At 40.3% G+C, this 72089-nt stretch overlaps 2 protein-coding genes across 4 annotated transcripts; one reads left to right on the top strand and one right to left on the bottom strand.

Moving 5' to 3' along the window:
* Positions 1 to 20972: 20972 nt before the first annotated feature.
* CIBAR1 (CBY1 interacting BAR domain containing 1) lies at positions 20973 to 45408 on the top strand. The gene is made up of 9 exons (XM_088844662.1): positions 20973 to 21144; positions 21607 to 21841; positions 24708 to 24776; positions 26191 to 26292; positions 28398 to 28403; positions 29976 to 30080; positions 38611 to 38724; positions 42302 to 42421; positions 44182 to 45408. Exons 1-9 carry the CDS (start codon positions 21119 to 21121, stop codon positions 44269 to 44271), a joined length of 867 nt encoding a protein of 288 aa, XP_088700788.1. The 5' UTR covers positions 20973 to 21118; the 3' UTR covers positions 44272 to 45408.
* A 3280-nt stretch (positions 45409 to 48688) lies between these two features.
* Positions 48689 to 56665, bottom strand: RBM12B (RNA binding motif protein 12B). 3 transcript variants are annotated; one of them, XM_055431646.2, is made up of 3 exons: positions 56508 to 56665; positions 53053 to 53097; positions 48689 to 52494 (listed from the first exon to the last, which is right to left on the bottom strand). In XM_055431646.2, exon 3 carries the CDS (start codon positions 52464 to 52466, stop codon positions 49488 to 49490), a length of 2979 nt encoding a protein of 992 aa, XP_055287621.2. In that variant the 5' UTR covers positions 52467 to 52494; positions 53053 to 53097; positions 56508 to 56665; the 3' UTR covers positions 48689 to 49487. The 3 variants fall into 3 exon arrangements, with proteins under 3 accessions (XP_055287621.2, XP_055287623.2, XP_055287624.2); XM_055431648.2 differs by having other exon boundaries at positions 56262 to 56663; XM_055431649.2 differs by having other exon boundaries at positions 54150 to 56663.
* Positions 56666 to 72089: the final 15424 nt, after the last annotated feature.

Below are 72089 nucleotides of genomic sequence, written 5' to 3' on the forward strand. Positions count from 1 at the left end.
AAAGTCTGGAACTTCTCTGGAAGTCCAGGAGTTAAGACTCCACTCTTCCAATGCACAGGGTGTGGGTTCAATTCTTGGTTGGAGAAATAAGATCCCATATACTGCACAGCACAGCCAAAAGATTAAAAAAAGAAAGGAAATAAAATCTATGACCTCCCAAATACATCAACGTACTGATTAATACTGATTAAGAACCTATGTTTTTGGATCAGACTGCCTACCATGTACTAGCTGTGTTCCCTTAGTCACATTACTGGACCTCTCTCTGAAGTGTCCTAACCTGTGTTAAAGAAGCTGATGAGAATCATAGTCCCTACCTCATACGATGGTAACTGCCACTAGAGAAATCCTGGCACGCACACAACGAACACCCAGAACAGCCAAAAATAAAAGCAAATAATTTATTTAAAAACAATAAATAAATTGACATTGCCAAATTGCCCTCCAATCTTGCACTCCACCAACAGCATGAGCCAAAACATCTGACTGACACAGAAGCAAAGTTGGGACCCAGCTTCGTTAGTTCACAGTTCTGAGATGTGTGCTCAGTCATCTCAAGATCGTGTATGACGTTCATTTATCTTTACCCACTAACTTGAAATATTATCTTCTACAAAGGTTTCTGTCTCTAATAATAGCAAAGAAAAATGTTCACTATCAACATATAAAATAAAGAATGGGCGAGAGACGCCCAGCTCCCGGCGGCGCAGACGCGAGAGACGCCCGGCTCCCGGCGGCGCAGACGCCAGAGACGCCCGGCTCCCGGCGGCGCAGACGCGAGAGACGCCCGGCTCCCGGCGCAACCAACCACGTGCAGAATCGTGGCTGAGAGGAGCTGCCCCGCGGCCAGGGTTGGGGCGGTGGCCGAGAGGAGCTGTACCACGTCCAGGAGGCGGTGGCTGCTTGGGCACCGGAGGGCCGAGAGGAGCTGATCCACATTCAAAGCAGGAGGGGCGGCCTTGAGGAGATACCCCTCGTCCAAGGTAGGGTACAGCGGCTGCGCCTTGCTGGAGCGGCTGGGAAGGGATACTCCACGACCAGGTGGAATATAGGAATCCAGTGTTCTGGGGAGGAAGGAACAAGACGGCGAGACCACTTTCTTCCCCACAAATTCATCAAAAGAACATTTGAACGTGGAGTAAAGTCCACAAAACAACTTCTGAATACTGGCAGAGGACATCAGGCTCCCAGAAAAGCAGCCCATTGTCTTCTAAAGGAAAGAGAAGAAATCCAGCTCCACCTACCAGAACACTGACACATGCTTCCCTAACCAGGGAACCCGGACAAGTCACCTGTCCAACCCCACACACAGCGAAGAAACTACATAATAAAGAGAACTCAAACTGCAAGAAGAGGGAAAGGACACCCCAAGCAAAGCAATATAAGCTAGATGAAGAGGCAGAGAAATACCCAGCAAGTACAGGAACAAGATAATTGCCCACCAACACAAACAAAAGAAGAAGATATAGGGAATCTACCTGATAAAGAATTTCGAATTTTGATGGTGAAAATGATTCAAAATCTTGAAAGTAAAATGGAGTTACAGATAAATAACCTGGAGAAAAGGATTGAGAAGATGGAAGAAAGATTTAATAAGGACTTTGAAGAAATAAAAAAGAGTCAATATACAATGAATAATGCAATAGATGAGATCAGAAACACTCTGGAGGGAACAAACAGTAGAATAACAGAGGCAGAAGACAGGATAAGTGAACTAGAAGATAGAATTGTAGAAATAAATGAAACAGAGAGGAAAAAAGAAAAACGAATTAAAAGAAATGAGGACAATATTAGAGACCTCTGGGACAATGTTAAACGCTCCAACATTCGAATCATAGGAGTCCCAGAAGAAGAAGACAAAAAGAAAGACCATGAGAGAATACTTGAGGAGATAATAGTTGAAAACTTCCCTAAAATAGGGAGAGAAATAATCACCCAAGTCCAAGAAATCCAGAGAGTCCCCAGCAGGATAAACCCAAGGCGAAATACTCCAAGACACATATTAATCAAATTAACAAAGATCAAACACAAAGAACAAATATTAAAAGCAGCAAGGGAAAAGCAGCAAATAACACTCAAGGGGATTCCCATAAGGATAACAGCTGATCTTTCAACAGAAACTCTTCAGGCCAGAAGGGAGTGGCAAGATATACTTAAAGTGATGAAAGAAAATAACCTACAGCCCAGATTACTATACCCAGCAAGGATCTCATTCAAATATGAAGGAGAAATCAAAAGCTTTACAGACAAGCAAAAGCTGAGGGAATTCAGCATCACCAAACCAGCTCTCCAACAAATGCTAAAGGATCTTCTATAGACAGGAATCACAGAAAGAGTGTATAAACTTGAACCCAAAGCAATAAAGAAAATGGCTACGGGATCGTACTTTTCAATAATTACCTTAAACGTAAATGGGTTGAATGCCCCAACCAAAAGACAAAGGCTGGCTGAATGGATACAAAAACAAAACCCCCATATATGTTGTCTACAAGAGACCCACCTCAAAACGAGGGATGCATACAGACTGAAAGTGAAGGGCTGGAAAAAGATAGTCCATGCAAACAGAGACCAAAAGAAAGCAGGAGTAGCAATACTCATATCAGATAAAATAGACTTTAAAACAAAGGCTGTGAAACGAGACAAAGAAGGAAACTACATAATGATCAAAGGATCAATCCAAGAAGAAGATATAACAATTATAAATATTTATGCACCTAACATAGGAGCACCGCAATATGTAAGACAATTACTAACAAGTATGAAAGGGGAAATTAACAATAACACAATAATAGTGGGAGATTTTAACACCCCACTTACATCTATGGATAGATCAACTAAACAGAAAATTAACAAGGAAACACAATCTTTAAATGATATAATAGAACAGTTAGACCTAATAGATATCTATAGGACATTTCACCCCAAAACAATGAATTTCACCTTTTTCTCAAGCGCACATGGAACCTTTTCCAGGATAGATCACATCCTGGGACATAAATCTAGCCTAGGTAAATTCAAAAAAATTGAAATCATTCCAAGCATCTTTTCTGACCACAATGCAGTAAGATTAGATCTCAATTACAGGAGAATAACTATTAAAAGTGCCGACATATGGAGACTGAACAACACGCTGCTGAATAATGAACAAATCATAGAAGAAATCAAAAGAGACATCAAAATATGCATAGAAATGAATGAAAATGAAAACACAACAACCCAAAACCTCTGGGACACTGTAAAAGCAGTGCTAAGGGGGAAGTTCATAGCAATACAGGCACACCTCAAGAAACAAGAAAAAAGTCAACTAAATAACCTAACTCTACATCTAAAGCAACTAGAAAAGGAAGAAATGAAGAACCCCAGGGTCAGTAGAAGGAAAGAAATCATAAAAATTAGGGCAGAGATAAATGCAAAAGAAACAAAAGAGACCATAGCAAAAATCAACAAAGCCAAAAGCTGGTTCTTTGAGAAGGTGAATAAAATTGACAAACCACTAGCCAGACTCATCAAGAAACAAAGGGAGAAGAACCAAATCAATAAAATTAGAAATGAAAATGGAGAGATCACAACTGACAACGCAGAAATACAAAGGATTATTAGAGAATACTATCAGCAATTATATGGCAATAAAATGAATAACCTGGAAGAAATGGACAAATTCCTAGAAAAGTACAACTTTCCAAAACTGAACCAGGAAGAAATAGAAAATCTGAACAAACCCATCACAAGCACGGAAATTGAAACTGGAATCAAAAATCTCCCAGCAAACAAAAGCCCAGGTCCAGACGGCTTCACAGCTGAATTCTACCAAAAATTTAGAGAAGAGCTAACACCTATTCTACTCAAACTCTTCCAGAAAATAGCTGAGGAAGGGAAACTTCCAAACTCATTCTATGAGGCCACCATCACCCTAATCCCAAAACCTGGTAAAGACCCCACAAAAAAAGAAAACTACAGGCCAATATCACTGATGAACATAGATGCAAAAATCCTTAACAAAATTCTAGCAATCAGAATCCAACAACACATTAAGAAGATCATACATCATGACCAAGTGGGCTTTATCCCAGGAATGCAAGGATTCTTCAATATCCGCAAATCAATCAACGTAATACACCACATTAACAAACTGAAAAATAAAAATCATATGATTATCTCAATAGATGCAGAGAAAGCCTTCGACAAAATTCAACATCCATTTTTGATAAAAACCCTCCAGAAAGTGGGAATTGAAGGGACATACCTCAACATAATAAAAGCTATATATGACAAACCCACAGCAAACATTATCCTCAATGGTGAAAAACTGAAAGCATTTCCCCTAAAGTCAGGAACAAGACAAGGGTGCCCACTCTCACCACTACTATTCAACATAGTTCTGGAAGTTTTGGCCACAGCAATCAGAGCAGAAAAAGACATAAAAGGAATACAAATTGGAAAAGAAGAAGTAAAGCTTTCACTGTTCGCTGATGACATGATCCTCTACACAGAAAACCCTAAAGACTCTACCAGAAAACTACTAGAGCTAATCAATGATTACAGTAAAGTTGCAGGATATAAAATCAACACACAGACACCCCTTGCATTCCTATACACTAATAATGAGAAAATAGAAAGAGAAATTAAGGAAACTATTCCATTCACTGTTGCAACGAAAACAATTAAATACTTAGGAATATATCTACCTAAGGAAACAAAAGACTTGTACATAGAAAACTATAAAACACTAGTGAAAGTAATCAAAGAGGACACTAATAGATGGAGAAATATACCGTGTTCGTGGATTGGAAGAATAAATATTGTAAAAATGAGTATACTACCCAAAGTAATTTGTACATTCAATGCAATCCCTATCAAGCTACCAACAATATTTTTCACAGAACTAGAACAAATAATCTCACAATTTGTATGGAAATACAAAAAACCTCAAATAGCTAAAGCAATTTTGAGGAAGAAGAATGGAACTGGGGGAATCAACCTCCCGGACTTTACGCTCTATTACAAAGCCACAGTCATCAAGACAGTATGGTACTGGCATAAAGACAGAAATATAGATCAATGGAACAAAATAGAAAGCCCAGAGATAAACCCACGCTCCTATGGACACCTTATCTTCGACAAAGGAGGCAAGAATATAAAATGGAGAAAAGACAGTCTCTTTAACAAGTGGTGCTGGGAAAACTGGTCAGCCACTTGTAAAAGAATGAAACTAGAACACTTCCTAACACCATACACCAAAATAAACTCAAAATGGATTAAAGATCTAAATGTAAGACCAGAAACTATAAAACTCCTAGAGGAGAATGTAGGCAAAACACTCTCCGACATAAATCACAGCAGGATCCTCCAAGACCCACCTCCCAGAATATTGGAAATAAAAGCAAAAATAAACAAATGGGACCTAATTAAAATCAAAAGCTTCTGCACAGCAAAGGAAACTCTAAGCAAGGTGAAAAGACAGCCTTCAGAATGGGAGAAAATAATAGCAAATGAAGCAACTGATAAAGGATTAATCTCCAAATTATACAAGCAGCTCCTGCAGCTTAATTCCAGAAAACTAAGTGACCCAATCAAAAAATGGGCCAAAGAACTAAACAGACATTTCTCCAAAGAAGACATAAAGATGGCTAACAAACACATGAAAAAATGCTCAACATCCCTCATCATCAGAGAAATGCAAATCAAAACCACAATGAGATACCATTTCACACCAGTCAGAATGGCTGCTATCCAAAAGTCTACATGCAATAAATGCTGGAGAGGGTGTGGAGAGAAGGGAACCCTCTTACACTGTTGGTGGGAATGCAAACTAGTACAGCCACTATGGAGAACAGTGTGGAGATTCCTCAGAAAACTGGAAATAGAACTGCCATATGATCCAGCAATCGCACTCCTGGGCATACACACCGAGGAAACCAGAACTGAAAGAGACACATGTACTCCAATGTTCATTGCAGCACTGTTTATAATAGCCAGGACATGGAAGCAACCTAGATGTCCATCTGCAGATGAATGGATAAGAAAGCTTTGGTACATATACACAATGGAGTATTTCTCAGCCATCAAAAAGAATGCATTTGAATCAGTTTTAATGAGGTGGATGAAATTGGAGCCAATTATACAGAGTGAAGTAAGCCAGAAAGAAGAACATCAATACTGTATATTAACGCATATATATGGAATTTAGAAAAATGGTAACCTGAACCCTGTATAAGAGACTGCAAAAGAGACATAGGCATTTAGAACAGTCTTTGGGACTCTGTGGGAGAGGGTGAAGGTGGAATGATTGGGGAGAATGGAATTGTAGCATGTATATTATCATAAGTGACCAGTCCAGGTTCGACGCATAAATTTTCCTCTGTTCATTTCTTTGCATTTGTGCTTTTTTAATAAAAATACTTTTAACTGTAAAGAAAAAAAAATTATAAAAAAAAATAAATAAATAAATTTTGAGAAAAATAAAATAAAGAATGCAAAATCTGAGTGTCAAATTTTCATCAAAGCTACCTTCTTTTCCTCTCCTCAAATCTAGGAGTAAGCAATTTTATCTTGATGCTGTGATGTATCAATCTATAAAAGGAACATGGAGAACAATTTAGATAAACACATTATTCATGGTCTAATTCTGAAAACATCACAACTAGCTGCTGCTCCCATAAGCATGAGAAACAAATGGTCCTGTGTGTATGTTTTTATCAAAGTACTACTATATTGTATTATCCCTTTCTAAAATTCTGCAGTTCTATGAAAGAACTATATAAAGACCTGTACTCACAATTATGAGACTATGTCACAGTCAGGTCTAGTGGGAGAAGAAACCCTTAATTGGGACATTTGTCCTTTGGCATCTGGCATTAAGCAATGCAAAGCATAAAGTAGATTACCAAAGGTCATGTTTTAGATCTGCATTGTCCAACACACACTCCATACTGTTGGTACTGGACTATACAGTAACCACTAGCCACACATGGCTTTCAAGCACCTGAAATGCAGACAATCCAAAATAAGATTGGGTTGCAAAATACACACTGCTTTTCTAAGAAAAGAAAAACTTTGTGTATATTCATTAAATAAAATATATTATGAAAATTTACTTTATTCTCTCTTTTACTTCTTTAATGTAGCTATTGCAAGACTCATAATGACAAACATGTCTCATTTTGTATTTCTATTAGACCATAGTATCAGCTCACAGCAATAGAGCTTGTAACTTTAGGACATGACCTGAAGGATTAGCTGTGACTCTTGGAGACCACACATAAAAGCTGCAATCATAGGGATTCCTAAAAGTTCAGTATGAATAGCAGATAACACAATACACTAGGAAGAAAAAATTATTCAGTCTGCAAATATGGATTAAGCACCAATTATTGCCAGGAACATGCCTGGAATTAGATATGGACTATAGACTCCTTGATAACTGTACAACTTTAACCTTGTCAAAGCATTAAATTTCTCTGAGCCCCGTGGCTTCATGTGTATAACTGACCTTGCCTCAAGAGAAGAGATTGGAATGAATGCACTCTTGAAATTCTTTTCTGCATCAAGATCTATGATTCTGTACATATTTCAAGTTTGTAATCAAAGTCTCTAACTGGCTATAAAACTATATTAGAAAAGCGTATATCATAAATTTATAAACCACATTTTTTACACATTATTTACTATGAACATTTTCTCTCAGCATGTAAATAAATTTATTCAGTGTGTAAAACATTCAATTCTATAATGGATAGTGAACTACAAAGAGAAATAAAATCCTATTTTGCACCATATTCTGACAGTTTTATTTTGAGGTACATAGATTTTTTTCACTAACATTCAATATTTATATAATGAGTTTGAGGAAAGGTGCTATAGAGAAAACAAATATTCATAGGGATAGTTCCTGTTCTTAAGTAACTCATCTCTGTGGAGCTTCCCAGGCCAGAGTTACTCCTAAAGGTAGATTTAATTACGTCATTGTTCATGTCTCTATTACTTTCAACACATTTTTTCTGTTTATATTTCTGCTTCCTGCCTAGACTGTAATCTCCTTGGCAAAGGGATTATCTTATTCATCTTTGAATCCAGCACTTAACAAACAAGGGATGCATGTTGAACACTTGACATGTGGCTATTATCATAACCAGTAAGGAAGAGATGGACAAGCCACGCCCTGGACGTGATACCCTGAGAAGAGCACACCATCAGCCATGCAGTAATTTTGCCAAGAATGCATAACCTCAGTCTGTTATTAGAAAACATCTGACAAGCACAAAGTGATACACATTCTACTAAGAAAGTGGGCCACAGGGGATTACATTCTTACAAAATATTAATGTCATAAAAGACAAAGAAAGGTTGTGGAAATGTTCTATATCAAAGAAAGCTAAAGAAACATGACAAGTAAATGCCGTAACTTATCTTGGACTGGATCTTTTACTGGAGTGGAAAGACTCCTATCAGGGATATTATTAGGTCAATGGACAAAACTGGAATATGAATGATAGATTAAGGTATTATATTAATGCTAATTTAGGAATTTGATAACTTCATTATAGTTATGTTAAAGAGTATTCCTATTTTTAGGATATATATGGAGATACATTAAAGTATTATAATATATGTAACCTTCAAATAGGTCAGCAAAAAATTATGTTCACATACATACATGAACATACATGCACCACACATGTAAATACCCATGTAAACATATATGGAGAGAGCAAATGATAAAGCGAAATGAACCTGGTAAAGAGTGTGTGCATACATTCCTTCTACTGTTTTTGTGTTTGCAGTTTTGAAATTACTTCCAAATGAAATGTTTTTAAAAGGACAAATATATATATATATGATGCTCAGCTTCACTGCTGTTCACAGAAATGCAAATTAAAACAATGAGAAAGCATTATTCACTATTAGCAAAAATTTAAAGGATGGATAGTATTCAGTAAAGGCAAAGGTGTAGAGAAACTAATACTGTTTTCACATAATGTTGAAAGGAACAGAAATTGACAAATCCTTTTAGAGGATAATTTAGCACTTTACTCTATTAACCCTTTAACCTTTTAAACCCAGAAGTTCACTTCTAAGAATTTTCCTTAAAAATTGCATGCAGTCTGCATATTGACAAGGCAATATACGGTGGTCACTTCAGTATTGTTTGTAATAGCAAAAAATGGTAGATAACCTAAATAAGAAAAAGTGGCAAGAATACACAGAAGAACTGTACAAAAAAGAGCTTCATGACCCAGATAATCATGATGGTGTGATCACTCACCTAGAGACAGACATCCTGGAATGTGAAGTCAAGTAAGACTTAGGAAGCATCACTACAGTTAGTGGAGGTGATGGAATTCCAGTTGAGCTATTTCAAATCCTAAAAGATGATGCTGTGAAAGTGCTGCACTCAATATGCCAGCAAATTTGGAAAACACAGCAGCGGCCACAGGACTGGAAAACCTCAGTTTTCATTCCAATCCCAAAGAAAGGCAATGCCAAAGAATGCTCAAACTACCTCACAACTGCACTCATCTCACACACGACTTCACTTTCACTTTTCACTTTCATGCATTGGAGAAGGAAATGGCAAACCACTCCAGTGTTCTTGCCTGGAGGATCCCAGGGACGGGGGAGCCTGGTGGGCTGCCGTCTATGGGGTCGCACAGAGTTGGACACAACTGAAGCGACTTAGCAGCACATGCTAGTAAAGTCATGCTCAAAATTCTCCAAGCCAGGCTTTAATAATACATGAACCTTGAACTACCAGATGTTCAAGCTGGTTTTAGAAAAGGCAGAGGAACCAGAGATCAAATTGCCAACATCCGTTGGATCATCGAAAAAGCAAGAGAGTTCCAGAAAAACATCTGCTTTATTCACTATGCCAAAGCCTTTGACTGTGTGGATCACAATAAACTGTGAAAAATTCTGAAGGAGATGGGAATACCAGACCACCTTACCTGCCTCTTGAGAAATCTGTATGCAGGTCAAGAAGCAACAGTTAGAACTGGACATGGAACAACAGACTGGTTCTATATAGGAAAAGGAGTATGTTAAGGCTGTATATTGTCACCCTGCCTCTTTAACTGATATGCAGAGTACATCACGAGAAATGTTGGGCTGGATGAAGCACAAGTTGGAATCAAGATTCCTGGGAGAAATATCAATAACCTCAGATACGCAGATGACACCACCCTTATGGCAGAAAGTGAAGAAGAACTAAAGAGCCTCTTGATGTAAGTGAAAGAGGAGAGTGAAAAGGTTGGCTTGAAGCTCAACATTCAGAAAACAAAGATCATGGCATCCGGTCCCATCACTTCATGGCAAATAGATGGGGAAACAGTGGAAACTGTGGCGGACTTTATTATTTTGGGCTCCAAAATTACTGCAGATGGTGACTGCAGCCATGAAATTAAAAGATGCTTACTCCTTGGAAGGAAAGTTATGACCAACCTAGATAGCATATTAAAAAGCAGAGACATTCCTTTGCCAACAAAGGTCTGTCCAGTCAAGGCTATGGTTTTTCCCATGGTCATGTATGGATGTGAGAGTTGGACTGTGAAGAAAGCTGATCGCCAAAGAATTGATGCTTTTGAACTGTGGTGCTGGAGAAGACTCTTGAGAGTCCCTTGGACTGCAAGGAGATCCAACCAGTCCATCCTAAAGGAGATCAATCCTGGGTGTTCATTGGAAGGATTGATGCTAAAGCTGAAACTCCAATACTTTGGCCACCTCATGCAACGAGTTGACTCACTGGAAAAAACTGTGATGCTGGGAAGGATTGGGGGCAGGAGGAGAAGGGAACGACAGAGAATGAGATGGCTGGATGGCATCACCGACTCTGTGGACATGAGTTTGAGTGAACTCCGGGAGTTGGTGATGGACAGGGAGGCCTGGCGTGCTGTGATTCATGGGGTCGCAAAGAGTCGGACACGACTGAGCGACTGAACTGAACTGAACTGAGGGTGTTAAAGTCCCCTATCATTATTGTGTTATTGTTCATTTCTCCCTTCATGTCTATTAATATTTGTCTATTAACATTATATCCTCTTCTTGTATTGTTCTCTTTATCATTATATAATGCCCTTTGTCTTTTATTATAGACTTTCTTTTAAAATCTGTTTTGTTTGTTATGAGTATTGCTACTCAGCTTTCTCTGTTTCCATTTGGGTGGAATATTTTTTTCCATTCCCTTACTTTTGATCTGTGTGTGTCTTGTTTGCGATGTATAGATGAATCCTAGATTTTCATCCAGTCAGTCACCCCGTTTCCTTTCATTAGGCATTTAGTCCACTGACACTTAAAGTGATTATTGATAGGTATGCACTTATTGCCATTTTGCTATGTGTGTTCTGATTGTTAATAGTTTTTCTCCTTTCTTTTTTCTTGTTTTAGTCCCTTGTTTTGTGATTTAATGCTTTTCTTTATGTTACATTGTATTCCTTTCTTTCTCATTTTGTGTATCTCCTGCTGCTGCTGCTAAGTCACTTCAGTCGTGTCCGACTCTGTGTGACCCCATAGACGGAAGCCCACCAGGCTCCCCCGTCCCTGGGATCCTCCAGGCAAGAACACTGGAGTGGGTTGCCATTTCCTTCTCCAATGTGTGAAAGTGAAAACTGAAAGTGAAGTCGTTCAGTCGTGTCCGAATCTCAGCAACCCCACGGACTGCAGCCTACCAGACTCCTCCATCCATGGGATTTTCTAGGCAAGGGTACTGGAGTGGCTTGCCATTGCCTTCTTCGTTTTGTGTATCTATTGTAGGTTTTATGATTTGTGTTTACATGTTGATCTATAACTATTTCTATTTAGTACTCGTGGTCATTTAAGTTCAAACACATTCTAAAAGCTCTACATTTCAGTTCCCCCACAATGTTTTATGTTTTTGATGTCATATTTTACATCTTCATTTCTATCCCTTAACTGTTTATTGCTGTTATAGTTGATTTGACAGCTTTTGTCTTTGGACCTTTGTACTAGCTAATTTAAATGGTTGATCCACACTCTTTATCAACAGGATTTTCCCTTTTCTATAATTTCTTATTTCTTGTTGTAGCCTTTTCTTTCCTCTTAAAAAGAATAACCCTTAACACTTCTTTTAAGACTTGTTTACTATTGATGGACTCTTAGTTTTTGCTTCTTTGAGAAGTTCTTTATCTCCTCTTTAATTCTGAATGATGACCTTGCTGGATAGAGTATCCTAGGTTTCAGGTTTACTTTTGCTTTTAAGCACTTATATAATGCCACCTCCTTCTGTCCTGCAAAGATTCTCCTGAAAAAGTTAGCTGATAGCCTTTGGGGTTCCCTTGTATATAACTCTTTTTCTTTTTCCTTTTGCTGCCTTTGTACTCCTTTTTTTAATTTTTAGTTTTGCCATTTCGATTATGATACATCTTGGTATGCTTCTCTTTTTGTTCATCTTGTTTGGGACTCTTTGTGCTTATCGGACCTGGATATCTGTTTCCTTCTTCAGGTTCAGGAAGTTTTAAGCCATAATTTCATCAAATACCTTTTTAAATGATTTCTCTCTCCTTTTTTTCTGAGGTTCCTATGATGTGACTGTTAGTATGCTTGATATTTTCTCAGCATTCCCTTAAACTATCTTCATTTTTGAAAATGTGTTTTTCTTCTTGCTACTCTGATTGGGTGATTTCTTTATTTTGTCTTTCAGATTGTTTATGTGTTCTTCTCTATCACCTAATCTGCTGCTAATTCCCTCTAGTTGTATTTTTCATTTCAGTTATTTCATTCCTTAGCTCTCACTAGTTCTTTAAAAAAAATTTTTTTTCTAGTTATTTTATTCAAATTCTCACTGTGTTCATCTGTTCTTTTCTCCAGTTCAGTTTATTATTACCTTGAGCTCTTTTTATTTTATTTTTTTTTGGTTGTTGTAAATTATTTCCATTTCATCAGGGTTTTTTTCATTTTCTTTCATTTTAAACATATTCCTCTGTCTTCTTATTTTTCTAAAATTTATCTCTATGAAATTAGGCGACTCAGTTACCTTACTTGGTCTTGAAGGTTATCCTTGTGTGGGAACATCCCTATGCAGTCCATCGGTGCCCAGTAGCTTTGGTCAGAGAACTGGAAGTGAAGTAAGCAGGAGTCATGTCTTCCCCAGGATGTGCTGGCAGCCACCACTTTGGTGGGAAGTAGGACTGCAGATGGAGTGGTTAGAGCCCGGTTCAGGTTGGAGTTTTTCCCATGATTAGTGGCTGTCACTGCCATATCAGGGCTTGGGGCAGGGCCACAGGGCTGGAGTAGGGGTTCTGAAGGAGCTGGGTTTCTCTCAGATGGGATGGTAGTCTTTGGTTTGGGATGTGGTCTGAGCCTGAGAACTTGGGGTGCATTTCTGTGTTGATTTCACTTTTCTTTTTGGTGTGAGAGCCCTGGTTAGTTTCTCTGTGTGAGCTGGAGGGGCTGGTGTCAACACTGAGCTAGACTGATCCTACCCCTAGTGTATACGGGGATGCGTGCTATGGTGACGGTGGGCTCTGCTCTGGAGTTAGCCTCATTCCCTTTCAGTAGCATGTGATCAGAAGGCACATGCTGGCAATGCCTGTCTCCATGCTGATTAGAGGCAGGGCCAGTGTGCAAGTCGGCTCCATTGCCTCCAAGTCTGCGCACTTTTGTTGGCTATGGCCATCTCCCTCTTAGTGGGGAGCAGTGTTGGAGCAAGAGCGACTGCAGCAGGAGCCCAGTGTGGGTGGGGGGAGTCCTCTGGGGTGACCTTGGCATGGGGAGAGCCCCAGGCAATTTTCAATCTGCTGCCTCAGCACTGTGATTGCGAGTAAGCAAGTCTGCAGGCATGCTCTTTAAGAGTGGAGTCCCAGTTTCTTACAGCCCTCTGATAAGCTCCAGTGGTTTTTAGACCAGCTAAGGGGCTTCATGTAGGGATGTGAGAGTTGGACTGTGAAGAAAGCTGATCGCTGAAGAACTGATGCTTTTGAACTGTGGTGTCGGAGAAGACTCTTGAGAGTCCCTGCAAACAGATCCAACCAGACCATCCTAAAGGAGATCAGTCCTGGGTGTTCATTGGAAGGACGGATGCTAAAGCTGAAGCTCCAATACTTTGACCACCTCATGCGACGAGTTGACTCACTGGAAAAGACTCTGATGCTGGGAGGGTTTGGGGGTGGGAGGAGACGGGGATGACAGAGAATGAGATGGCTGGATGGCATCACCAACTCGATGAAAGTGAGTTTGAGTGAACTCCGGGAGTTGGTGATGGACAGGGAGGCCTGGCATGCTGCCGGTAGTTTGGTGATCCTCTCGAGTAACGACAGGAATATCAGGGAGCCTCCCGTGTTGTCTCTGGGAAGTCAGAATCCTTTCCATTTGCGAGGGGAACCTCGGGATTCCTTTGGAGTCGCTGCAGAGAAATAGGACTGCATCTAGATTTGAGTCCGTCAACTCAGGATTCCTCTCCAGTGGCAATAGGGTTTTCGGGATTGCTCTCAAAGTTCACCTGGGGAGTCAGGCCTCGTCTCGTGTTCAGGAATGGGACTCCGCTTTCTTCTCGAGTTGTAAAAGGGGTGTTAGGTCGCAGTCGAGTTGAAGTTGGTACCTGGAGCTTTTTATCGAGGATGCTCGGGGAATCAGGTCTCCACTCGTCTTGTGAGTTGATACTCAAGGATACATTTGAATTGGTGCAGTGGAATCAGACAATATCTCAAGTGGATGGGGATATTGGTACCTTTTCGAATTGTGTTTTGACCCCCAGGGTTCCTCCCGAGTTTCAAGGTGATACCAGCCTCCTCGTAATGTGCAACAGGAACGTCGGGATTCCATTCCCGACAAAGCAGGGGAATCGACTCTCATCTCAAAAAGAGGACTGGAAAATGGGGCACATTGTCAGTTGTGGCAGGAAACTTGGTGTTCCTTTCGAGTGGGGACGGGTATGTCGGGGAAATTTTTGAGTCACATAAAGGGTGTTAAGTACCCTTTCGAGTTTCAAGCGGGAATGTGGGATTTCTCCTGAAACTCTGCAGCGGAAAAGTTCCTCATCTAGCCTTGAGGGGAGAATTTTGTGGTTTCTCTCGAGTTGCGGCGGGAAGCTTGAGGTTCCTCTCGACTTGCGACGGGGACCTCAGGAACTCGCTTGTGTTGCCTCAGGGAAGTCAGGTCTCCTTTCGTGTTGGAAGTGGAACCTCGGATTCCTCTCGAGGCATAGCAGGGGAATAGGGCCGCATCTAGAGTTGAGTCCGTAAATTGTGTGCTCCTCTCCAGTGGGGAAGGGTATGTCGGGGAACTTTTTGAGTGGCATGAGTTCAGTTCAGTTCAGTTCAGTCGCTCAATTGTGTCCAACTCTTTGCGACCCCATGCCATGAATCACAACACGCCAGGCCTCCCTGTCCATCACCAACTCCCGGATTTCACTCAAACTCATGTCCATCGAGTCGGTGATGCCATCCAGCCATCTCATTCTCTGTTGTCCCTTTCTCCTCCTGCCCCCAATCCCTCCCAGCATCAGAGTCTTTTCCAGTGAGTCAACTCTTCGCATGAGGTGGCCAAAGTGTTGGAGTTTCAGCTTTAGCATCAGTCCTAAGCACTAGCAAATAAATATATCATGGTTGGTCACTCAAAATTTTTCTTCATTTCTGAAATGGGGCAAAAGCTTAGTGGAAGAGAATAACAAAATAATAACATAATTTAAATAAAATGATCTAATTCAAGCATAATCACCTCTAAAGTTCCAAAGAAATAAGAACAGAAAAAAAAATTAATGATCCAGTTATGTGTATAACTTTCCCTTTAGCGTTATTCAGAGAACTTGGATTAAAGACTGGTAAATATAGCATCTGGTACATGGTGCATTCTCAGTAAGTAGATATGAATAAATGAGTGAATGAAGTTAATGTAACTCTTTGCCTTCACTGGAAGGCATCTTAAGGCATTTTTAAGCTATCCCATATTGGAATTCATTCAACTTTACACAAAATAAGATTGTGCCATTTTCACAATAAATATACAAATATCGCATAGTAGTTTATTAGAAGTCAGGTTATACTGCTTGTAACCTGGAACAATAATGCTGAGAGATTTTGGAATGCTACACCCAGTGATGGACACACACTCTCCTTATTCCAAACAGGAAAAGGCATTCATTGGCTATTTAGTAATTTATGTGTATGCTTGTTTAGCAACTTTAAAAAAAAAAAAGCATAATGAGAGGAGTGGGTCCTGGTATAGTGAAAAGAGCACTGAAAAGAGAGGGAAGATAAAGGATTAATTCCAACTTCCCTACTATCTTATCATGTGACCTTGGCCATGGCACCCAGGTCCCCAGGTCCTCTTCTATGAAATGTGTCCTGAGATAAAATATAGCCTATAAGAAAGAAAGTGCTTCCAAATAGTGAAAGAGACTTTAGAACAGTTGTGGTGATGCATGTTTTGAAATGTCTGTTGACAAAAGAGTAAGATCAAAGAGTCCAGATCTCAGAGGAAGAGTTCCCAGAACACATATGTTGGCTGGAGACTGAAAGAATGCAGTTCAGTATATATTTGTTCAACAATTACTACACTATGTATGTGGCAGCTGCCAAAAAGATTTGAGTTACATGATGAACAAGATAGTCCCTGCTGCCATCAATATCTTCACACAGATACCAAGGTAAGGACTATGATGATCAATCTGTGTCACTGCGACTAGACTACAGGACACCCACACATTTGGCCAAACATTACACTGGGTGAGTTTGTAGGGGTGTTCCTAGACAGGCTTAACATTTAAATTGGTAGACCGAGCAAAATGGATCGCCTTCCCTGACATGAGTGGATCTCATCCAACCAATTAAAGACCTGACTAGAAAAAAAAAGGCTGAGGAAGAGGGAATTTCTCCTGCCTGACTGTATGGGCTGAGATTCAGGGGGTTTTTCCCAGTCTTCAGACCCAGCCAAAGACATTGGCTCTTCTTGGGTCTTCAGCCTGACAGCATTCATACTGGAATTCATGCCATCAGCTCTCCTGGGTCTCCAGCTTTTTGACTATGTATCTTGGGACATGGTCTCCATAATTATACGAGCCAATTCTTTATAGTAGAGTTATATATATGGTTTTCTCTGGAGAACCCTAATACAAGGACCAACCTCCTTAGCATCGCCAAATGCCCTACAGGACCTGGTCATACCTACTCTCCCACTATAAGGCATATCACCCACTTCCTCTGCTCTAGCCTCACTAGTTTTCTCCCACATCTTCACATGCATCATGCTTCCTCTGTCATGGGGTTTTCAATCACCCCTCTATTCATTAACAAGCTCAATTAATTATTGAGTTCCTACTATGAGCCAAAGGTCGTGGTGGAATAGGGAATATAATATAAACATGATAGTAAAGTGCTTGGTTTCATGGAGAATATATTCTAGTCATGGCAAATAACATACAAATAGGTTAACTTCAGAAAGTAGCACGCACCTCAAAGGAAACAAACCAAAAAAGGCGTATATAGAAATAACTAGGTGATCAGAGAAAGTCTCACTCTGTAGGTGCCTTTTAAGTAGAATTTATATGATGAAAAGGGCTATGGAGATATAAGGAAGGAGTGTTCTAGGCAGAGAAAACAAAAACAAGACTGACTCTGAAATGAGTTTGATATATGCTAGGGATGGCATAGTGGGGTGGTGAGAGGAAGGAGATGGGTAAGTAAGAGCAAGATACAGCCTTCATAGCCACAGTAAGAATTCAAAATTTTATTTTAAGCATACTGGGAGTGAGTCTTAGTCCACTGAGCTACTATAGCAAAAATGCCACAAACTGGGTAGCATGTAAACAAACAGAAATTTAAGTTCTGGAGGCTATGAAATCCAAGCACTGGCCTAGTCGGTGCCTGCTAAGAGCCTCTCCCTTATGGATGCTGTTTTCTCAGTGTACAGAAGGAGACAGGGAAGCTCTCCAGAGTCTCTTTTATCAGAACACTAACCCCATTCATGAGGCCTCTGCCTTCATGACTTAAGCACTTCCAAAGACCCTACATCCTTATATCATCACCTTAGAGGGTAGGATTTCAACAAATGAATTTTGGCGAGACACAAACATTCGGACCCATCCGGTAAAGGCTTTGAAAGGTTGGCACGATCCGACCCACACTTTTTATTTTGCATTGCCGTGTGTGACTACAGACATGGAGAGATCAGTGCGGATGGTTTGCAATAAAGGTGGACGATGACAGGAGCTTGGATAAAGGTGATGTAGAAATGAAGGTGTGGTTCGGGATACGTTTTGGAGGTAGAACGGATGAGAACTGCCAGTGGGGAAAAGAAAGGGTGACCACTAGGTTTTGGACTTGAACAGTCAGCTGGAGGGTGGTACCATTTTCTGAAACATGGAAGTTGAGGTTGAAATGGGAAGTGGGGGCGGGTATTTGCCTAAACCCTCTTTCTGGACAGTCTTTCTCTTCACCTAGTTACCCCCCTTTCAATCTTTGATCTCAGCTTCAGTTTAGTTCAGTCAGTTCAGTCGCTCAGTCATGTCCGACTCTTTGTGACCCCATGAATCACAGCACACCAGTCCTCCCTGTCCATCACCAACTCCCAGAGTTCACTCAAACTCATGTCCAGTGTCATTTTAGCAATGTAGTCCTTTTCCCCAATAATTCAAAACAAACTTCTATATTCAGCATATGCTCGCTTGGTGTCCTGTACTTTTTCTTAGTTCTCATGTCACATTGCAAAAGTGGCCCCTAGCATGTTGTCTCTATTGCCCCTACTAACAGCCTTCCCAGCAGAAGACTTGAGCATGAGACCATCCTAGATCATCCAGCCACCAGCAGACCCACCAGCTGACAAGAAAGGTATCAAAGAGCCCAGCTGAGCAGACTCAAAAGTAGAACCACCCAACCTACTCACAGTATACTGAGTTAGCCAGAGGGCTGCTGTAAGCCACTAGGTTTTGTAGTGAGTTCAGTTCAGTTCAGTCGCTCAGTCGTGTCCGACTCTTTGCGACCCCATGAATCACAGCACACCAGGCCTCCCTGTCCATCACCAACTCCCGGAGTTCACTCAAACTCATGTCCATCGAGTCAGTGATGCCATCCAGCCATCTCATTCTCTGTTGTCCCCGTCTCCTAATCACTGCAGATGCTGATTGCAGCCATGAAATTAAAAGATGCTTACTCCTTGGAAGGAAAGTTATGACCAGCCTAGATAGCATATTAAAAAGCAGAGACATTACTTTGCCAACAAAGGTCCGTCTAGTCAAGGCTATGGTTTTTCCTGTGGTCATGTATGGATGTGAGAGTTGGATTGTGAAGAAAGCTGATCGCGGAAGAATTGATGCTTTTGAACTGTGGTGCTGGAGAAGACTCTTGAGAGTCCCTTGGACTGCAAGGAGATCCAACCAGTCCATTCTAAAGGAGATCAATCCTGGGTGTTCATTGGAAGGACTGATGCTAAAGCTGAAACTCCAATACTTTGGCCACCTCATGCGACAAGTTGTAGTGAGTTGCTACGTAGCAAAGAGTGATACAGCAGTTTCAGTCTTACATGTTGCAATGTTATGGTGCAATCTTAGTTGCAATCTTACATACATGTATCTGATTAGCCTGTCCCTTGGAGGAGACTATGGGCTCTCTTATTCTGGTTTTCAGTTACCACTCCATGCTCAGAGCCGGCATAATATCTGAAACACATCAGGTATTCAATAGACAACTTGCTGAATGAACGCAGGGGGAGAAGAGAGGCTTACTTCCTAACAGGAGAGAAGAAAAGTTCTGTAAGAGAGGTAACAAAAGATTGGGGACATCTGTCTGTCCAAAACAAACTTTTATCAGCACATATTGCTGAGGATTACAAGACCAAGATTACCTTTCCTCTGCATCCAAGAGCTCCAAATCTAAACTAGGAGACAGTACAAAATCAACAGAAAATACCGCCCTGTAAGGGGCTCTAACACTGCCTGCAAGACGGACGTGTCCAAGTTGTCAAAGGAGGGTTCTTGAAAGACAGAAAGCCGAGATTTAGTCTCCTGGTGCTTACTTGGAAGAGAAGCACAAGCGAAGGCCAAGGCCATGGGCTTTGTTTGTTCAGTTCCGTCGCTCAGTCGTGTCCGACTCTTTGTGACCCCATGGACTGCAGCACGCAGTCCATCACCAAGTTTCAGAGCTTGCTCAAACTCATGTCCATCTAGTCGGGGATGCCATCCAACCATCTCATCCTCTGTCTCCCCTTCTCCTCCCGCCTTCAATCTTTCCCAGAATCAAGGGTCTTCTCCAATGAATCAGTTCTTCGCATCAGGTGGCCAGAGTATTGATTAGAGTTTCAGCATCAGTCCTTCCAATGAATATTGAGGACGGATTTCCTTCAGGATGGACCGATTGGATCTCCTTGCTGTCCAAGTGACTCTCAAGAGTCTTCTCCAACACCATAGTTTGTTATCTCGGGGTATATCGCTAAGGTCTGTCTGTCTCTTCATTAAACTCTAAGGCCCTTTAGGGCAGGTGGGGTGTGAGGGGCGGATTCTTATCTCTGTACTGATTATTATTCTCAGGGTCGAACATTCTCTTTTCACAAAACGGGAGCTCAGTAAGCAACTGCTGAAGAAATGAACCGGGCGGAAAGCGCTGCTCCTTGCAGGAGCCCACACTTTCGGATTTTCGGCCTCCACACGGAGCCGTGGCCAAGCTGAGCGTAGGTTCTACGACTCAGCCGAGACCCGCCCCACAGGCGTTCGGTTCATCTCCCTCCCGGCTGTGCTCCAGGCCCAGGGTGCGGGGACAGAGGCGGAAGTTTGGCGGCGGGGCGCCTCAGGAGTGGCAGAGGCCCAGCAGCGACAACCCGTCCGCCAACCTGCCAGACGCTTTCGCCCGCGGGGGACGACGGGGCGGATGCGGGTGGGCGCGTGCCCGCATCCGGGCCCTTCCCGCGCTTCCGGGCGCCGGCCGCGGGGGACGCCGGGGCGGACGCCGGGGGTCAGCGGACGCGGGTGGGCGCGCCCCGCGCGTGCCCGCTTCCGGGCCCTTCCCGCGCTTCCGGACGCCGGCCGCTGGGGCGCGCGCCACGTTGCCGTGGAAACGCCGAGGCCCTCGCGGCGGCGGCGGCGCGGGCGCGCGCGGGGCGGGCTCTCGCGCCCCGGCGCACGTCCGGGCGCCGAGACCCTGTCGTTGGGCCTCAGCCCGGGGTCTCCAGCCGTGAGCGAGGCAGCATGTTGAGGCGCAGCTTGGAAAACCGGTAACCGCCGCCGGGGCCCGCAGCGGCTCAGGGTCCCTCCACCACACACACACACACACACGCGAGGGCTCGGGTCGCGGCGCGGAGCCTTCCTCCGTGAGCCGCCGGACCGAGTTCCGGCCCTCAGGTCGGGCTCCGAGCGGCGCCCGCCGCGCTCTGGACCGACCACCCTGGGCCGCGGCGGGCCCCGGCGGCGCCTCCCCAGCACGGCCCCGGGCCCCCGGCCAGCACTGCCGCTGATCCAGCCGGGCCGCTCGGGGCGCCTGCACTGCGGGATGTGCAGGCCAGGCCCGGGATGGGGGCCCGGAGGAGACGCGGGGGTTGCTTCAAGGTTTGCGCCGGCGAAGCTGCGAACTGCGCCCCCCGGGAATGTTGGCGTCATCACGTGTAACGCGAAGGTGAAGTCATCTCATCTCATCAGATGAGAATGATTTGCCTTTTTTGTGTCCCCTTTCTCTGTAGGGACGCTCAGACCAGACAACTGCAAGATGCTGTCACCAATGTGGAGAAACATTTCGGAGAGCTGTGCCAGATCTTTGCTGCTTACGTGCGAAAAACCGCCCGACTGCGAGACAAAGCGGACCTCTTGGTGAACGAAATCAACGTGTATGCCTCTACCGAGACTCCGCACTTAAAGCAGGGCCTGAAAAACTTTGCGGACGAGTTTGCCAAACTTCAGGATTATCGACAAGCCGAGGTACGGAATGAGGTCACAGCGTCCTGTTAATGAGTGAGCCCTGAAGTGGTGGACGGAGGAGCCGTGAAGTGTCATCTACCCAGCTGCAGTGGCGATCACACACTTGATGATAAACGTGCATTGTCATGTCGGTAGCACTGTGTGAATCTTATTAAAGGGAAGCTTCCTGTAATTTTTATCGTTTTCAAACTAACCTCTAGGGTGTCTTGAAGTCCTGAATTTCCCCACCTAATTTGCCAGCTTTTAGCCAAAGGGGTGGCTGTTTACAGGGGGTAGTAAACATAGTACCCGAGGCAACACAAGGAGCATGGCTTGTGTCTTGTATGCAGGTAGGTATATTTTAAAGTAGTATATCTGGATATGGAAGATATCGGGAGTGGTACTGTGTGTGGGTAAGTAGTAACTGGACAAGAGATCTTTGTTGCTGCTTCCGTGCACTGGAAAGTTGAGCTATGTTTCATTGAGAGGAGGAGGGGGGAAAAAAAAGTGCACTGATTTCTATTACAATCAACAGTGAAATTTTGTGAAGTTCCCTACCCGACCCAGAAAGGACAGGGGAGAGAAGATGGTGTTTGTTTAAATTGTTAAATCCCATTTACTTTTTTAAAATTTATTTATTTTTGCCTGCGCTGGGTCTTCATTGCTTCCTGGGTTTTCTCTAGTTGGGGCCAGGGCTTCTTATTGGGGTAGCTTCTCTTGTCGCGGAGATGGGGCTAGGCCCAAGAGCTTCCGTAGTTGTAGCCGGCGGCCTCAGTAGTTGGTGGCACGTGGGCTTAGTGGTTCCGCTGTGTGTGGGATCGTCCCATTCCAGGGACCGAACCCATGTCCCCTGCATTGGCGCCTGGACACATATCTATCCACTAGGCCACCAGGGAAGCCCAACCCATTACTTTAATACTTCGTTAGCACTTTCACCTATATTTATTTTCAGGTTCAAGACTCAGGTCGAAAGTTTTCACTTTAACTTTTAACTTGTCAGAAGTTGCCCAGGAGAAGGAAATGGCAACCCACTCCAGTATTCTTGCCCTGAGAATCCCATGGACAGAGGAGGCTGGTGGGCCACAGTCCATAGGGTCACACACAGTCAGACACGGCTGCACACGCACACACACACAAGGCAGGCGAGCCCCTCGCACGGGAAGAGGCCTGACCGCCCTTCTGCCTGTGTTGCAGGGCTACTTCCACACCGGCTCCAGCAAGAAGAAGCTGGTGTCCTCCAGACGGCGACCACGCGCCGCGCTGCCAGACCACACGGGAGCATGCACCGGGGCTCCCTCCCGCCTGTGACCCGCAATAAACGTGTGGGACTCACCTTAAAAAAAAAAAAGAAGTTGCCCAGTTTTTGAGCTGTATTGCTTCTTTTGTGCCTTTGGCCCTTTTTAAAAGCCTAAAACAAATTTCAATTATCAAAAAAACCCCTTGAAATCAAAAAGAAGATAATGATCCTTGAAGCTAAAACTGCTAATGATACAGAAATTTGAGTAGTAATTACTTTGGGGGAAAATGGTGGGTTCTTCTCATATGATGTTTTGTGTGCAGTAAACAAGCTTTCAGTTACGTGTAACTGGGAACTTGACTGTTTCATAAGTAGTTTATACTCACAGATAATCCTAAAATCCTACTTTAGCGAATAATTTCAGTGCCCCTTTCTAGAAAATCTTTATGCTATTTATCAAATAGCAAAGTGAATTGATTTACATGTGTTCTCCTTTTTGTTTCCCTTGCTTACCAAATGGTGGAGGTGCTAAAGAACAATGAACAAAAAAGGTAGGCTACAAAAAGGAGAACAGAAAAAAGATTTAGCTAATCTTTACACTGAATAACCAGTGTATGGATTATTTGAAATGGAATAAATAATCCTGAATATTCATGGATTTGTTTTTAGGATTCCTAATATTTAAATGCTTAGTGAGAACTTGATCTCTATTTTCCTAAAATCTTTTAAAATGAAGTATTCATATACATTCTGTTTATAGAAACTAAGCAAAAATCATTATAAAGTGATATATACTCACTGATTATAAAAACATGTATCAGCAAAATAAAGCTTTTTTCCTGCTACAAAAGTAATACAGGTTCATTTTAAACAATTAAATATATGTCATCTTGTATTACCTATCCTGAAAAAGAAAATTTTAATGTCCAGGAATTATTTTTCTTATATTTAAATAAATAGCTATATACTTCCCTTTTTAAAAAAATTCATTTCTTTAGTGCCTTCCACTAGTGCTATTAGTGAAAGGAGAAATTACTCAAAATCTGATAAATATTGCAATGTTTGAGAAAACTGTTTAGTTCTACATAAAAGAGATTGACCATATAGTTTGACAGCTCAGCAACACTGAGACCATTTATCTTGTTCTTTAAGCTTTGATAATTTACAAATGTCTTCCCAGAAAAAAAAAAAATTACAGTTAATACAGTGGTCTCTAGGCTTTTTTTCTTTTGAGGATTCAGTTTTAAATGTTTACAGTATGCTATATTTTTCAGCTTCGATTTCCTTACCTGGAAGGTTGGGCTGTTACATTTCAGATATAATGTATGTAAAGTATCCATTTAAGTGTTAAATACACTGAGAGTATAGCTGTAGTAAAATTTAAAATGTCTTAAAACTTAGCAAAGCTCTGATTGCTACTGCACACCTTCACAGTTTTTAATGTATTTGAATTTGGATTCTGAGTCTTACCAATTTCCAGAGATTATTTTTTTACTTATAAATGTTACTGCCATTTTAATTTTAAAAATTTCAAATATTAATCAGTATAGTGATTATGGTCCGGTAAGACAGCATAGGTTTTATTTCACAATTTAAATTTTGATATGTCTATGTTTCTTTTCAGTTATATTTTATAATAATTCTCAATAGGTTGAAAGACTTGAAGCCAAAGTAGTTGAACCTTTGAAAGCTTATGGAACCATTGTAAAAATGAAGCGAGTAAGTAAATTTGTTTTTTTCTATTATTATTAGGTATTCTGGCAAAACATACAAAGTTTCCAATAACTGTCTTTTTAGGGGAGTTTCCCTTGTAGCTCAGTTGGTAAAGAATCTGCCTGCAGTACAGGAGACCTGGGTTCGATCCCTGGGTTGGGAAGATCCCCTGGAGAAGGAAATAGCAACCCACTCCAATATCCTTGCTTGGAAAATCTCATGGACAGAGGAGCCTAGAGGGCTGCACACCATGGGGTCGCAAAGAATCGGGCATGACTGAGCCACTAATAAAAGGTACAGAGTAGTGTTCAGTCATTCTTATTACACTGAAGCATTATTTCTTAGAACCTTGAGAATAATGAAGTATTTTTATATACTACTATAGCATCATACGGAGAAGGCAGTGGCACCCCACTCCAGTACTCTTGCCTGGAAAATCCCATGGATGGAGGAGCCTGGTGGGCTACAGTCCATGGGGTCGCGAAGAGTCAGACGCGACTGAGCAACTTCACTTTCACTTTCCACTTTCATGCACTGGAGAAGGAAATGGCAACCCACTCCAGTATTCTTGCCTGGAGAATCCCAGGGAAGGCGGAGCCTGGTGCGCTGCCGTCTATGGGGTTGCACAGAGTCGGACACGACTGATGTGACTTAGCAGCAGCAGCACTATAGTATCATAGCATTATTTTGTTTATTTTGGAAACTTTAAAATATTTAATATTTATAGTCATGAAGAATATATGGACAGAAATTGTTTTACTAAATATTCTTATATTTTTGTTTTAAAGCAGGGAATAACATGCAAACTAAAAGTCAATGTGACAAAGCTTTTTAAAATTTTTTTCTTGAAGTACAACATAACGATTTTGATGTTTGTATATATTGTGAAATGATTAAATAAGTCTAATTCACATCTGTCACAATACATAGTTAAAAAATTTTTTCCTTGTGATGAGAACTTTTAAGACCTAGTTTCCTAACAACTTTCAAAATGCAGTACAGTACTATTAATTCTAGTCACCATGGTAGATATTACATTCCAAAAGTTCTATATTTAAAATCAATTTTATTGAGGTATAATTTCCATGCAATGAAATTCTCCTGTTTTAAATGTTTTAATAAATGTGTATACACATGTAACTACCACCACAATCAAAATTTTGTATGTGTATATATACATATATGTGTGTGTGAATCTATATATATAATTTTGCATTGCAATTCTGTCATTTAATAGGATATTAAATACACACATGCACATATTCTTAAATACAAAGACACACACTGGTATTGTAATAATTCCAGGGGTAATGATGCCTGGATCAAATAGGGAATGTTTTTGCATTCTTAAAACAAAGAAGTGTATATTTTATTCTTAAATCAGAGATATTTATTAACAAAAAAAAATGCTTTTTTGCAGGATGATCTCAAAGCAACATTAACAGCAAGGAATCGAGAAGCTAAACAGTTAACTCAGTTAGAAAGAACACGTCAGAGAAACCCATCTGATCGACATGTTATTGTATCCTTTGAATTTTGATCTTTAAAAAAATATTTTGTAAGGTATGCTGTACAAAAATAAATATATATGAAAATTATACATTTATACTTTAAATGTGCAAAGAATATGAATATAAAGTTTGAAAAGAAACACAAGAATTTTAAATGCTTACTATGGAAATTAGTTAATTTTAAAGAGAATATACAACCTAAATCAGTCCTCTTGTGTTGTTTTCCACAATAGATATTCAAAATTTAAAACACTCATGTGTATAGATGTTTTATAAAAAGTACATACAAAATTCTAAGATCTTTTACATTAAAAATGATTGATGACTAAATATTAATTATAAAAGTAACTTAAAGATCTGTCATTAATCCTAATATATCAATGCCTTTCTTAGCCCTGCATTTGAGAAAAGGAACAAACTATTTTTTTCCCAATAAAATTCCCTTCATCTTAAAAAAACAACTACTTTGTGAAACTGCAATTATGACTTCCAGCCAAAGACCCTTAAGATATTCAAGAGTATTGAGATTCACAGCTGGAATTGTGATTCACAGCTAGGCTTGTCTACTGTTAGAAGGCTCTTCTGTTAAGAATGATTGTTTCTTAAACTTAGAATGTGCCTATTCAAAACTAAACAAAGAAAGAAACGTAGCACCTGACTAATTGTAAGCAACTGGGATAGGTGCAATTGTATAGAAAGTACCAACTTACTGTGGGGCTTCCCTGGTGGCTCAGCTGGTAAAGAATCCGCCTGCAATGTGGGAGACCTTGGTTTGATCCAGGGAACCTGGATTTGACCCCTGGGTGGGGAAGATCCCCTGGAGAAGGAAAGGCTACCCACTCCAGTATTCTGGCCTGGAGAATTCCGTGGACTGTATAGTCCGTGGGGTTGCAAAGAGTCAGACACAACTGAGTGACTTTCACTTCACTTTCAGCTTATCCTGCTGCCTCTTTTCCCCATGCTCTTATGTCTCATGATTTTGACAACCTGAGACTAGAAAATAAAGGACAGTCTACATATAAATGTATCTACTATAAATATAGTCATAGCATCAAAGAATATTTACCAGGATGACCCTTGAAATTCATCTCACTTTTAAAAAGAAACACGTTAAAGTTCAGTATGTAAAATAAAGAGGTATAAGAGGCTGGAGTGAAGAAGAATCTTGGTGCAATACCTGCACACCCCCCTCTCCCCGCGAGGCCCCTGGTAGCTTCTGAAAAGTTTCCTGCAGCACAGTTTCAAAAACACCAATCTGGCGTACTCTTATAGGCCATTTTGCACTCAGACCGATTTCATTAAATACACTGATAACCTTATTCATAAAGCATCATAATATTTTAATCAAAAGTATCTCCTACCCAAATTAGTACGTTATACAATTTTGAAGAATTTTCAACTAAAGGAAGGAATACAGATCTGTATCCACTTTCCTAAAAATAGCTGTGTAACTTTGGGCAAGTTGCTATGCTGGAGTGAAAGGATTTGAGACTTCAAGGAATGAAAAATAGTTGCTGGAGGGTGGCAGGAGATTAAGATAACAGATGTCCCAGCTGTGGCTTCTGCTTCCTACCCTTTCCTAGTTTAACCAACTCAACCTACCCTTCCAAATTTTAAAATGAAACTCAAAAAATGGGGAGGACACATGTCAAAATTAAGTAGTCATGGTAAAGAATTTCATGAGTCACCTGTATTGAACTGTATTAGAAAATACTCTGAATATTTTCATTAGTAAAAGGTTAATACACATCATGACATCTAGAAAGTTTTTCATAATAATAAATCCTGTAATAGTTACATTTTAAAATATCCGAAACCCAGTAATAAAGTGAACTGTTTCTGATTACTAGTTATGATTAAAAGTTTGCATGTAAAATTATGCAGGAAAACTTTACACCCTCTATAGCAAATGTACACACACGTATATATGAATGTTTTAAAGCTTAGTTTCTTGAAATTGTATATCTGAATTAACCTAGTTTTAAGAGTATATAATCAATATAAGTTAAGATTAACTGATTGCAAGAGGATATAATTCTGTCAGAGCATATGATTTTAATTTATTAGAATAAATTGTTCTACTTGAAATGTATTTTTCCTTTATGAAAAATTTCAGTCACAGGTGGGTAATAAAGTGATGTGTCAAGAGATGGATCCCTGTAGTAAATAAACCCTTTTACTTTATTTCCATTTATACATTTTCTTAAAAAAGAAAGCAAGAGTGTAAATGTTATATTATGTGTCACAAAACTTTACTTACAACTGCAGATTTTTTCTATGCAATAATTATTAAAATGATGATATGTGATGCTTATCAGTGAACATAATACTAGCATAGGAAACAAAACATTATTAGAACTTAATCAGAAAATTGGGCTGTGTTTTTAAAACATGTTTTATAATTCAACAAAAATTTTAAATATTTTTGGACAACTGTTGTTATTAAGGAAGAGATGATATTTTAAAGAGAAATACATGCCACTAGCTATATATATGGCTGTTGAGCTCTTGAAATGACAACTAGAATAACCAGCTTTTTAATTTTAATTAATATAAATGTAAATAGCCACATGTTGCTAGTGGCCACCATACTGATTGCACAGTGTGAATCTAAACATTATGAGTACTTTGAAGCCAAGCATTAGACTTTCCATCTAATTTATTATTTATTGGTGTGTATGTATATATATATTTTGTAATAAGCACTAAGTAGTAATAGTGCAATATTACTAACTTATCAGAAGAATATTCATACTGAAACAAACATTTGTAGTGTATATTTTTTGTTGTTGTTCAGTCACTCAGTCATGTCCAGCTCTTAGTGACCCCGTGGACTGCAGCACACCAGGCTTCCCTGTCCTTCATTATCTGCTGAGGTTTGCTTAGACTCCTTCCTGTCCATTGGGTCAGTGATGCCGCCCAACCAGCTCATCCTCTATCACCCCTCTCCTCTGCCCTTAATCTTTGCCAGCAGCAGGGTCTTTTCCAGTCAGGCTGTTCACATCAGGTAGCAAAAGGATTGGAGCTTCAGCATCAGTCCTTCCAATGAATATTCAGGGTTGATTTCCTTTAGGACTGACTGGTTTGATCTCTTTGCAGTCCAAGGGACTCTCAAGAGTCTTGTCTAGCACCACAGTTTGAAAGCATCGATTCTTTGGTGCTCAGCCTTCTTTATATGTATATTCTGCTCTACCTGATTAGGATATTACGGCAGTAGAAGCATTTCATGCATTTGGAGAACTAGAAGATTGAAAAGTCACAGGTCTTTTGGCAGGACAGAGGGCTAAAGGGGAGAGAGTGAGAGGAAACGGAGAGGATAATAAATGGCAGAGACTGGAAATAAGGGAAGGCAGTAGAAACCATAGAAAATATCAAACAGGGTGATAGCAGGGAAAAAGTGGTTTGTATAAAGAAAGGGAAGGAATTTTGTTTTGAGATCATGAATCATATACTCTGATAAATTTAAAGTTTTTTATTCTGCTGTGTTTCTCATATAGATTGCTTTATTTTATGTGGTAATATGTATTTTTGAGTGATTTACACTGTTATGGCAAAAAGCCAGTATTGCATTTACAAATGCATTTACAAAAAGCCAACACTGTATTTACAAAGATAGCATTTACAGAAGGACTGAATCAAAAGGATTCTGACTTGAGTTTTGTTTTTTGTATCTGGTTGGGGAATATTTTTGTAGGCAGAAACTGAATTACAAAGAGCTACAATGGATGCTACCCGAACAACTCGTCATCTGGAGGAAACTATTGACAGTTTTGAAAAGCAGAAAATAAAGGATATAAAGGTAACAAAATAACTATTAAGGTTCAAAATATGTTTTCTAAATTAATTTTTTATTTAATTTATGAAAAGTTAAATTACTGATTTTCTTTAGCACATAGTCTGTGTGAGAAAGATATAAACAAAATATATCAAATGTTATTTTCTTATGGAAACAACAGTATATAAAGGGACTACATTCCCAGCCAGAGGCCAGATATTCAGATGTTATCAAAAACAGTATTAACCACAGAAAAATAAAGTCTATTATGTTTTTATGTATCAGGTACTAGTCCAGGCACTTTACATAAATTATCTTTTAATCTTTACAGCAACCCCATAGTGTAGCATCTGTGTATACTATGTACCAGTATCTGTCTCATTCCTTCTAATGGTGGAATAATATTCCATTGTATGGATATTACCATGAAAGTGAGGTGATTAAGCAGAGATATAAGGCAGTATCATAGCCCACAGTTCAAAGTCTGAACTATAAGCCAATTATATATTTTAAAAACCTGTGCTTTCCATGAGCATACAGTGTTGTTGCAGGAAGGGGGACCCCTCCCAGGGCCCAAAACTGGGCTCTTGTCTAACACTCAGAAAAGAACTGTCTGAGGAGACACATGTGCTGAGAAAGCAAGAGATTTTATTGGAAAGGGCGCCCGGGTGGAGAGCAGCAGGGTAAGGGAACCCAGGAGAACAGCTCTGTCACATGGCTGCAGTCTCACATTTTATGGTGATGGGATTAGTTTCCAGGTTGTCTTTAGCCATTTATTCGGATAGAGTCCTCCCTGGTGGTGCATGCCTTGTTCAGCCAAGATGGATGCCAGAGAGAAGGATTCTGGGAGGTGGTCGGACATGTGGGGCCTCCTTTTGTCTTTTCCCGAACTCCTCCTGTTGGTGGTGGTTTATTAGTTCTATGTTCCTTACCAGGACCTCCTGTCATAAAACAACTCATGCAGATGGTTACTATGGTGCCTGACCAGGGTGGGCAGTTTCAGTCAGTGTGCTTCCCCTAACACTATTACCAATTTTTTTGGCTTGTAGCTTTCTAATTCCTACATTATCAAATAAATAAGAGTAGCTAACCACATAAACTTGCATCCACCATAGTTTAGTGTCACAGCAAGAATAGCTTTATTTTGTTCTAACACATCAGTAGACATTCAGGTTTCTGGACTTGAGATGGTATTTTTTTAATTGGAGGATAATTGCTTTACAATGTTGTATTGGTTTCTACCATACAGCAATGCAAGTCAGTCATAATTATACGTATATGCCCTCCCTCCAGAGCCTCCTTCCCAAATCCCCAAACCTAAAGACAGTCTTCAGTGACTTTTTCATCAATATTTTGGAAAGATTTGGAGGATTACTTAGGACAATGTTGTGTCCTTTAAAACAAGTCATCTAAGGGTGCCTTTTCGCTCACTGCAAATTCTTCTGGAACAGCTTTTAAAGAGAAGTATTTTTTGTTATTTTCATAACTTACTAACAAATTATCCTTCTTTCAAAAGTTATCCCCTTATCAATAAAATCAGCATTATCTGTCACTTAATTGTACCATTCCTCTCTGCAATCAATGAAACATTTATTTGTCCTTTTATACTTTTTAATTTTCTATCGTAGTTTCATAGGATTCCAAAACTTTGATTTTTTCTGATAGCCAGGCTCAAAGGTCTCTACTTTGGTCCTGAAGGGCGAAGGAAAAAAAAAAAAGCCTGTCAATTAAGCACTCAGAGTGTAATGTAGATCACTGCTTAGGAAGAGCTCTGTAGGAGGCTGTCCTGAGACAACCCTTTTGCCACTGGCAGGGCGTAAGGTAACTGCCGGCATCCTCTCTTGAGGGAGAAGGGAAGGAAGGTTGAATTAATTAGCTTTAATCTAAAAAAGGAGATTGGAGACTTGAGAGATAGGCCTGATTCATTGCCACCTAAGGGTTTCTTTAGTGACCTGGAAGCCTGATTCCTCACCCTACCGCTGTTCTTCTCTTTTGCATGTGGCAGTCTTTGATCTTTGGGCTCACTTCCATGCTCTTCTTGCACGCTGGCCAACTCTACAGGCGGTTTACAATCCCATGAGCACCACCAGTTACAAAACTGGGGCAGAGACAGTGAGTGTAGCATCCCCGACCGCAGCCTGGGGTTTCCTGGAGCAGCGGGGCAGGGAGTAAGGCAATGCACAGTGGAGGGTGCACGGAGGGAAAGCATGCTTCCTCACGTCACTGCCTGCGGTCTCAGCCCCACAAGAGGGAGGTCTTGTGGCAGTCACAAAAAAAAAGAGAGAAAAAATAGGAGAAAACCAAAAAAAATGGAGAGATAATTCATATACCGTACAATTCACCATACAGCTCAGCAGTTTCTAATATGTTCAGATATCTACAAGCATCACCAGTTTTAGAACATTATTATCATCTCAGAGTGAGGCCTAGTACACTTTAGCTTTTACCTCCCTGCTCCCACAGCCCCCACCCACAGCCTAAGCAACTATGACTCATCTCATGTCTCTTTGGACTTGGCTGTTACGAATGTACAATTCATATGAATATAAAATACATGGTTTTCATAACTGGTTTCTTTCACTTAGCGTGCTTTCAAGGTTTATCTATGGTAAAACATGTATCAGTATCTATCTCATTCCTTTGTATGGTGGAATATTCCATTGTATGGATATTACCATAGTCTACCTTTTCACTATCATGATTAATGATAAAACATTCATGTACAAGTTTTTGTTGAGACACATTTTCATTTCTCTTAGACATTTTTCATTTTAGTTCAACCAGATACCCTGTTGAACTGCTGGCTCATAAGGTGATTCTATCTTTAATTATGTGAGAAACTGCCAGACTGTTTGCCACAGTAGCTATGCCACTGTATTTTCCCACCAGTATTATATGAGACTTCTGACTTCTCTGCATCCTCCCCAATACTTGTTGCTCACCAAACTTTTTCCTTATAGCCATCCTAGTGAATGGAGAGTGGTATCTTATTGTGGTTTTGATTTGCTTTTTCCTGCTGATGTTTATGGCCATTTGTATATCTTCCTTGAGAAAAAATTGTCTATTCAGATTATTTTAAAATGTCTATTCAGATTATTTTAATTGGATTTCTTTTTTATTTTTAAGAGTTCTTTTTATATTGTATGCAAATCCTTTATCGAATGTTTTACAGTTATTTCTTTCCATTCTGTGAGTTCTTTTCACTATTTTAATGGTATCCCTTGAAGCACAAAGCTTTTTAATTTTGATGAAGTCCTGTTTATCTTTAGGCTTCCCTGATAACTCAGCTGGCAAAGAATCTGCCTGTAATGCAGGAGACCATGGTTCGATTCCTGGGTCTGGAAGTTCCCCTGGAGAAGGGAAAGGCTACCCACTTCAGTATTCTTGGGCTTCCTTGGTGGCTCAGCTGGTAAAGAATCCACCTGCAATGTGGGAGACCTGCATTCGATCCTGGGTTTGGGAAGATCCCCTGGAGAAGGGAAAGGCTACCCACTCCAGTATTCTGGCCTGGAGAATTCTGTGGACTGTGTCATTATCTAAGAATCCATTGCGAAATCCGAGATTATAAAGATTTATCCTGGTTTTCTTCTAACACTGTTATAGTTTTCACTATTAAGTCTTTGATCGGTTAATTTTTGTGTATCACGTGAACTGAAAGTTAAACCCCATTCTTTTCCATATGTCAGCGCAGTTGTTCCAGCATGATTTGTTGAAGAGACTGTTTTTTAAGTCCTGGCACTCTTGTTGAAAGTTAGTTGACGTGTTTTGTTTCTGAACTTCCATTCTCTTTTATTAATGGATGGTGGTGGTTTAGTCGCTAACATATCTGACTCTTGTGAGCCCATGGACTGTAGCCTACCAAGCTCCTCTGTCCATGAGATTTCCCAGACAAGAATACTGGAGTAGTTCGCCATTTCCTTCTCCTTATTCCAGTACCATACTGTTTTAACAGTGCTTTGTAGTAAGTTTTAAAATTAGGATGTATAAATTCTCTATTTTGTTCCTTTTTAAGACTCTTTTGATTATTCTGAATCTGTTGTAGTTTGTCATGAATTTTGGAATCAACTTATCAGTTTCTAAAAGTCAGCCGGGATTCTAACAGCGTGTGCATGTGCATGCATGCACTCAGTCATGTCCTGCTCTCTGTGACCCCGTGGACTGTTGCCCGACAGACTCCCCTGTCCATGGGATTCTCTAGGCAAGAATACTGGAGTGCATAGCCACTCCCTTCTCCAGAGGATTGAACCCAGGTCTCCTGCATTGCAAGCAGATACCATCTGAGCCACCAAATTCTGACAGGGATTGCATCAGATCTGTGGATCACTTTGGGGAGTACTGCCTTCTTAGGATGAACTCTTCCAATCCATGAACATGGACTGTTTTCCCATTTATTTAAAGCATCCTTATTTTGATAATGTATGTTTTGTGCTTTTTTAAAAAAGCTTTTTCCACAGTATTTCATAATTATTGATGCTACTATAAATGGAATTGTTTACTTAATTTCATTTCAGTTGTGCATTGCAAATACACAGAAATACAATTGATTTTTGTGTACTAACCTCATATCTTACAACCCTGCAGAAGTCTTTTATTAGCTCTGGTAGTTTTTTGCATATTCCTTTGGATTTTCTATATATAAGATCATGTCATCTGTGAAAATGTACACTTTTAGTACGAACTCGATTATCAAAGTCTCAGAATTATGAGTTCCAGGAATCAAGTTCAGTCTGTTAGGATTATGAATCTCCGTTCTCTGTATCTTTCCTCCTTATCTGTCAAATTGTTCCTTTTCAAAGTTAAGCCTCATTTGAGATGTTTTATGATAAAGAAGGATGCACAAATCCTACACCAAAAAGCCTTAAAAATCAGATTAAAAGGGTTACTTTACCACACCCTTATTTCTAATAAAAACAGTATTCAGGTACTGCTGTGTTGATGTTAGCATGTCTGACAAACACTTCTATTTATGAGACAAATTCTTGGAAAAAATCATTGATGCCACTCATATTTTGAGAGAAACAGACACAGAACATTCTTTTTTTTTTTTTTTTTAAGAACATTCTTATTGTTACCTGTTTTCAGGCTACTGTTTCAGATGGAAGCAGAACTTCTGGATGCTTATATCTCCCTGACGGTAGAAATGATTGACAATAGTGAGCACTGCTCATAATGTATTAACTATGAGGTGGGGTTTATCACAAGTCCATCTGAATTTTAGTAGCAGCATTAATTAGTAAGGTAGCACAATTCTTAGTAAAAGACTTCATACAAGTACCTTGCAAAGTATTTTTCTGAGAGAAGTTACTGTGAACTTAGTTGTATAGAATGTGGAATAAAAATCACTCCCCATGTAGTAGGAAAAGTCATCAGTTATATGTTGTCAAGGGAATTTTCTGACCTATGAAAAGGATCTTGATCAGGAGTCATTCCAGGGATAGATAGGGATAGCAATTCAGTATTGGTAAAGTAGCTGTTGTGAACAAGAAACATCGTCAGTTTAGTTTTTATCAGCTTTATTTTCCTTATAAATATAAAATGACCATAAATTTTCATAAAATTATGGAAGAAAACTTAATTCCCTACTGAGAAATAATCAGCATCTTGGTTTATATCCTTCCAGACTTTTTTTCTATGAAACATACACAAGACATATATTAAGAATGACAACAACAAATATTTCTTAAGACATTAACTATGCCACACATTCTAAGCATTTTATGTGGATAAACTCATTTCCTCCTCACAGTGTCTTATGAAAAAGGCAATATTATTACCCCTATACAGTTATATTTAAGTGGGACCACATTATATGTAGCATCTCTTTTTAAAATTGAATATGTCATGGATATATGTGTGCTAAGAAACAGAAGATCCATATTGTCCTTTTTGGTATCCTTGTATAGTATTTTGCTATATGTAGAATAGTATAGCTATATGGATATATTCATATGTTTAACCATCACCTGTTGATGGACATCTAGATTATTTTTGCTATTCTAGATCCCATTACATCATTAAACATCCGCCTTTTTGCTGGTTCAGTTGTTCTGGGGGGGATAAATTACTGGAGGTAGCATTCTTGTTCAAAGAACATACACACTTTCAATTTGGACAGCTATTTATAATTTCTGTCCACAAATCTTTTGACTAGTTTACATTTCTGCAGAACATTACACGAGCACCCAGTGTAACAAGGTTAATAGTACCCAATTTGATAGTGAAAAATCAGTATCTTACTTTGCAGTTAGTACTGTTGAGGAAGAGTGTTTTTTCATATATTTAATGACACTAAATTACTCTCACTTGACCTTAGCTTAGATTTTTAGTGTTGGCATTTTTTAACTTTTAAAACTCTTCAGACTGAGAAAATTAACCTATTATATTAAAGAGAGGATATGTTGAAATATACTTTCCCATTTTGTTGCTTATGGTATGTTTTTGCCACCTTATGGTCTTATTTTTGCTGCCAGATCTTTTGGTCTTCTCTTTCTGCCTTGGTGTCATGTTTAGAAAGGAGTATTCATCCCCAAGATTATATAACTATTTGCTGTATTTTCTTCGAGTCTTTGTCTGATTTTTTAGTATTTTAAATATTTAAATAGCTTATGCAGTTGTATTTTGCATATGGTCTGAGGCAGATATGTCTAAATTTATTATTTTCAAATGAATAGAAAGTTCTCCTGAAATCATTCATTGAATAGCCTTTACTCTGGAGAGCTGTCATTTTACCTTTATGTGCAAAAATTGTTAACAAGACCTTTAATGACTTTTTTGTTAAATACTCTGTTTTCCGGTTAAACCAGGATGGAGCTTTTAATGTTGTATAAGGAACAGTTTCTCATTTATCTGGCTTACTTCTTTAGCAATAAAATTAGCTAACTTGTGCTAAGCACTTACCCTAAGCCAGTAACCATACTATACTTTTTCTTGGATTACATTTAATCCTTAAGGCAAAATCTATAATTTTGAAATTAAGGGAAAAGTACAGATAAAGTGCTTAATGTTACACAGCTGATTTGTTTCCGTCTTGATTTGAACTCATGCTAAGTCAGTTCAATCGTGTTTGACTCTTTGCTACCCCATGGACCTAGCTCGCCAGGTTCCTGTCCATGGGATTCTCCAGGCAAGAATACTGGAGTGGATTGTCATGCCCTCCTCCATGTGATCTTCCCTACCCAGGGATTGAACCTACATCTCTTATGTCTCCTGCATTGGCAGGCGAGTTCTTTACCACTGACGCCATCTGGGAACCCCTGATTTGAAATCAGGTTTATCTTAATCCAGAGCCCCTATTTTTAACTACTGTGCTACCTGCTTTACAGAATACTTGCCAATGAGTAGAGAATTCCATTAACTCCCCCAACCCCCACCAATAAAATTGAAGTACCCACCCAAATAGCCTTCTAGTCAAACATAATAAAATTGAAAAGGGGGGAAACAAAACTCCTTGAATCCACTCCAGATTAGCAGATTACATGTGATCATTGAAAGGTGTATTTATTTGAGGGAAATTATTTCTAAATATGATACTACAAGATAGCTGTATAGCTATCTTCCAGGGTGCAGGATCACTCCTATCTGGGTGGCTAAGACAGGAGAGCAGAAATGAAGGAAAATGAGTATTTGACTGTTGCCTTTGAGCCTAATCCATTTCATCTATACTGCCCCTTTAAGGAAAATGCTTGAGTATTTTCTCTCCTATTCTTATTCTGTCCACATCTCTACGTTAATGCTCCAATTTTTTTATTTTGATAAGAGAAAAGATGACAGAAGGATGAGATCCTGTTTTATTGAAAACGTATCTGGCTTACATACTTTCCCTGCCTACCAGTTCTCTCGCTCCTGCTTAGATCAACATGCACACCCTCATTCATTCTCTTTTCTCATAGCCTTCCCGACCAAAAGCTGTCATCATCTTGCTGGTAAGAGTTTACCTGCAGTGTATTTGCAAAGGGAATAATTGAGTCCAGTGAGAACAGCACAGTACAATGAGCAGGAGCTGTAACCTTGAAGAATCAGACCCAAGTCTTAACATTGTAGCTATGAGCAGTACTGAGCATGTCATATATTTGTAAACTGGAAAGCTCTATGCAAATGTATCGTGCTGTTACCAGGAGTAGGAATTGTGGCTGGAGAATACAAGCAGCATATAAATATGTTAGGATGGAATTCTTGCCTAAAAACATTCTTTTAAACACCAGTTGGAGTTGCTAAAAAACAGCTTCAGAACTGAACTTCTTTAGCTAATATTTACAGGCATTGAGCAACAGAGTACATAGTGACAAACATTTTCGTTTTGTAGTGACAAATATCTTTTTTAAACGTAAATATCTAATAGAAGAACATACTTAAAAACGGAAGTAAATAATAAGATACTGGATAGATATTTTGTGTAATTTGAAAGTTTTGCTGCAGGAGATATTTGCAACTATTTCTATTACAGTTATTGTTTGTACTTCATTTTCCCTGTTGAAAAACCTCTGTATTTAATAAAACATCGAATAACTCTACTAAATTCATGAAGCAATTTAAATTCAAATCCTTGTTTTTTCAGACTATATTTTCAGAATTTATCACTATTGAAATGTTATTTCACGGCAAAGCTTTAGAGGTCTACACTGCTGCCTACCAAAATATACAAAAGATTGATGAAGAAGAAGATTTAGAGGTAGGACTATGTCTATCTAAGCTCAGTTCTTCTATTGATATGGAAATATTTAAAAGAAACCATTATAGTGCGGGTAAAAATATCTTAAATTACAATACTATGTTGTTTAGATGTCATTGTATGCAGTTCCAAATAGCTGAACCTTTATGTCTTTCTAGTTTTCAAATTAACCATGGTTAAGTTCTAAGCATTAATATCTAGTAAAACATAGAAACAAAGCCATGTAAAATAAGGTATCGTTTTGACTAATGGTGTAAATCACTTATGTGTGTTAAAAATACTATTTATCGATTGAAGCCAAAATTTGAGTGTTCATGCCACGCACACCGAAAGCTTTACATCATGCATTTTCTCACTCACTTCTGTAACTCAAATGCTGTAATCATTCATTTACAACTAAAGAACCAGGTGTAGAGGCTTGAAGCAATTTAACCTGCCCTTGACCACTTAGCTAGTAAAAGAGCAGAATCTGGCTTCTAACTAGTTTTGTGAGACTTAACCTGTAACCTATGAAATAAGAGTAGATTTGCATATAGGTGGGGGGGCAGTGTCTGTGTGTGGCTGTGTGTGTGTGTGTGTGTGTGTAGGCGGGGGTGGGCATGTGGGTGTGTTTCACTCAGTCATGTCCGACTCTGTGACCCCATGGACTGTAGCCTGCCAGGCTCCTATGTATGGGATTCTCCAGGCTTCCTTTTTATTGATAGTTAAATACAAATATTAACTCTTAAATATTCAAGATGTACTTTGTCCATATATCTCTACAGTAGAAGTGAGAACAGCCATGTATTCTCTAGATATAGCCAAAATTTTTAATTATATAAGTTAACTCCATAATTTCAAGGATCCATTTATTTTTTAAGTAAAATATCTATCGGGATCCCCCAAGGCTTCACTTCCCACTACTCCACCAGTTTCAAGAAAAGTGAATTCAGTAAAACCAGACTATACAGCTTGGCCAAAATGAAGTACGTTTTAGTATTTGTCTTCCAGTGCCAAAATCTGATCTCTTTTACCTCAGTAAAGCATACACAATCATATTTCTATGACTGTTTGTTAATAGAATGGTTCTATTCCCTACTAAAGCTAAGGTTTCTTAATTTTCACTCCTTTTTACATCCTATTTTTAAAAAAAAATCATTAAGCTTTTAACTGTAATTTGTAAAATAGCAAATGTTCATAGTGATTACTTTAACCAGCTACTGACCTGTGCATTTTGACTATAATATTTTAATCCTACCATGGATTTTAATAAAAGTACTTACTGTCCTCGTTTCTATGGATGAAAAAACTGAGGCACAGTGAGGTTAAGGAACTTTCCAGAAGATCCCATAGCTAGTAACATAGCTGGAAGCCAAACAGTAGTCTGACTACAGACACTGTTTTTATCCTGTCTACACTGCCAGAAGCATGGTTCTTGGTGAGTGACATGAATTATTTCCTGCAAAAAACAACACTGCATTGAGTGGCAGGTTTAAAATTGATCCCCCCCTTTTCCTATAAGGTTAAAGTTCCCATTACAAGTATTTTCATTCTCCATTTTCTGACACCTTTGACTTAATGCACTTTCAAGTTCCTCAAGCCCTCTAGACCCGAAGGTTCTTTCTCGTTCCATAGGTCCTAGGTTACCTATCTTTTTTAGTCACAGCACTTCCTTTACCACTTCTCTTACCACTATTCTTCATCAGCTAGCTAGGTAGCTTGTAGGAGATCCATAAACACTGAAAATGTCAGTGCTGTCTAGATGTGTTTTTGAGTATCAGTTTCCCCACTTTTTCTGATGGGGCACTAATGAGCAGGTTCATTTCTTCACACTTCATTGCTTATCTCTAATTCGTCAGCTGTTTACTGAACATCTGTTATATGCCAGACACTGTTCTCAGTGCTGAGGATTCAGCACTATAGAGTTGGTCCAAGTTGTCAAAAAGCAGAAACTTAAAAAAGGAGTTCAGGCATTAAAAAAAGATACATTTCATAATATGAAGGAAAAAATAGATAACATACTGTTGTGCAAATGAGTGTTTATGTGGTGGAGGATCCTAAATAGTCTGGAGAATCAAAGAATGACTTCTTAAACAGAAGTTTGAGGGATATGTCGAATCCTTGTCTACAGTATCAGGCAGAGTACAGATAGTTATACAAAGGTCCTGAGGTATAATGCATTATGATGCTGTAACTTGTGGAGAGGAAAGCAGCCTGGGGAAGAGTTGTGTGGCACAAGCCAAAGAAAAATTACATCAGCTACCAAGGAGAGGAAGGACCCTTTAAATACAAAGTCTCTTGGAAACAAAGATGCAGAGAGGGACAGAGAATTTCCTATTCTTAGGTAGTAGTCCTCACTACATGAGAATTGCTGATTTATTCAGATGGCAGCTAGTATTTTGCATCCAGTTATATCAGAAATCATCTTACCTGATTTGTTCTTCACATTAAAAGTACTATCATATTCCCCTTCAAAAGATCACCTCTGTACATTCAGTTCAGAGCATATTCAGATCTTGAGACTCACTCCTAGAAAAGATCTTGGACCACATCTTGGAAAATGCAGTATTGCCAATAAATATTCCTGTAAATATGTTCTTTTGCAGTAGATTAATATTTAACTGGTTTAGATTTTTATCCCAAGGGTGGTATATTATCTTCCATTTCCCACTTTTAACTTTATCTTTGCTAAAGAATGTTGTTTTAACAAAAATGTATTTCTTCCAAATACCAGCGGCTTCAGTCATCCACTTTCGATATCATACCAAGATGGCAGGGTCTATGTCTAGCACCAAAATATAATTGGGTCTTCAGTAACTGTTAAATAACCTAATTATCAATATGCCTGAATTGCCCTAAAACACAAGTCTTACCTCTTTTGTTAAGTTTCATCCCTTATTTTTATGTTTAAAAAAAGCAGAAAAAAGAGCAAGCTTGTTTGTTGGTTTGAAGTTTGGGCTGAGGGGAAAATGCACTGTGGAGAATCATGACACTTGCTTTAAAAAAGCAAAACAATAACATGAAGAGCTGAGGGGGAAATGAGGGAGTATGAAGAAATTCACATTTGATAGATTTGCCTGTTTTATGTTACAAAGTGGTAAAAAGATAAGGAAGCTTAAGAGTGAAGTAATAGTTGGAACTACTACTTTCAAGAACTGACAAGCACTGACATTCCAGATGCTCCTGAGATTGGAATTTCATAGAATGGCTCCATTTACTCTTCTGTGATACACTGGGACAGCACTGTAGTGAATTTAAACCTGAGGATAGGCAGAACAGAGAGAGTCAAAGATGTGCCTTACTGTCTCATTGGCTGGCATGCTCTTTGAAGGCAGGTTCACGTCTCACGAGTAAAAGCTCTTGCGTGACTGTTTCAGGACCCATCATCATTTTACGTGGTTCAGTAGAATTTTTTAACATCTTTTCAACGTATTTTTTAAATTTTTGTTTTAAATTTACCGTAAATTAAATAAATAATGTCCCCGGGGCAGGGTTGGGGAGGGGAGTTGCTTCAACAAATTCTGAACTAAAGGGAACATGACATTCTAGATTTCCAGTTTAGTATCTAATTTATAATGTCGTTTTATCATTGCAACAGGTTTTCCGACATTCTGTGTATCCGCAAGATTATTCATCCCGTTTAGATATTGTAAGAGCAAATTCAAAGTCACCTCTTCAAAGATCATTGTCTGCTAAGTGTGTATCTGGAACAGGACAGGTGAGCTGCTGCTGCTGCTAAGTCGCTTCAGTCATGTCCTACTCTGTGCGATCCCAGACTGCAGCCCACCAGGTTCCTCCATCCCTGGGGTTCTCCAGGCAAGAATACTGGAGTGGGTTGCCATTTCCTTCAGAAACCATAATTTTAAGGAATGTGAGCTACTGCCTTTTGAATTGCTCAGTATTAAAAAAAGTTTCCCTTAAATCATAGGATCTTGAATAACCTGCTTTTCCCCTCTTCTATATAAAATGATGTAAAACTGCACTAGGTTCTGCTCTTTTTTTGATTATTGATATTTCTTTTATTATCTGAAAGATATGACTCTCTGAAGCAGAACATTTGAGAGCAGAAGTAGAAGGGACAGGAGAATGCTAGTTTACATTTGTTCTCTGGTATAACATGAAGATCACAGATTCTGAAATCAAACTGCCTAGGATTTGAATCCCACTAGCATGGCTTACTGGAAATTATACCTAAAAAGGACCTTTCCTGAATGTTATCATAGATCCAGAAGCACATATCCTTAGGTAAAGCATCAATTTCTCTTTTCTTCTAATCCAGAAAGCCTGAGGTACCTGGTATCTAGAGTAGGAGATATCCCCTTTTTTCTCAGGGGCCACAGAGAAAATACCAGGTTATGTGGACCACATGGTCTCTGCCCCAACCAAGAGCAGCCACAAACAATAACAAATCAACATGTTGTAATAAAACTTTATTTATAGAAACAAGACAAACTGGGCTTTAGCTTGCCAACTTCTGATTTAGAAAGCTATGATCTTTTCCATATCTAGCCTTCAGAATTTAAAATTGAGCATTCAGTTGTATGTGACCCAATATGTTCTGTTTTCATTTATCTTCTAAGCACTTATTTTACTTCCACATCTCTCCCCCTAACCAAATTATACTTTTATTACTCCAGTACTAAGTGCCTTGCACATAAATTCCATAAATCTATAGTATATAGTACATAGAGAATTTTGACTATTTAGAGCTAATAGTATCACCTAACTTAGCCAAGATCTGTGTAACACTTTAGACTACATAACGCCAAGGTTTCTCAACCTCAGCACTGTTAACTTTGAGCCAGATGATTGGAGGGGGGGAATCTTGTCCTGTGGGTTGTACAGATGCTGAGCAGCGTTCCCAGCCTCTACACACAGGAGCTCAGTAACACCCTTACCCTCCCCCAGTCGTGACAATCAAGTGTCTCCAGACATTGCAGATGTCCCCTGGGAGACATAATCACCCTCTGAAAAGTGTGAAGCAGGATGACCCAAGTGGCAGCAGTCAGAAATGAAAGCCAAGTCAGGAATTCAGATTCTCATCTCATTAATTTTAAATCACACTATGTTCAAAGTTTAATATTTTTGCCTAGCTGAAATATCCTTGTGTTCTGCCATCCCTTTGATGAGTCTCATGTTTTTATAACCTAAGAATTACTTTACTTAAGATATTTTTAATATTTATGATGTACTTTACTTTTCTCTGGAAGTATGTTATCAAAGTACTGATATCCAACTGTAGTTCAAATGGCTAATTTCACACTTTTCTTCAAAAAAAAAATAACATGAATGAAAAAATTTTGTGATTGTTTTCAAACCTTTAAGGACAATTTAGAATTTTCATTACTAAAGATTATTTATGGACATTTTTGTGATATTTGTTCTGTGTACCCTTATCTATCAAGGCATAAAAAAGATACCAGGCAAGTAAAAGTATTTTTAAATTAGTGATTTTTAAAACATGTTAACTTTTAACAGGTATTGACCTGTCGACTAAGAAAGGATCAGCAAACAGAAGATGATGATGAAGAGGATGAAGACTTAGATGTTACAGAAGAAGAAAATTAAATTTCTTAAGTAAACTTTGCATTTCCATTTTCATCTTAAGTGACCTGGAATCCAGAATTACTAAAATTGCAAAACATAATACTGGCTTGATACGTTAAACCTCAAAATTAAATCCTATTGGAAATGTAGAAATTAAAGGAAATTTATGCCAACCAAAAATAGAAGTTTTAAAAAATATTACACATCAGTCATTTCAACATTTCTACCTAGCATCATACCATCTTTTTTATAGGTTCCATTGTTTTTTAAAAGCAATGTATTTAGGAAGTATTTCAAATACACTAACCTAGTTGGTTTTATAGTAGGTAAATAATAACAAAGAGATTTAACTTAAACTTCCTTTAGGTTAAGACACCATCCTTTCAACACCAGAAAAGGGTCCTAGATAGTCATTCTGATTAAATACAAATTTTATTCCATAAAGCTTTCATCAAAAAGACAAGTGTTCTTTTTCCTATCTACTTTCTTTTTCTCTTTGACTACAACCTAAAGTTTCACCATTCAGTATATAAATTTACTTTTCAACCAGAATATTGTAGTCACTCTCAAATAATAGTAAAAGGGCACTATCAGTGTTTTACAACTATACATAAGCATAAATTTTAGCTTTAAAAAGCTACATTCAGCCTGATTCTGGTTTTAAAACAAAACCACTGTCAAACTAAAGCACTATATATGGCACCACAACTTTTGGAAAGCTAAAATTTGATGGAATGTTTCCATTAAAAAACATAGCAAATCATATATCAGTAAAAAATTATATATTTTATCAGTTATGAGCCTACCATATATAATCAGTAATAGTACACAGTCACACTCTTTCCTGAAAATAGAAAACAATTTAATCAGAGCCTTTCAGTATATCTGATGCTTTTATTTCTTTGGATGGAGAACTGTACTTCTCATTATTTCATAGATCCCAGTCTGTCATATAAAAATTAGGAAATTGATATTATCTGGGATTACCACAAAAAGCAGTTATTCATAACAGAAAAATACTTTTCTAGAATGTTTTTTTTTCTAGAATGCTTTTTTGACTTTTGTTATTCATGGTCTGTTCTTAAGCATTGCTTCCTGAAAATAGTCATGATACAGTTACTTAAGTAAATAAAATATTCAAAATATTTTAAAACTGTATAAATAAATATCCCAGGTGGTGCTAGTGGTAAAGAACCCACCTGCCAATGCAAGAGAGGTAAGAGAAGCTGGTATGATCCCTGGGTTGGGAAGATGTCCTGGAGAAGGGAATGGCAACCCACTCCAGTATTCTTGCCTGGAGAACTCCATGGACTCTGTAGCCTGAAGGGCTACAGTCCACAGCATCAGAGTCGGACACAACCAAAGTGACTTATCACATAGCATGCACAAATAAATTTACATTCATAAAAAAATGAGGATGTCATTGCATTTTCTCAGTATTTAATCTTGGTATTGTAGCCAGGCGAAAAAAACAAGATTGTAGTATTTCTCTTGCAGATTATGATCGCAACTCACTTGAGCATCAGTTGCCCTATTTGTAAAATTAAAATACTGCCTGATATTTAAAAGAATCAAATTATGATATAAAATGTATGCTCTGTTTAAAAAAATATCCTAAGGACAAAAAGACTATTACACGTAATACTTTCACTGTATAACTAATTTTTAGGCCAGCAATAGGTTGGCAAACCTGAAAGCGTTGCTGTTTAGTCGCTAAGTTGTGTCCAGTGTTTGTGACTCATGGACTGTAGCCCACCAGGGCTCTCTGTCCATGCGATTTCCCAGGCAACAATACCGTAACGGATTGCCATTTCCTTCTCCAAGGAATCTGTGTGGCCCAGGGATCGAACCAGTATCTCCTGCATTTGCAGGCGGGTTCTTTGCCACTAAAGCCACAAGGGAAGGTCTTAAAAGGGTTAAAGTAACTGTTTCACAATTTGTGAGCTGGGACAAAATCAAGGCTATTACATAGATACTTATGTAACCATATTTTAAAATATAAAAACCTCTTTTTAGCTTCCTTATAAAAAGACAGGCAGCCAGTCTGACTAGTTAATTGGCTATAGGCTTCCATTTGGCTCCAAAATAGGTGTATTAGGGTTATTGGAACTATAGAGTTAATTTATATATAAAGATCATATAGTACCTGTTACAGTTCACTAAATATTCCGTTCCGTGCAGAGATGGAGGCGATAGGGTCACTGCTTAATAGGTGATAGATATATGGACCAAGAGCCAGTGCTCATGACATGTAAGTGTGCCCTCCTAAGGAGTCTTACTATCTCTTGGGTTATGAGATTAAGCTTACTTTCTAGGCATGATCTGTATTTTTCAGATAAATCAAAAATGTTTGGCTTTAAGATAATTAAAATGCCACCGGGTATTAAACTTGATAACCAATATGCCACTAAAATACCCAATAAATCTAGGAGAGGAAACAGTGGCTATAATTATTGAAGCTGGGCAATGGGTTTATGAGGATTTAGTGCACTGTTCTTTTATGTATTTGAAATTGATGGTGTGTTGGTAAACTGGCTCATTGGGGTGGAAAATGCCCTGATATGCTGCACTTACCAGTTTCCATGGTGTAAATACTCCTACCATGGCCAATTTAAGTTACCAACATGTCACTGAAGGTAAAGTTGTGAACAGATGTGCAGAAATGGCTCCCAACCAGTAGAAGCCAGTTTTCTGTAGCAAACTTAAAAAATATACTAAACTGAAGATCATGGACTAGAATTCTTATCAATCCAGTAATTTTACAATCAAAATACAAAGCCTGTGCTTATTTGTGTTAGCCTTTTAACACATTCCACCATTCCACCCTAGCCTAGACTGAGAAGCAGTTCCATATTAAGTTATACTTCACCTTAAACTTCATCATAGCTTTCATTTATTTATAAGTATTTGAGAAGCATTTTTACGCCTTCCAATACACTTCTCAGTAAGATCGATCAAATAAACCATACAATCTCTGAGCACTTAAAAAATTTTTTCTTCCTATTGTCATTTTCCTAGCTTGTGAGCTTACTAGTTTCAAGTGTCATAATGATGTGCTTTTTTGAACCAAATTTACCAGTTAATTCATTTTACTAGCAAGTAGGATGTTCAACATAATTAAAAACAGAAACTTCGGTTGAAAACGGTTGGTTTTTCTTAGATTTCTTTAAATCACTAAAGATGAGTACCGCAGTACTAAATGGCTAAATACTGAAAAGTATTCTACAATACCCTCCAAACTACTGTATATAAATTCAAATTTTATTATTTGCTCAGCATGGGAAGTATCTGTATCACAAAATTGAGGGAAATAAACTTTTATGTAAATTATAAAAGACCAACCAAAATCAAATCATGTTCGATAAAATGAACAATTTTAAATTAGGAGCCAATATATAGTCTCTCTCATAGAGAATCCCTGGATATATAACAACTTCTAGTTACTTTGTCTTTTATTCACAATGTTTGGGCATATTAATTTTATCTTTTTTAATGCTATTTTTAAAGCAACAATAGAGGTAAGAAAATATCCTTTACTCTTTTGAAAATATTTTTAGCATGGTCTTCTTCAGTCGCTAAGTTGCGTCAGATTCTTTTGTGACCCCATGGACGTAGCCTGCTAGGTTCCTCTGTCCATGGGATTTCCCAAGCAAGAATCCTGGAGTAGGTTGCCATTTCCTTCTGGACCCATCGACTGAACCCATGTCTCCTACATTGGCAGGCGGGTTCTTTACCACTGAGCCACCAAGAAAGCCCAGGATGGTCTTACTAAAATTAAAAACTACCATTTAGCAAAGTTGGTAGGTCAAAGTATTAAGAGCATGAACTGGACTAAGTCTGTCAGGGTTGAAATTGGCTTGGTGATTTACAACTATGACTTTAGGCAAGTTACTTAAACTCTGAATTTATCTCATTTGTGAAATAAATACTTGTAAGCCTCTTAGGGCAGGTTAAGATTGACATGATGCATGTAAAGCACTTACACTGCCTAGCACGTAGAAAGTGCCCAATGTTAGCATTATTACTATGGTATGAAAAATCAAATCCAGTTGCAAAATCTACAGTGTCAAATATCAAAGAAGTAAAAATTCAATCTCACAGAATTCTTGTTATAATCATTTGAGTCTTCGGATAAAAAAAAAGTTTTGAAATTAAGAGTAAACAACCACAAGTTATATAAATCATAAGTAAATTCTTCCTATAAACACAAACTATGTCCATTTATCAGATTCTTCCCAACAAGTACCTGACGGTTCCCTTGTACCTATAATTACTTTTTTGTCTTTTAAGTATTGAGTATGGAGAAGGAAATGGCAACCCACTCCAGTGTTCTTGCCTGGAGAATCCCAGGGAAGGGGGAGCCTGGTGGGCTTCCGTCTATGGGGTCACACAGAGTCGGACACGACTGAAGTGACTTAGCAGCAGCAGCAGCAGCAGCAAGTATTGAGTAAAGCTTATCAGTTTGGTTGATGAAATGTTGGAAGAAACCACAGAACTACACAAAGAACTCATATACTACTATAGAATGTCTGGTCCCTCCTGTCGTATTTAGTATAGCTGTTGAAAACCTTCACAAAAGAAGCTGTAATTCTTTTTTCGCTATATACAAATACAAGTTAATTAGTTCATCTATTCAGTTGCAACTTCTTTATTTTTATAAAAACTTTGAAAGTTAATTTCCTAAGCCTTTTACATAAGTAAACTTCAAGTTCACAGTCTGTCAATTTTGAACTATTTATGATTAAGGGGAGGCTTAACACAGTAATATCTCAGACAAGGAAGAGGGCATTTTTCTGCAGGCAGTTAGCAATAAAAATGCTAACCCTGAACAATCAAGTCACTGACCATTTCCTTATACAATTTGAGTAGCGATGTAGACTACAGAATAGAAACAAAAGTAAACATAAAACTTTTCTTCCCCAAACACAGTTTTTCTACTTTATACAAGTCTTGACATTTACCCATGACATCAACAAAAATTACTGCACTCAGGGAATTAATTCTCCCCCCACCCCACCCCCATCAAAAAAAAGCATATATATTTTTAAGTTAGAAAAAGTGAATGGCAATTTGCAAGCAAAAGAAAACCAGATTCACATTCTACTATTTACATTTCTTCTGTTCACAGGTCAAAATTAAAATGTTTCTTTTCATTAGATAATTAAAAATAAACACTTAAAAATGCACTTTACTGCATCAATACTGTGGGGAGATAATTCTGAATTTAGAAATGCTCTCTAAAGCAAAATTAACTTAACCTTGCGGGGGCCAACTGGTCTATCATTCAGATCTTTAATAGCAGCCATAGCTTCATTGTAGTTTATCATGGCAACAATGGCTTCCCCTGTAGGTAATCCTTGCTCATTATACTGTATTGAAACTGAATCAGGTATGATTCTATAACCATGGAAAAAGTCTAAAATCTCATTAACATTAGCTTTAAATGGAAGATTCATTATCTTAATAGGTGTTACTCTACCTGAATTACAATTTAATTTTGGATCAGGCATAAATCTCCCCTCAGGAAAACTTCCCATATTACGCTTTCCAAAATCAAATTTGCCACCTTCTGGGCGACCAAAATTCACAAAAGGACGATGACTTCTAAAATCAGGGGGGCTCCTAAACTCCTCACCAGGAAGTCTAAAACTGTCAGGAACTCTGGAGTCCTCCTCTGGAGCTTCCCTGAGGTCTTCCTCTGGGAGCCGCCTGAAGTCCTCATCAGAAGGGCTTCTAAAATCTTCCTCCTGAGAACTCCTGAAATCCTCTTCAGGAGGGTGCCTAAAGTCTTCATCCGGAGGGCCCCTGAAATCTTCATCCTGTGGGTGCCTAAAATCTTCCTCTCGGGGGCGCCTGAAATGTTCCTGGGGTGGCCGCCTGAAAAGTTCCTGAGGCGGCCGTCTAAAATGCTCCTGGGACGGCCGCCTGAAGTGCTCCTGCGGTGGCCGCCGGAAATGATCCTGAGGTGGTCGCCGGAAGTGCTCCGGGGGCGGCCGACGAAAGTGATCTGGGGGCGGCCGTCGGAAGTGCTCTGGGGGCGGCCGCCGGAAGTGTTCCGGGGGTGGCCGCCTGAAGTCCTCGGGAGAACTTCGGAAATCCTCCTCAGGAGACCGCCTGAAGTCATCCTCATGCGGCCGCCTGAAGTCCTCCTGGTGGGGTCGCCGGAAGTCCTCCTCAGGAGGTCGCCTGAAATCCTCCTCCGGGGGCCGCCTAAAGTCTTCCTCAGGTTGTCGCCTCCATTCCCCTGGGGGAAGCCGCCTGAAGTCTTCCTCAGGAGGCCGCCTCCAATCCTCCTCAGGTGGCCTCCTTAAGTCTCCCTCTGGGGGCCGCCTCCAGTCCTCCTCCTGGGGTCTCCTGAAGTCTTCCTTGGGAGGTCGTCTGAAATCCTCCTCAGGTGGCCGCCTCCAGTCCTCCTCCCTTGGGTACCGGAAATCCTCCTCCCGAGAGTGCCTGAAGTCCTCCTCAGATGGCCGCCTGAAGTGTTCCTCCCGAAGGCGTCTGAAGTTTTCCGGGGACCGCCTGAAATCCTCTGGGGAATGCCTAAACTCTTCTGGAGGTCGTCTCTCAGGTGGTCGGAAATCCCCCTGAGGATGCTTGAAATTGTCCAGTTGCCTCAAGTCCTCTTGCTGATGCCTAAAGTTTTCCGAAGGGTCAACTGAGTATACTGGTGGATCATTTGAGTCAAACGAATGGGAATGATCATCTCTATCACAAGACTGCGAATGGTCATGCATTCTTTCACTAGGCATTGAAGAAAAATTTACACCAAACTCCTGCATTTGTGCCTCAGATATGAGCCTTAACAACACCTCTGTCCCCAAGAATCTCCGTCGGTTTAAACGTTCAGCTTTCATGGCCTGTTCTTCTGACTTGAATTTCACCAACGCTTCTCCTAGACCAACTCCTTTGTCATCATAAAGCAAGCAAATGTCCTCCTCAGCAAGAGAAAAGTCAGCAAAGAACTTCTGCACTTCAACTTTTGTAACATCAAATGGAAAATTTCTTATATATATACACAATTTCTGGCCAGAGTAGCTTTCTTGAGAGTGTTTTTGTGAGACCTGTCCAAGTCTCTCTTTCTCTGTTGATGCTGGTCTTTTCTTTTCATAACATTCAATGAACTTCAGCATCTGTTCCCTAGAAACTGGATCAATATAAACTGGACGATATTGTAAAACAGTCTTATGTAAACCCAGAGCAGTGTTATAGTCTTTCAGAGTCTTAAACATCACAAAAGCATATCTTGTTCTTCTTTCATCTTTATATAAAAACCTAATCTGTTCATTTGTCAGATCAGTATCTCTAAAAAAATTTCTTAAATCTCTTTTGTTAATACTTACAGACAGATTTTTTAAGTGAACATAAAATCCGAGAGGAGAACGAGAACATGTTCTTCTGGGCGATTTTGAATGAGATCGTTTCCGAAAATGTCTGTCGTTAATTCCTCTTGGTGGTGTATGTTCTTCAGTCCTCATAGAAATGTCACCTTCCTTAATTAAATTACCTCCAAAATCAATCCACTGCTGTTCTGAGCCTTGCATTACTTCAATAAATCTTGAACCCATAAAACTTCTATGACATTTAAGACCTCCTGAAGCATCAATACATGAGGCAAATTTTACTATGGCATCACCATTATTTCGGCCATCATGATGCTTTAAAAAAATTACTCCATCCACACATAAACCAGAGAAAAAGACACGTACATCATCTTCATTTACTAAGTACGGCAAGCCTCGTAGAAACAAGTAAGGATTCTCAGCTTTCAATGGCCGTGTCTTTCTTGGCCTTAAATCACCATGTCCTGTACCGTTAGTATGAAACCCAGCATCTTGATTAATCGGAGAACCATATCCAGAATTACTTCCTTCTTCTTTAATAGCCTCAACAAAATTAGATAAGCTTCCAACCCCTGATGCCCCAGATCCTGGTCGGTCTCTTCCCATGCGGTCAGTTCTTTTCATCTCTATAGTCTTCTGCATTTCTGCCTTACTACTAAGAAAGAGCTCTACAGATGAATCCTTGATAAACCCTCCTGAACGACTTACAGCACGTCTTGCATCTTCATCTGTTGCAAAGATAATAAAAGCCTCCCCAATTTCCCCTCCAATTATATGCACTCCTCCATCAGGAATAGTCAATCCCGTGAAGAAGTGACGGATATCCACAGGCCCCGCAATAAAAGGAAGCCCCAGTAAACGGATGACTACAGCCATGCTGAGCGCAAACCACAGCAATAATGACCTGCAGACAGAAAGGTACACATAATAGCAAGTCTTATTTTTGAAGTACCTAATCCAAAATTAAGCTTAATAATTACTGGTCCCTACCTTCTTCAGCAATTATAAATGAAAACAAGATATGAGTTCACAACGATATTGACTGTATCTAATTCTTTAAACAAATGGAATAAATTTTCTCCCAACTAAACATACAAATAAACCAGCTACTTTGAAGAAACATTTCCTATCACCTATCCTATACAGAGTAGAAAAAAAGGTCACATCTCTGTAAATCTGCCAAGTGCTACTTCACAAGACCAAACTATTTTCAGACATATCTGCTAGTGAAACATGAAAGCTTTGTGTATTAAAGAATTTTACCAACCACAACAAATTTTACATACTTATAAAAACCATCTATGGACAGTATATACTTTCTGCTCATGATAACAAACTGCCTACCACTAGTGCATCACTGGCCAGACATAAAGTACAGAAGCCATGCATACACAGGTGTACTATTCTACCTTTTATTTTTGGTCAAGCCTCTGTGAAAAGCCTTAAGCTCTGGATATCTTACCTTTTTATTTCTTGCAGACCTGTTAATTCTGTAAAAGCAACTTAACTGTGGAAAGAAAATGAAATATAATTAATCCTTGGACCCTGTAATTGACCTTAAACAACGCCAGATTAGGATATTCACTTCACAATTACCTATGAAAAGTGAAGCAATATAAGGAGGCATAACTAAGGGTATTACAAAGTGGTTGTCTTTGTTCCAAGAGGAAAATTAATCATCTTTTAGCGAAAAGGTAGAAATTCCAAGGAGACATCTGCAAATTATTTAGAAACAAAAAACCTGAAAACTTAATAATTGGTCGTTAATTGAAAGTGGCCCCAGAAAAAGGTGACAGAAATGTTATATATTCTGACTGGACTATTGGTTACCTGGGAGTATAAATTTATCAAGGCTAAATGAATCTATCCTAAAGGTCTGTGCATTTGACTGTATGTGAATTTTACAACCAATTTTTAAAAATCTTTTCTATAAGTAAAATGACATTTTAAAATCAAAAATTCCCAAAACCCTATCTTCCACTTGAAAAAACCAATATTTAATTCATCATTTCCAACTCTCCTGTAAATATTTCAAATTATAAGAGCAAATCAAATTAATGAAACAATAAATGAAGAAAACCATTTTTAAAGCAATAAATCCAAACCAATGGCTACCATCTGGACACAATTTTAAGTAATATATAAACACCTCACACTTCCAAACATGGAACCCAATTTCCTGACTCCACTAAGACAAATAGTAAAATATCCCTAAAATCTAAAATCTCAATTACTACTACTCTTATACTCAATTATTGCTTCTCTGTATCTTAAACTCAAATTTTACTATGCTAATAAGTTTACCCCATTTTGAATAACTGTCCTGCCTTCTGGGGAAACCCAAATGACTATGCAGAAAAGTAGAAACATAGTAAGAATACATTAACTTGGAACATTTGGGGACATCAGTATTAATTATTGAAAAATCTCAAGATTCCTTACATCAAATACTTTCAGAGATACCCTAAGTATTCTTACCAAATATGTTTTTTAAGACCTGTTAAGTTAATGATTATAAATTATGTCTTTAATGCGCAAATGTTTTAATTCAGTACTTACACTCATCCACAAAATGCTGTCTGAAAACATGGTCTTGAGGTCGGCAAGGTCTATTTTCCTTTGAAAAAGGTCCATAGACTACTTTTGAAACTACAACTAACGATGATATCAAGAAATTAACTGGCATTTTTTACACATTTGAATTATCAATGCCAAATTGATATTAAAAGTATTAGTGAGGTTCGCTGCTAAGTCGCTTCAGTCCTGTCCGACTCTGTATGACCCCAGACAGCAGACCACCAGGCTCCCCCGTCCCTGGGATTCTCCAGGCAAGAACACTGGAGTGGGTTGCCATTTCCTTCTCCAATGCATGAAAGTGAAAAGTGAAAGTGAAGTCGCTCAGTCATGTCCAACTCTTTGGGGACCCCATGGACTGCAGCCTACCAGCTCCTCCGTCCACAGGATTTTCCAGGCAAGAGTACTGGAGTGGGGTGCCATCGCCTTCTCCAATTAGTTAAAATGGTGGGGTGGACATAGGACATATCAAAAATCTTTGTACTTTCCACTCAATATTACTGTTAACATAAAAAATAGTTCTAAAACTTAGTCTATTAGACAATATCTGCATGGTGCCCCCAACCACCCCAAAAATGAGTATAAGCTTAATTTCTTCAACAAACCCACACCAACATTTTAATAAAAACTACAAATGGCTTCTGGAACAGTTGTTCACATTAATATTCCAAGACTCCTTCCTATGCAAAATGACTTAGCTCCTGTTACTTTTAGAAAGTAGTGTAAAACATTTTATCCCTGCTAAACTTTTAAAAATGTGAAAGGAAACATATCTACAAAAATAGCAGAGAACATTTCACAAAATAATTACCATCAAATTTTAGTCTTATAATTTATCCTAATTTGAAAACAATTAACTAAGTAGTTTCATGAGCACAAATTCATGAATTCCAATTCAATATAAAAAAATTTTTTCTTCTAATTTGTCATAGTGAAACATAACTACTGCTTACTTTTTTGCCCTTGAAATAAAAGAGTAATGTACTGTTTATCCCTCTACAGAAATACACTTAGGAGATCACCTACAAGAGACCAGCTATCAAAATGAGCAACTTTCCTGTGGTTTCCACGTGATTTTCCTAAGCAAATACCCCAGAAATTCTATTCTTAGAACGCTACACTAAAAACAAAAAACCCTACTCTACACTTAAAATGTTTCTTCCTATGAATGCAACAAAGCCATCTTTATAGCTGTGTTGATTTAAAGACAGTGAGCTATTACAACTTCTAACCTATAAAAAAAAAAAAGGAAGTGAATCCTTAAAAGCTCATTTAAGGGTAAGTGGTTGAAATTAACAAGGTCATTTTAAATAACTTAGCTGATTTTATCCAACGATCATCCCATTTAATCATTATCACAAAAACCCCACGAAATGCTTATTTTCTAATTAAGCCTTAGAGGGAAAAGGGAGGAAAGCTAACTTGAAATGGTATTATCTCAGATCCATTTATCTTAACTAGAGAATAGCAAGTCATTTTCCAGACATGGTAAGAGATAATTGTTATTTCTTAAAACCTAAAGTTACGATGAAGTACATTTAAAATGCAAGAGTGAACCCAGGAGAAAATAATCTACCCCACTCCATAAGGATTCTTTATGACGATTTGCCTTTTTATCCTTTTTTATAACGTAGATGATTAAAATCAAAAGCCAAAGGCATGACGACACAGATCCAAGTCCCCAGTAGAAACTGGAAATGAAGACGAATCCACACGGCACAGGAATTCCCATTAACATCCATCCTCCTCAAATGGGGATCATCCGAAGGCATTGCTTCTATAGCTCAAAAAGCCTTTGTCCATACTCCCAGGGGTCAGAGCTTCCTTCTTTTGCTCCAGGCCAAAGTTCCTACGTGGGATCCGATGCTCTTGCCAGACCTTCAGCCAAATCAGCCTTCAAATCAACCTGGACCACCCAACCTCCGTGCCTTTCCGTTACACCGGCTCAAGGGCAAATATTCCGCCCCGACTCGCCCAAGGGTGAGCTGTCCCTGCATCTAAACACTCGGGCTCCCCTCAAGCCTAAAACTAGCCGGGCCTCCAAGCGCTTTTCCTGCCACCACTGACTACGATGACATAGCAAAGAAAAACAAGTACCTATGGAATCCTTCCAGATCTCCACTCTCTCAAGCCGACTGACAAGGGCACGCACACCACCAGATGGAGGCTGCTGGGGAAGTCGGGTGCGTCGAGCAGGGGAAAAAGGGTGCCCTGACGGCAGAAGCTACGCTCGCTGCAGGCGCGGCCCCGCCTTTCCCTGTGCTTCGGTCCCGGCCGCCAAGCCCTCCCCACGCCCGACGCCCCTGCGGTAACTGCTTCGCACTAGGGCGATCAAACACACACCGCTGCCGCCGAGTCGGAACCCCAAGGCTGGGGGCGGGGAGCACTCCTCGTCCGCAGCAGCCTCCCCAGAGCCGGGAGAGCCCTCAGCGAGCCCAGAAGAAGATGGCGCCCACTCTCTCCCCTCCGCTCCGGACAAACGGACGTACAGTGGCTCTGCCCATGCGCTCTGCAGGCGTCCCCCCGCCCCCACCCCCTCTCCCGCCGCCCCGGCCCCGTCTGCGCACGCGCCCTAACGCGCGCGGACTCCCCGTTGTCAGGCGGGAGGGAGGAGGCGGGCGCAGCGGGACCGAGCTCCTGCGCATGCGCAGAGCCCGCGCCGCGCGGGACTTCGCCGGACGGGCGGGGAGCTTCCGTTAACTGGAGTTTGCGGTCGGCACACGGCTGTGATGGGAAACGTGTGTAACTGCTGAAGTACACTGGACGAATGTTCACGATTCCCGAGAGCTACGAAAAGAGTCGCAAAAGCAGAGGAAACACTTTTGGATGCTGACTAGAGCCCCATGGGCCTCCTGGGCTTGGAGGCCTTTTTGTCCCCTTTTTGTTTCCTCGGCTTCCCTGGGAGCTCAGACGGTAAAGCGTCTGCCCGCAATGCGAGAGACCCGGGTTCAATCCCTGAGTCGGGAAGATCCCCTGGGGAAAGAAATGGCAACCCACCACAGTATTCTTGCCTGCAGAATCCCATGGACAGAGGAGCCTGGCAGGCTCCGTACAGTCCATGGGGTCGCAAAGGGTCAGACATGACTGAGCGACTTCACTTTCACTTTGTTTTTTATAGGCAAGACTCCAGCCTCCGTGATCTCTCAGTTCCAAAAGGCAGCCGTCAACATCAACAGTTAAGAGTCGTGTCTGACTTTGCAACCCCATGGACTGCAGCCTACCAGGCTCCTCTGTCCATGGGATTCTCCAGGCAAGAGTACTGGAGTGGGTTGCCATTTCCTTCTCCAGAGGATCTTCCCAACCCAGGGGTGGAACCCAGGTCTCCTGCAGTGCAGGCAGATTGCTCTCTCCTGCACTGTAAAAGGAAGAGTTCCTAATCAAAGGAGGAACAGCAACGAAATCACCACAGGCAGGATTTATGGACCAGAGAACCTCACCAAGATTGAAAGTGAAATCGCTCAGTCGTGTCCGACTCTTTGCGACCCCGTGGACTGTAGCCTACCAGGCTCCTCAGTCCATGGAATTTTCCAGGCAAGAGTACTGGAGTGGGTTGCCATTTCCTTCCAGGGGATCTTCCCAACCCAGGGATCGAACCCGGGTCTCCCGTATTGCAGGCAGACGCTTTTAGGTGACTGGAATATTTGCTCGAACCTGTGCCTCCTGTGTCCTTCATTGGCAGGCAGATTCTTTGCCGCTGACCACCAGGGAAGCCCCGCATCACTCCTGATCATGCACAAAGCTGTTTTCTTGGGGTCTGTTTTCCTCAAACGGTTCACCGCTTTCTGTACAACAACTATATTTGTTCCAATCAGAAACAGCTATAAGTCAGACCTATTTCCTTTTCCAGCAATAAAATTCAACTCCATTCCATATGCCATCTTTACTGACAACTTACACCCTGCTTTCCTATTGTTTGCTGAAAAATTTTTATTTCTATTAGCTTTAATCACATACTTAAATTAGAATCATCTCTTAAAACCTTCATTTCTTGTGAAAACTAAGAAGTAAGCAATTAATATCCTCTGCACTAGTATTTCAATGGCACCCCACTCCAGTACTTCTGCCTGGAAAATCCCATGGATGGAGGAGCCTGGTGGGCTGCAGTCGCTAAGAATCGCTAAGGGTCGCTAAGAGTCGGACACGACTGAGCGACTTCACTTTCACTTTTCCCTTTCATGAATTGGAGAAGGAAATGGCAACCCACTCCAGTGTTCTTGCCTGGAGAATCTCAGGGACGGGGGAGCCTGGTGGCCTGCCGTCTATGGGGTCGCATAGAGTCGGACACGACTAAAGTGACTTAGCAGTAGCAGTAGCAACACTAGTATTTTGTAGACTGGTGACAAAAAGTTCTAATCTCATTTACATTTTCTATCCCTAAAAGTTTCTTTATATTGAATTGGGCCACCACCAGCTGATGGGTGTGTCACTTATTTTGCTGATCTGTTACAAAGAGCATACACTGAGGCTCTAGAACTACTCAACCATCTTGGGTCTATTTGCTTCTAATCAGCCTATGTAATGTCCTTGGGTGATGTCTTTCTTTCAAAAGTTGTGCCCTGACCCCTCCCCTCCAGTTTTATTTCCCACTCTCAGATATTCTACTCCCACATTCTTATGGGAAGCAGAGGGGTGACGGTCTATCTTGTGTAAGTGTTTCAAGGCTGAGGAGGAGCAACAACCCTGCCTGGCAGGGAATGAAGATCTCTGGATACCTGATCTACGGGCCTCAGGAGGAGGACAACTCCCTGTTTTAATTCACATGGGATGGAAACCTCTCCTAGCCATCATTGTGATGTGGAAATGTTGTGACTGCTTCCTCAGCCCTCTTGTGAATCTCCTTAATAATGAATCTCTTTTTGTAACAGCATCAAAGTACTAAAGTGTACATAGATAACAAAAGATATGGTAAACATCTGATAAAGAAACTTGGTTACAGTAACCAGAATTATGAATGATTACATTTAACCTACAAAATAATTCTAGTTAAATATTTCTCCATAAGAGATCTTTGGGGCACTCGAAAGTATCCCAAAGTTAGTTGGAACTCAAAAGAAATTTAATTACAATTTGATATTTGGGAAGCTTGTCAAAAAGTTTTAAAACACTTGGTCAAGCTCAATCACTGTAAGACAATACTCATTGCTTAGCCAAAGAAACCAGAGATCTCAAAAGCAAATATTAATACAAATCCCATAAAGGCAAAGATATATAGTCTGTAGTAAAAAGCAGTGTTTCAACAACACTGGAGGAAAAAACCAAAACTGTTGTAGAGGAGAAGCCAATTCTGACTATGAGTTGCAACTGTTTGACTTGCTTTTCCTTGCTTTTGTTATTATGATCGTACCTAAGGGCCTGCTTCAGAGGACTCTGTCCCTCGCCTGACGGTAAACTGAAGTGCCTTTGTTCGGTTCTCGGAGAGATGACCAGGCCCTGCCCACCTGTGAATAGTTACAATGAAAAGAGATTAACACTTCCAAAGGCTGGCCATTCCCTTGGAGATGTTTTACAAGACTGAAGACCCCTTCACTTTACTTCCCCACTGCCTCTCTCTCTATTCTGTCTTTTGACTTTAGTTCCTCCTGGCTTCTTTTTCTTTCGCTCTATGAAAAGAACTTCGCATCCAGACCCCAATAAGATGGTTATTTTGAGACACTAACCTGCCATCTTCTCTTCTTGGTCAGCTGGCTCCTTTGTCTTAACCCCTCATCTCTCAAATTCATTGGCCTATCGTGCGGCAAGCAGAGCAAGCTTGAACTCAGTAACAGAACGACAGAACCAGGGATTCAGGGTTGATGGAGTTCTCAAAGGAGAAAAGTTAGAAAAGTAGGCAGCTTCATCATGAGTAGAGGGACCATAGTATCTCACACTTTATCTTTTCCCAGGTGGAAGTGGAGCCAGGCAGGGGCAGTGAGATGTCCCATACATCGGGTGACTTGAGAGGGAAATTGGGGAGCATTTTGTTTGCAGGAAAGATCACTGAAGCCAAGACTGAATGAATGACATGGCGGCCTCCAACCCAGCTGGGACCCTGGCCTTACTGGAAGGAAGTCCGACAAGGGCTTATGAGCAGATAAAGAAGACCGGAAAGAGGAAACAGCATGAAATTCGGAGTCTCACCCAGTGGAGAGGACATTTTTTAATACTGAGGGCCAATACCCAGAGAAAAACAATCAATTGATATAAGTTATATAAGAAAAATTTCCTCATAATTTGGCAAGTTTTAAGATAATTATCGGAGAAGGCAATGGCAAGCCACTCCAGTACTCTTGCCTAGAAAATCCCATGGATGGAGGAGCCTGGTGGGCTGCAGTCCGTGGGGTCGCTAAGGGTCGGACACGACTGAGTGACCTCACTTTCACTTTCACACATTGGAGAAGGAAATGGCAACCCACTCCAGTGTTCTTGCCTGGAGAATCCCAAGGACGGGGGAGCCTGGTGGGCTTCCATCTGTGGGGTCACACAGAGTCGGACACGACTGAAGTGACTTAGCAGCAGCAGCAGCAAGATAATTATATAATGTTGTGTTTATTTGATTTTTAGATTAAGAGAAAAAATGCAAGTGGTTTGTAATAAATGTTAGTAAAATATGTACTGCAGTTTGATTCTAATATTAAAAAAGATAGAGACAGAGCAAATGTATAGAAAGACAGAAAATCAAAAGACAGACAAAAAACAGGGACAAGGAGAAACAAAATCCATTTAACCAACTAAACTCAATCCAGTCTTAGAGAATCCTGATCATGCATAATTCGGTATCTTTTATTCCTGATAGCTTCCACTGAAAATGTTACGGAGCCCAAGCTTGCTCTGCTCACCACACAACAGGCCAATGAATCCGAAATGTTACGGAGCCCAAGCTTGCTCTGCTCACCACACAACAGGCCAATGAATCCGAAAGACAAGGTGTTGAGGCAAGGAAGAGACTTTAATTGGGGAGTCAGCCGACCGAGAAGATGGCCGGCCAGCACCTCAGAATAACTGTATTATCGGGGTGCGGATGCCAAGTTCTTTCATCAATCAGAGAGAAAGAAGCAATGAGGGACTAAAGACAAAAGGCAGAATAGAGAGGGAGACGCAGTGGGGAGCTAATGTGAAAAGGTCTTCATCCTACAGAACATCTCCAAGGGAATGGCCAGCCTTCAGAAGGGGTGTGTTAATCTCTTCTATTCACACGTGGGCAGGGACAAACTAACTCTCCATCAGCTGGACAAAGAGCAGAGGGTCTGCCTCTTCCAGGCAAGTCACTATCATTATAATAATAAAAACAAGTCAAAGGAACAGTTTCCAACATGAAGTCAGAACTGGCTTCCTCCCTACAAATAAAAACTCACCTAGAGCCAGACATTCTGGAATGTGAAGTCAAGGGGGCCTTAGGAAGCATCACTATGAATGAAGCTAGAGGAGGTGATAAAATTCCAGCTGAGCTATTTAAAAAGCTAAAAGATGATGCTGTGAAAGTGCTGCACTCAATATGCCAACAAATTTGGAAAACTCAGCAGTAGCCACAGAACTGGAAAAAGTAAGTTTTTATTCCAATCTCAAGGCAATGCCAAAGAATGTTCCAAATACCACATGATTGCACTTATTTCACATGCTAGCAAGGTCATGCTCAAAATCCTCCAAGCTAGGCTTCAGCAGTATGTGAACTAAGAACTTTGAGATGTACAAGCTGGATTTAGAAAAGTCAGAGGAGCAGAGGAACCAATCCAATTGCCAACATCCATTGGATCATAGAAAAAGCTAGAGAATTCCAGAAAACCCTGCTTCATTGACTATGCTAAAGCCTTTGACTGTGTGGATCAAAACAAACTCTGGAAAATGTTTAAAGAGATGGGAACACCAGACCACCTTATCTGCCTCCTGAGAAATCTGTATGTGGGTTAAGAAGCACCAGTTAGAAACACACATGGAACAACTGACTGGTTCAAAACTGGAAAAGGAGTATGACAGGGCTGTATATCGTCACCTTGCTTATTTAACTTTGATGCAGAGTACGTTGTGCACAAGGCCAGGCTGGATGAAGCACAAGCTGGAATCAAGATTGCTGGAAGAAATATTGACAACCTCAGATATGGAGATGATACCACTGTCAACTAGAAATATATATATTGAGATTTGTGAGTTAAGTTTTCTTTGGGGCTAAATGAGGACCACAGCCGGGGAGGCAGCACCTCAGATAGCTCTGAAAGATTGCTCCAAAGAAGGAGTCAGGGAAGATTTTATAAGATTTCAGTGAATGGGGAGCTCAGTGCAATCAAGGGCTTACTTTACAAAAGTTTTGCTGCCAGTCACAAGGAGCTGATGTCACCAGGAAGGGATTAAGTGATTTTCTAGATGTGAAGAAGTGCAAAGATTGGGATCAGTTCCTGAAAATATCTGAAGACCTGTTCCACCAGATTCCCTGGAGCACAGAGGGCCTCACTCCACCCTGAACTCCTTCAGAGGGTGTTGAAGGTCAACAGCTGCAGCAGCACAGGGAAATCAGCCCTGAATATTCATTGGAAGGGCTGATGATGAAGCTCCAATACTTGGCCACCTGAAGTGAAGAGCCAACGCATTGGAAAAGAACCTGATGCTGGGAAAGATTGAAGGCAGGAGAAGGGGGCAACAGATGATGAGATGGTTGGATGGCATCCCCCCAATCAATGGACATGAGTTTGAGCAAACTTCAGGAGACAATGAAGGACAGGGAAGCCTCGCATGCTGCAGTCCACGGGGTCACAAAGAGTCAGACATGACTGAGCAACTGAACAACTTTCAATTAGAATAGTTCATTCACGAAGTAAATTTTACATAAAGACCAAACCAGAAATCTCAGTTTTTTACACTTGAGTTCTAAACGCTTTTTCCTGCTCCCCAATTTTTCCCCTGAGGGCCTGGGCACAAGAGGAGAGAAATTTCAGTCCAATTTCACATCCTGTGCCAGTAAAGTTCTAATTGTTAGTTTTAGACCCAGTTTTTGGCTTTGAGTGAGTGAAAGTTGCTCAGTCATGTCTGACTCTTTGCAACCTCATGGACTCTAGCCTGCCAGTCTCCTCTGTCCATGGAATTCTCTAGGCCAGAATATTGGAATGGGTAGCCATTCCCTTCTCCAGGGGATCTTCCCAACCCAGAGACCTCTCTTCAAGGAATCTTCCCAACCCAGGAATCGGACCCAGGTCTCCCACATTGCCAACAGATTTCTTTACTGTCTGAGCCACCAGGGAAGCCCATAGGTTGACCAGTCATTTAAAACTTTTCCAAAAGGGTTCCCAGGTAAGAGGGTGGGTAGAAGAAGCACTTCCTATTTTAGCTCAAGCAGTTTGTACCAGATGTCTGCGCACTCAAACCAATCAGCAGGCTCAAATCAAAGCAACCAATCAAAACCGAAACCTCACCAGCTGGAAGTCATACTCAAAATAAATGGCAAAGAGATACCCAGAAATCAAAAAGCCAAATGGTTAAAAACGCCCCAAGAGTACGACAAAGAGATGCTCAGAAGTCAAAGCCAAATGGCGTGAATGCCCCAAACATGATTTCTCGTTCCCACTAGACCTGTGAACTTGTCCAAGGTGTGCCTTACAAAAGGAATTGCCCCTCACAGGGAGAACTCCCCTAGTTGAAATCAAAGTTCTCCAGATTGGCCCCAACATTCCCCAAATTGGAACCAAAGTTCCCCAGAAGAGGCAAGGTCAAAGAGGTCCTGGTGTACACTCCATGAGACTTACCAAACTGCTAGCGGATATGTTGCAATGTACCAAAGGCCCTCTTTCTAGTCCTCCAAAAGTTAATGTCTTAGAGTAGAAGTCTGTGGAGAAAGGCAAAGAAAGCCTGGGCAGCTGTTAGGGCGACCTCTCCCCTGTTCTCTGCAGCAAACTTGGAGTTCTGTAGCCCAGAAGGAAGACGGGATGTGATCCCAGCACAGCTCTACAGCAGGGGAACCCTGAGGACCTGACCTCAGAGAATCTTCCAACCTTCCAACACTCCTAGAGGAGAGAGGCTGGGGTGGAGAGAGATCCAAAAGTGTCCGATCAAGCCGAGTGGCCCTGAGGGGTCACCTATCCACGATCAGATCCTGGACGAGTCCGCAAATTTGTAGTCAGAATCTTAGCTCTCTGTGCACCATTGCCAAGGAGAAATACAGAAACAGGATTATGGAGGAGAAAGTGGCTTTGTTCCTTTGCCAGGCAAAGGAGGAACACAGTATGTCAGCTAGTACAAGGAGTCAGGAACTTCTCCATGTGTAAGAAAAGTCTATATTCTCAGGCAGGAGTATGGGATAAGGATCAAGGCAGTAACACTCTTATATTCTTTCCAGTTTCAAAAGGGTGGGGCTGCTGACAAGATTAGGGTGTGTGCAGGGTCCTAGGGGACCTCTGCCCTGTTCTCTGCAGCAAACTTGGAGTTCTGTAGCCCAGACAGGGTGTGACCCTGGCACAGCCCCACAGCAGGGGAACCCTGAGGGCCTGACCTAACAGAAATCTTCCAACCTTCCAATTCATGTGTTTGAGTAACCTCCTGGAGTTGGTGATGGACAGGGAGGCCTGGCGTGCTGCAGTCCATGGGGTCGCAGAGTCAGACACGACTGAGTGACTGAACCGAAGTGAACTGAGGGTCCTAGGGGGTCCATCTATGAACTGATATCTGCTATTGAAGGTGGCTTAGGCTTGTTGGTTTGATTAATATAGACATGTCATTAGAGTATTCAGTGTTAAGTATGGTGTTTCTATTGAATCTAGATTTACTAGAGGTCAAATAAGACCTTATTCCATCTGTTACATATATGTTAACAATAAAAGCAACTCAATATAAGAAAAAAATTTTAAGGAAAATAATATATGTGTTTTCAGTAGAAGATGCAAGGAATAAAAGATATTGAGTTATGCATTATCAGAATTTGTAAGATTGGACTGTTTAGTTAGGTAAATTGATTTTATTAGAAATGGGCCGGAACAAGACTGGTTTTGGTTTCTTCCTCTAGTATTCTTGAGATGTTGACTATGGCTGTATGAGTTTCTTTACCTTTAAGGAATTTGTATTAATATTTGCTTTTGAGATCCCTGGTTACTTTGGTTAAGGAATGGGTATTGTTACACAATGACTGATCTTGACCAAGTGTTTTAAAACTTTTTGACAAACTTCCTAAATATCAAATTTTAATTAAAGTTCTTTTGAGTTCCAGCTAACTTTGGGATACTTTAGAGGGCCCCCTAGAATTATTATAGAGCCAGCTCTTCGCATCAGATGGCCAAAGTATTGGAACTTCAGCTTCAACATCAGTCCTTCCAATGAATATTCAAGACTGATTTCTTTTAGGATTGACTGGTTCAATTTCCTTATAGTCCAAGCATCTCTCAAGAGCCTTCTCCAACACCACAGTTCAAAAGCATCAATTCTTCGGCGCTCAGCTTTATGGTCCAACTCTCACATTCGTACATGACTATTGGAAAAACCATAGCTTTGACTAGACAGACCTTTGTCAGCAAAGTACTGTCTCTGCTTTTTAATATGCTGTCTAGGTTTGTCATTGCTTTTCTTCCAAGGAGCAAGAGTCTTTTAATTCCATGACTGCAGTCACCATCTGCAGTGATTTTGGAGCCCAAGAAAATAAAGTCTCTGTTCCCATTGCTTCCCCATCTATTTGCCATGAAATGATGGGACCAGATGCCATGATCTTCAAGAGCTGTTTTGTGCCTCAGGCTCCTAAATCAGGTATCCAGAGATTTTTATTCCCTGACAGGCAGCATCCATGCCTCTACCCAGCCTTGCATCAGTTACAGTAGGTGGATGTCACCCCTCTGCTTCCCACAGGAATATGGGAGTCAAATCTCTTCAGAGGGAAATGAAGCAAAAATGAAGGGGGAGGGCACAATCTTTGAAGGAATGACATAGCCTAAGGACATGGCATAGGCTGATTAGAAGCAAGTAGGTCCAAAAGAGTTTACTATCCTTGCTCTTTGTAACAGATCAGCAAGCTAAGTAACCTGCTGCCAGGGGGTGGTGATGTAAAGAAACTTTAAAGGATAGCAAATGTAAATGAGATAAGAGCTTTTAGATAAACTGTTAAGTATATGTTTTGGAAACATCGGTCTCTCCAGATATTAGTAACTTGAAATTTTAGAGTTGCAAATTAAGTGAAGGAAATTTATTGAAAAGCTGGGTCATTCTCAAAGAAAATAAGATACTGAAACATAAATGAAGGTACATTGGCTTCCTCTTACAGAGAAACTATAGATTATTATTGAATAGAATTATTAATGTTTGGTGCCATTCTGAGATGTTCTCAATCAGAAACCAAGTTTTTTGTGTGTGTTTTTTTTTTAGAAATTAGCAATGGTGTTTGTTTGCCAATCTACAACATACTAATATAGACAACAGTTCATAATTGCTTACTTCTTAGTTTTCACAACAATTTAATGTTTTAAGAGATGAAGATTCTAAGCATGTGATTAAAGCTAACAGAAATAATAAAAAAAAATTCAGGATAAAGAAGAGAAATCTTTCTAACATGGAAGGTACAGTTAAGCAGTGTATTCCAACAGATTGGACAATTGTTAACCACTATGCATGAGTTTGTGTTCCATGGGTCTCCCCCTTTCCTGGATGCTCCCTAACATCTCTTCAAAGCAGGAGACTGGGAACTGCAGAAATTATGAAAAAGAGCAATGTGTGAGCAGCAAATTGAAGAAAAAGGGAAAAGATTTTATGCTTCTCAAGACTGAGGAGTATCAAACAAAAGGCGGGATTGGTGCTGAGCAGGGCCTTGTGGGACTCCTGGACACGGAGGCCTTTCTGTCCCTCATTTCTTATAGGCAGGGGCTTCCCTGGTGGCTCAGCTGGTAAAGAATCTGCCTGCAATATGGGAGACCTGGGTTCAATCCCTGGGTTGGGAAGATCCCCTGGAGAAGGGAAAGGCTACCCACTCCAGTACCTGGCCTAGAGAATTCCATGGACTATACAGTCCATGGCAAAGTGTCAGACATGACTGAGCGACTTTCACTTTCACTTCTTATAGGCTCTCCAGCCTCCATGACATTTTCTCAATTCCAAACAGCAGAACAGTTCCTAGTCAAAGTAGGAACAGCAACTAGAATACCTGGAGATTAAAAGACCAAAGAGGCTCACCAAGGCGAGCCTAAAAGACCACCTAAGACCCTGCACACACCCTCATCTCGTCAGCAGCAGAAGAAAATACAAGACTGTTACTGCCTTGTTCCTTATCACACACTCCAGCCTGCCTATGTAACCTCTCCCTACTGACCAGAAACCGGGGACACGGTTCTTGAGACGCTAGCCTACTGTGTTCCCCCTTTGCCTGCCAAAGTAATAAAGCCACTCTTTCCTTCTCTGTAACTCCGCCTCCGTCTTTCTGTTTGGCATTGGTGCACAGAAAGCTGAGATTTTGGCAACACTTTGTTTATCTTTTCATTGCTACAGTTATTAGTTCTAAGCATCTTCGGAAGTCCTCTTTGTAAACAATCTTAAAAGGCCAGAGAAATATTAATGTTACTGCCTTAGATATTCCAGGTACAAAGTCAATGAGTATTCAGGACAGATTTCCTTTAGGACTGACCGGTTGGATCTCTTTGCGGTCCAAGGGACTCTCAAGAGTATTCTCCAACACCAGAGTTCAAAAGCATCAACTCTTCGGCGCTCAGCATTTTTTTATAGTCCAACTCTCACATCCATACATGACTACTGGAAAACCATAACTTTGACTAGACAGACCTTTGTTGACAAAGTAATGTCTCTGCTTTTTAATATGCTGTCTAGGTTTGTAATAGGTTTTCTTCCAAAGAGCAAGTGTCTTTTAATTTCATGGCTGCAGTCACCATCTGCAGTGATTTTGGAGCCCCAAAAAATGAAGTTTCTCACTGTTTCCACTGTTTCCCCATCTATTTGCCATGAAGTGATGGGACCAGAAGCCATGATCTTAGTTTTCTGAATGTTGAGTTTTAAGCCAACTTTTATCACTCTCCTCTTTCATTTTCATCAAGAGGCTCTTTAGTTCTTCTTCACTTTCTGCCATAAGGGTGGTGTCATCTGCTTACCTGAGGTTATTGATATTTCTTCAAAATATTTAATACAGTATAAGTGCTATGTAAACAGTTGCCATGCACATGTGTTCAGTAGCTCAGTCATGTCCCACTCTTTGTGACCCCATATCACTGTAGCCCACTAGGCTCCTCTGTCCCTGGGATTCTCCAAAATATTGGAGTTGCCATTTCCTCCTCCAGGGGATCATCCCAACCCAGGCATCAAGTCCAAGTCTCCTGCATCTCCTGCCTTGCTGGCGGATTCTTTACTGCTGAACCACCAGGGAAGCTAAATAGTTGCCAATATGTGTCAAATTAAAGTTTTGCTTTTTGGAACTTTCTGGAATTTTCCCCCAATTATTTTCAGTCTGCAGTGGGTTGAATCAATGGATGTGAAACCCATGGATACAAAGGGCCAACTCTATAACTTAAATATCAAGAAGGTAGGCTCAGAAATCAGAATACCATAGCTCAAAGCCTAAATCCAGCACTTGCTAACTGTATCATTTAAGTTGCTAAACCTCTCTAGTTTCTTCATCCATCAAATGAAGACGACAATAAAAATGGGTAGAGTAGTTGTGTAAATAAAAGCACCAAGAAAAGCATGTAACATGAAATTTTACATGTCGCTCGATGGCCTGCACGCTCCTTTCCAGTTTGCCCCCTGCTGTGGTTCTCAGAAGCACATCGACAAAACCTCTAGGGATCACTGGAGCACTGTTTAGACGCTACTGATTCAATAAAGGAACTGGCTCAGTTGTGTGTGATGGAAGTCAGATCCGAAAGACTTAACAGAATCAACGGATGATGTGTGGTCAATCAGAATTGAGGAGAACCCCTGCATTCTAACTTGGATAACCTCTTGCCTGATGTAATGTGATGTGAGTCTTGTCTCAAATGTAGAAATATGGAGGTGACTGAGTTCTGAATAGTCCATAGATGCTACAGCTTAACTCCAAAAGGAGCCATGCAGAAAGGGTACTGGATAAGATCTCTGGGTTTTACTGATGAAGCTTCAACCCTGAATCTCACTGTAGAAACTATTTCTAGTGAATAGGCAAAACCATGTGTGAAATAAGATGTCTCCTTCTCCTTAGGCTTCCTTCCCCTGGATTCTATCCAGACCTAAGAATGTGAAACAAAAGGAAGAAGCAAGAGGAAGATCTAAGAGTCTATATTGAAATTCCAAAGAGAGGACATAAGGAGAAAACCAAAAAAATAAAAGAGAGAGAGAGAATCCTTTTCATTGGAAAAGGCAGTCTCATGGAGCCCCCACTCAGCTGCATAAAATGGATGTTGGGTATGGAACACTTCCTTATCAACTGCTAAAGAGCCCATACAGACTATGTCTGGTTTATTACCAGTGTGGGAAAATCTTTCCTTGTTTTAATCTCAATAAGTATTCTCATCTCTGCTTAAAACACATGTGTCACATAGTACCTGACCAATCCTAACTGTTATGACGTCCTCTGAGGTGAGGGAACAGGTTCCTTTCACTGCAGCATGAATGGGTGCAGTGCCTGGCTAATTGTCCTGTCTTGGCAGCTGGGAGAGACCCGATAGCTATGGGGTACAGATGCCCACTATTAAAGCTGATCTCGTTCTGCCTCTTCTCTGTGTAAGTTAAATGCTGTCCCATCTAGGGCTTGACTGCATTGTATCTTTTTTTGGAAACTCCAGTCAATACTGAGATGCAATGGGCTGATGTGTTTGGAGATTTCCCCTAAGATTGATCACCAAGGCACGGTGCTCTGCTTGACACCATGCCATGTGGACACCAAAAATTCTGCCCCTAAGGACTGTGACCAGAGGCCTGGTGGTCTAGGCCTAACCCACATTGGTCCTCTGGCCCCTTTCCAGGGATGAAAGGAGAGGAGAGAGCAACCAAGCTCCCCTTAGAGTTTGGAAGATGAAAATAAACTGGAGACTGAGGAAAAGAAGTGAGTTTTGATCTATTCTTTTTCAGTTCAACAAATGTGCTTTAAATGCTTATAACGTATGACACGCAATTCCACGAGACATGCATGCATGCATGCTAAGTCACTTCAGTCGTGTCTGACTCTGTGCAATGCTATGGACAGCAGCCCACCAGGCTTCTCTGTCCACGGAATTCTCTAGGCAAGAATACTGGAGTGAGTTGCCATTTCCTTCTCCAATTCCACGAGACAATGGTGAACAAAAATGGACGTGGTCATTGCTCTCGTGAAGTCTGTAAGTCCAGGAGACGAGAAAAAACTAATGAAAGAATTATTCAGCCTAATGTAAATGTACAACAGGGATAAGAGTTACGAAAGGGAACTACATGTTGCTCTAAGAGCATTTCATAAGAAGGCCTGGCCTGGTGGTAGAAGGCAGGGAGAGAGGCTGTAGAGGAGCTGGAAGAAAAGGATGAGTTAATATGGTAAAGGGAACTCGCTGGGAAGGGGAGAGGAGGAGGGGTGATGCAGGCAGAGAAGTGCACAGGCTCAGCGGCCACAGAGAACTGAAAGAGACCAGTGTGGGCAGAGTGTCCAGGACAATGAGAGGCTGCAGGAAGAAGTCAGGCCCTGCTAGGGGTTGTGGTTCATGGTAAAGACTTTGAGCTCCCCACTGGAAAACCACTGAACTATTTTCAGTAGAGAGGTAACACGTTAGACTTGCATTTCAAAAGATGACTCCAGCTGAGTTCCGGAGAATGGATTAGACGGTGGCAAGAGTCTGTACACGTAGAGAGAGGTTAACAGGTTATTTTGACTTCCAGTTTAAGGTGACAGTTTGAACTGTATTTACTTTCACTCCTTTCAGAAGTCCTAACAAAATGTCAGAAAAGGAAGTTTTACAGGGTTTCTGGCAAGAATGAAGAAGATAGGGTAGGAGACAGCAGCAATAAAACTTTGCATCGGGAAGCAGATGGATAGATTATCATTTCTTTTGTGAATCCAAGAGGATTCTGAATTGACAGTGGAAAAAGCTAAGACATGACCTGATATTCAGCAAATAAGTTCTCAGAGACTTAAGAGGCTTCAATATCTTCTGCTGGGGAAGAAAGTGAAAATAGCTGATTGAACATCAATTTATAAAGCACTGAAGACACACTCTTAAGGCTCTTTCCTACAAGAAACCCATCTCTCCCAGACTATAGCAGAAGATCGAAGGTTTATTCTCTGGAGAGAGTACCACTAGGGGACCATGAGTATAGATGAGATTAGGGACTCGATATAGAAAAGAGGATATCATGTCAATGATGAAACTGAATGATGAAACTCACTCTATTTCCCCACTAAACCTGGCAGCCAGACATAAATCCTTCAGGAAGATTATTTCCGGGGAATTCGATCAGCACAACAGGGAGGAAACTACTAAGTGTAGGGGAACACTAAAGATGTTTTCAGACATGTGAGGTCTCTAAAATGTATGTGTTATGCACCCTCTCAGGAAGCTGCTGAAGTATGTACTTTGCCCAAACAAGGAAGTGAACCAAAAAAGAGAGGATGTATATAAGCCACTAAATTTGAGATCTCTCTTTTCCTCTTCCAGGCTAATAGACTGTGTATTCTCTTTAGTCTTGGTTTACTCCCTTAGGGAGGGATCACATAACACGGTTGTTATGAACATGGGATGCCAGAGACACTAAAAGCAAAAACAAACAAGTGAGACTACATATATCTAAAAAGTCTTCTGTACAACACAGGGAACCATGAATAAAACAAAATGAAAAGGCAACCTACCAAATGGGAGAAAATATTTGCAAATCACATATCTAATAAGCTTGCTCCTTGGAAGAAAAGCTAAGACAAACCTAGACAGCTTATTAAAAAGCAGAGACATTACTTTGCTGACAAAGGTCCATCTAGTCAAATCTATGGTTTTTCCAGTAGCCATGTACAGATGTGAGAGTTGGACCATAAAGTAGGCTGAGTGCCAAAGAGCT

Source organism: Moschus berezovskii, chromosome 16, assembly GCF_049115385.1.
Source record: "Moschus berezovskii isolate FMDL1 chromosome 16, NW_MosBer_1.0, whole genome shotgun sequence".
Classification (NCBI taxonomy): domain Eukaryota; kingdom Metazoa; phylum Chordata; class Mammalia; order Artiodactyla; family Moschidae; genus Moschus; species Moschus berezovskii.

Bases quoted from the DNA above. Each gene is read 5' to 3' on its own strand.
- RBM12B (XM_055431646.2), bottom strand. From the start codon at position 52,466: ATGGCTGTAGTCATCCGTTTACTGGGGCTTCCTTTTATTGCGGGGCCT.
- CIBAR1 (XM_088844662.1), top strand. From the start codon at position 21,119: ATGTTGAGGCGCAGCTTGGAAAACCG. The intron at 21,145-21,606 runs GTAACCGCCGCC...CTTTCTCTGTAG, and splicing joins AGGCGCAGCTTGGAAAACCG to GGACGCTCAGACCAGACAAC. The intron at 21,842-24,707 runs GTACGGAATGAG...AATTCTCAATAG, and splicing joins AGGATTATCGACAAGCCGAG to GTTGAAAGACTTGAAGCCAA.